Consider the following 72,089-nt stretch of genomic DNA (forward strand, 5'->3'; position numbering starts at 1 on the left):
CTTGCCAAAATGATAAGAGTGAAGTATGTTGGCGGAGTCACCCTCAAGAACTCTCTAGTTCTTCTTCTTTTGGATCCACATCATCTTGATGGGAACCCTTGGAGTTGTAGTCGTACTTGATGAAGTGGAGCTTGAAGTAGTCTTGAGAATCCACTTGACTAAGGTCTTTGGAGCTTCTTCAAATGCATCAATTTCCTTTTGAAGCTTGACCTTCCCTTTTTGCTTGTAGTCTTGTGGTGGAAGATCACCTTGAGCTTGTGTCCCCTTGAAAGAAGTATACTTCTCTTGTTGAGGGACAAACTTTGTCTTGGGGTATTGATCTTCTTCCCACTCAACTCCATTGGCATTGAACTTTCGTTCAAGACCAACACCTTGATTCTTCCGGTGCATTCCTTGCTTGCGCACAATTTCCTTGAATTGCTTACTCCCGGCAAGGCTTTTGTACACTCCTTTCTCTATAATTCCCTTCAATAAGCTATTTTCTTGCTCAAGTGTAACTTGGCTAAGAGAATCATTAGTGGAATCAAGAGAACTACTAGAAGCAACGATATTGGATTTAGCATGATCATTGTTACTACTAGAGGAAGAATCTTTCTTGTTAGACTTGACTTGAGGCATGCAAGTGGATAAGAGTAAACGCTTGGCAATGTAAGAAGAACTTTTCTTGCGGAGATCATCATTGATTGCTTTTAAGAACTCATGCTCTTGCTCAAGATTGAGCTTTTCAAAGCGTAATTTCTCATGATCTCTTAAAAGTTCTCGATGATCTTCGAAGATAGTGTCATGAGCTAACTTAAGAGTTTTTAGTTCTTTAGTTAGAGCCTCAATCTTCTCCTTATCATTGTCATTCGTTTTATTTTGATTAGCATGATTAATTTGTCTTTCATCATAGTATTCATCACTAGAGTTGTCAACAAGCAAATCATCACCTAACAAGTCATCTTCATCACTATTGAAATCAACATACTCGGGGTGTGTTACCTTAGGACCTTTGGCCATGAAGCATCTTCCAATTCCATCATTTGGTGAGTCAAATATGTCGTAGGAGTTGGTTGACACAAGTGCTAGAACGGCAACACCTTCATCTTGAGTATCTTCGGAGTCGGAGTGATAACTTCTCTCGGAGTGGCTGTCGGAGTCGGAGCCGGATACCCATTCACCAACATGAGCTTGATGTCTTCTTCTTGTGTAGCTCCTTGATGATTTTTCCTTCCTTTCCGAATCCTTACTTCTCCGTGAGTATCTTCGTTCATAACGATCATCTCTACTCCTTCTCTCTCTTGGTGGTGATTCTGTGCTTCTTCTTCTTGGAGAATCTTCTCTTCTCTTGTAGGGAGCCGTACACTCATTGGAATAGTGTCCGGGTCTTCCACAATTGTAGCAGTTTCGCTCTCGACTAGAAGATCTTTTTTCATTGTAGGACCTTGACTTGAAGCTTCTATCTTTGCTTCTACTCTTGTAGAACTTGTTGAAGTTCTTCACCATTAAGCTCAATTCTTCATTGAAGTCTTGTTTCTCACTTGATGATGTAGGGGCTTCACATGAGGCTTTATAGGCACCACTTGATTTGTTGTGAAGTTCCTCTTTATCCTTAAGTGACATCTCATGAGCAACAATTCTTCCAATCACCTCTGTTGGCTTGAGATCTTTGTAATTGGGCATCATTTGGATCAATGTGCACACGGTATCATATTTTCCATCCAAGGCTCTTAGAATCTTCTTGACGATGAATTTATCGGTCATCTCTTCACTTCCTAAGCCGGCAATCTCATTTGTGATGAGAGCAAGCCTAGAGTACATTTCAGCGACACCTTCACCATCCTTCATCTTGAACTTTTCAAGTTGGCTTTGAAGCACATCCAACTTGGATTCCTTGACGGAGTCGGTACCTTCGTGCATATCAATCAAAGTGTCCCAAATTTCCTTTGCATTCTCAAGACGGCTGATTTTGTTGAATTCTTCGGGGCACGATCCGTTGAAGAGAATATCACAAGCTTGAGCATTGTATTGCAACATCTTCAACTCATCCGCGGTAGCTTCACGGTACGGTTCTCTCCCATCAAAGAAGTCACCTTGCAAACCAACACACACAATAGCCCAAACGGCGGGGTTATGTCCAAGAATATGCATTTTCATTTTATGCTTCCAACTAGCAAAATTAGTACCATCAAAGTAAGGACCTCTACGGTGATAATTTCCCTCGCTAGACGCCATACTCTCCTAGGTTGTGAAACCAAGGCTATGACCACCAAAAGCTATGGAGATCAAGCAAATGGAGACCAAAGCTCTGATACCACTTGTAGGATCGAAAGTATGTCTAGAGGGGGGTGATTAGACTACTTGACCAAATAAAAACTTAACCTTTTCCCAATTTTAGTTCTTGGCAGATTTTAGCTAATTTAGGACAAGTCAAGCAATCATCACATAATTCAAGCAAGCATGCAAAGAGTATATAGGCAGCGGAAAGGAAAGCATGCAACTTGCAAGAATGTAAAGGGAAGGGTTTGGAGAATTCAAACGCTATTGGAGACACGGATGTTTTTCCCGTGGTTCGGATAGGTGGTGCTATCCTACATCCACATTGATGGAGACTTCAACCCACGAAGGGTAACGGTTGCGCGAGTCCACACAGGGCTCCACCCAAGGGTAATGGTTGCGCGAGTCCACACAGGGCTCCACCCACGAAGGGTCCACGAAGACGCAACCACCCACAAAGGGTCCACGAAGAAGCAACCTTGTCTATCCCACCATGGCCATCTCCCACACATGACTTGCCTCACTAGCGGTAGATCTTCACGAAGTAGGCGATCTCCTTGCCCTTACAAACTCCTTGGTTCAACTCCACAATCTTGTCGGAGGCTCCCAAGTGACACCTAGCCAATCTAGGAGACACCACTCTCCAAGAAGTAACAAATGGTGTGTAGGTAATGAACTCCTTGCTCTTGTGCTTCAAATGATAGTCTCCCCAACACTCAACTCTCTCTCATAGGATTTGGATTTGGTGGAAAGAGGGTTTGAGTGGAAAGCAACTTGGGAAGGCTAGAGATCAAGATTCATATGGTAGGAATGGAATGTCTTGGTCTCAACACATGAGTACGTGGTTCTCTCTCAGAACATATGAGTTGGAATGGTGTGTGTGTTCTGATGGCTCTCTCACTAAATGAGAAGAAGGTGGAGGGGTATATATAGCCTCCACACAAAATCCAACCGTTACACACAGTTTTCCAATCTCGGTGGGACCGAATCAACAAACTCGGTCGGACCGAAAATGTAAACCTAGTGACCGTTAGTGATTTTCGATGGGACTGACATGCAACTCGGTAGGACCGATATGGTTAGGGTTTGGGCATAACGTAATCTCGGTGAGACCGATTACACAAACTCGGTGAGACCGAATTTGGTAATTAGCTAACCAGAGAGTTGGTCAGGCAAACTCGGTGGGACCGATTTGCTCTTTCGGTGAGACCGAGTGGAACTCGGTGAGACCGAAAAGTTACAAAGGGGAAACACTGAGTTTACATTGGAATCTCGGTGGGACCGATTCGCTCTTTCGGTGGGACCGAAAAGTTACGAAAGGGAAACAGAGAGTTTGCAACCCCATCTCGGTGAGACCGAGATCCCTATCGGTAGGACCGAATTGCTAGGGTTTGGCAGTGGCTAATGACAAGTGAAACTCGGTGGCGCCGGATAGGAAGAATCGGTAGGACCGAGTTTGGCTTAGGGTTTAGGTCATATGTGGATATGGGAAAGTAGTTGAGGGTTTTGGAGCATATCACTAAGCACATGAAGCAAGAGGCTCATTAAGCAACACCTCATCCCTCCTTGATAGTATTGGCTTTTCCTAAAGACTCAATGTGATCTTGGATCACTAAAATATAAAATGAGGAGTCTTGAGCTTTCAAGCTTGAGCCAATCCTTTGTCCTTAGCATTTTGAGGGTTCCACTTTCACATCCATGCCATGCCAATCATTGAGCTTTCCTGAAATAATCATCTTGGAATAGCATTAGCTCAATGAGCTATATGTTGTTATGAATTACCAAAACCACCTAGGGATAGTTGCACTTTCAATCCTCGGTTCTAATGTCCAACATGACATATCCTTCTTTCTTCGCTATGTCCAACAACCGCATATATTCTTCTCTACCGAAGGATCATTCTGTTTCTTCCGAAATGCAAATAAATATATATGACAATTCTTGACATTCTGAAACCGTGTAGAAGTATCTCTCTGAAAAGGCTGTGGTAACAAAATAGTTGCGATCAACCTATTGTGCGGCCAAACCCATTGTCCCAACATGATCCGAACATACGTGAACGTCGTTTTGGCTTCTTGATGTAGGGTGAACCCTAGATGGCCGATCTTTCACGAAAGGAGCGGATCCCAAAGAGAAACACGAAGAACACGAGGATTCACGAGGGAAAACACGAGAGAATCACTCAAACCAACAAGATTCGATTACACATGTGCTAGATCCTCGAAACACAAAGAGATACACGATGATCCAAGGTCAACAAAGGACGATACAAGTAACCGGTTCTTCTCCTAGAAGGAGGTCTTGATGGGGCCGCCCAAGAGGGGGTCTTGAATCCAAGTTGATCTTCTCCGAAGAGGGGCCGCAGTCTCTCTCGAGGAGGAGATCGGTATGGATGAGCGAAGCTCTATCTCGAAATATGAGCTAAACCAACGCTAACCCTAGCTAGGATGAATGGGGGGTCTATTTATAGTCTAAGTGCAAAAAGGGGCGAAGTGAAGGGGTACATGGGCCTCGGGCCCGAATCTGGACGCAGCCAGGTACCGGACGTCCGCTGGGGACCGGTCGTCCGGTGTCTCAGGAGCTGCCGGACGTCCGGTGTCCTCCGGTCGTCCGCTGGTTCTGCTCTGTGATGGGGGTGCCGGACGTCCGGAGGCTCCGGACTTCCGCTGATGTTGGCTCGGGTGCTGGGGCGCCGGTCGTCCGGTCCGGACCGGACGTCCGCTCGTTCGCTTCGGGTGCAGGGGCACCGGTCGTCCGGTCTGGGCCGGACGTCCGCTGGCTGGAGCTTGGCTGGCGCTTCAGGCGCTGGACGTCCGGTCCCGGCCGGTCGTCCGGTGGCTGGGAAATTTCCTGCAGCTCTTCTTCTTCTCCGTCTTCTCGTCCATCTTCCTCTTCTTCTTGTCCTTGCTCCTTAGATTCTTCATTATACCTGAGTATGCATAATGTATCCATATGAGGTAGTAGCCATGCTTCATGTGCATCGGAGTGGAATTGTGAGAGGAGAGATGTCACCTCGGTTTCAAGGGCTCTTGCACGTGATCGAGTCATGGGCCCGGTAGGCACTTGGTGAGACGATGGTAGGTCCATGGGGATGACCTTAGGATGCTCCGCATCATCTCCCCTCCCTTGGGGAAGATCCTGTTGGAAATATGCCCTAGAGGCAATAATAAAATGATTATTATATTTCCTTGTTCATGATAATTGTCTATTATTCATGCTATAATTGTATTATCCGGAAATCGTAATACATGTGTGAATACATAGACCACAATGTGTCCCTAGTGAGCCTCTAGTTGACTAGCTCGTTGATCAACAGATAGTCATGGTTTCCTAGCTATGGACATGGGGATGTCATTGATAACGGTATCACATCATTAGGAGAATGATGTGATGGACAAGACCCAAACCTAAGCATAGCACAAAGATCGTGTAGTTCGTTTGCTGTAGCTTTTCTGGATGTCAAGTATCATTTCCTTAGACCATGAGATTGTGCAACTCCCGGATGTCGTAGGAGTGCCTTGGGTGTGCCAAACGACACAACGTAACTGGGTGACTATAAAGGTACATTACAGGTATCTCCGAAAGGGTCTGTTGGGTTGGCACGAACCGAGACTGGGATTTGTCGCTCCGTATGACGAAGAGGTATCTCTGGGCCCACTCAGTAATGCATCATCATAATGAGCTCAATATGATCAAGTGGTTGATCACGGGATCATGCATTACGGTACGAGTAAAGTGACTTGCCGGTAACGAGACTGAACGAGGTATTGGGATACCGACGATCGAGTCTCGGGCAAGTAACGTACCGATTGACAAAGGGAATTGAGTACGGGATTGATTAGGTCCTCGACATCGTGGTTCATCCGATGAGATCATCGAGGAGCATGTGGGAGCCAACATGGGTATCCAGATCCCGCTGTTGGTTATTGACCAGAGAGTCGTCTCGGTCATGTCTGCTTGTCTCCCGAACCCGTAGGGTCTACACACTTAAGGTTCGGTGACGCCAGGGTTGTACAGATATGAGTATGCAGTAATCCGAAAGTTGTTCGGAGTCCCGGATGAGATCCTGGACGTCACGAGAAGTTCCGGAATGGTCCGGAGGTGAAGAATTATATATAGGAAGTGTTATTTCGGCCATCGGGAAAGTTTCGGGGTCACCGGTATTGTACCGGGACCACCGGATGAGTCCCGGGGGTCCACCGGGTGGGGCCACCCATCCCGGAGGGCCCCAAGGGCTGAAGTGGGGAGGGGAACCAGCCCTTAGTGGGCTGGTGCGCCCCCCTTGGGCCCCCATGCGCCTAGGGTTGGGAACCCTAGGGGAGGGGGCGCCTCCACTTGCCTTGTGGGGTACTCCATCCCCTTGGCCGCTGCCCCCTAGGAGATCCCATCTCCTAGGGCCGGTGCACCCCCCTAGGGGGCCTATATAAAGGGGGGAGGGAGGGCAGCTACCCCTCAAGCCTTGGCGCCTCCCTCTCCCCTGCTACACCTCTCCCTCTTGCAGAAGCTCGGCGAAGCCCTGCTGCGGTGACTGCTGGATCCACCACCACGCCGTCGTGCTGCTGGATCTTCATCAACCTCTCCTTCCCCTTGCTGGATCAAGAAGGAGGAGACGTCACGCTGACCGTACGTGTGTTGAACGCGGAGGTGCCGTCCGTTCGGCGCTAGGATCTCCGGTGATTTGGATCACGACGAGTACGACTCCCTCATCCCCGTTCTTTGAACGCTTCCGCTCGTGATCTACAAAGGTATGTAGATGCATCCGATCACTCGTTGCTAGATGAACTCATAGATGGATCTTGGTGAAAACGTAGGAATTTTTTTTGTTTTCTGCAACGTTCCCCAACAGTGGTATCAGAGATAGGTCTATGCGTAGTTCTCTTTGCACGAGTAGAACACAATTTGTTGTGGGCGTAGATGTTGTCAACTTTCTTGCCGCTACTAGTCTTATTTTGCTTCAGCGGTATTGTGGGATGAAGCGGCCCGAACCAACCTTACACGTACGCTTACGTGAGACCGGTTCCACCGACTGACATGCACTAGTTGCATAAGGTGGCTGGCGGGTGTCTGCCTCTCCCACTTTAGTTGGAGAGGATTCGACGAAAAGGGTCCTTATGAAGGGTAAATAGAAGTTGACAAATCACGTTGTGGCTTTAACGTAGGTAAGAAAACGTTCTTGCTAGAACCCTCTTGCAGCCACGTAAAACTTGCAACAACAATTAGAGGACGTCTAACTTGTTTTGCAGCAAGTGTTTTGTGATGTGATATGGCCAAAGTTGTGATGAATGATGAATGATATATGTGATGTATGAGATCATGTTCTTGTAATAGGAATCACGACTTGCATGTCGATGAGTATGACAACTGGCAGGAGCCATAGGAGTTGTCTTTATTTTTGCATGACCTGCGTGTCATTGAGAAACGCCATGTAAATTACTTTACTTTATTGCTAAACGTGTTAGCCATAGTAGTAGAAGTAATAGTTGGCGAGCAACTTCATGGAGACACAATGATGGAGATCATGATGATGGAGATCATGGTGTCATGCCGGTGACAAGATGATCATGGAGCCCCAAGATGGAGATCACAGGAGCTATATGATATTGGCCATATCATGTCACTATTATTTGATTGCGTGAGATGTTTATCATGTTTTTGCATCTTGTTTACTTAGAACGACGGTAGTAAATAAGATGATCCCTCATAATAATTTCAAGAAAGTGTTTCCCCTAACTGTGCGCCGTTGCGACAGTTTGTTGTTTCGAAGCACCACGTGATGATCGGGTGTGATAGATTCCAACGTTCACATACAACGGGTGTAAGAAAAATTTACACATGCAAACACTTAGGTTGACTTGACGAGCCTAGCATGTACAGACATGGCCTCGGAACACAGAAGACCGAAAGGTCGAGCATGAGTCGTATAGAAGATACGATCAACATGAAGATGTTCACCGATGTTGACTAGTCCGTCTCACGTGATGATCGGACACGGCCTAGTCAACTCGGATCATGTTATACTTAGATGACTGGAGGGATGTCTATCTAAGTGGGAGTTCATTGAATAATTTTATTAGATGAACTTAATTATCATGAACTTAGTCTCAAATCTTTACAATATGTCTTGTAGATCAAATGGCCAACGTTGTCCTCAACTTCAACGCGTTCCTAGAGAAAACCAAGCTGAAAGACGATGGCAGCAACTATACGGACTGGGTCCGGAACCTGAGGATCATCCTCATAGATGCCAAGAAAGATTATGTCCTACAAGCACCGCTGGGTGAAGCACCCGCTCTCCCTGCATAACAAGACGTTATGAACGCTTGGCAGACACGTACTGATGATTACTCCCTCGTTCAGTGCGGCATGCTTTACAGCTTAGAACCGGGGCTCCAAAAGCGTTTTGAGAGACATGGAGCATATGAGATGTTCGAAGAGCTGAAAATGGTTTTTCAAGCTCATGCCTGGGTCGAGAGATATGAAGTCTCCGACAAGTTCTTCAGCTGTAAGATGGAGGAAAATAGTTCTGTCAGTGAGCACATACTCACAATGTCTGGGTTACATAACCGCTTGACTCAGCTGGGAGTTAATCTCCCGGATGACGCGGTCATTGACAGAATCCTCCAATCGCTTCCACCAAGCTACAAGAGCTTTGTGATGAACTTCAATATGCAGGGGATGGAAAAGACCATTCCTGAAGTATTTGCAATGCTGAAATCAACAGAGATAGAAGTCAAAAAGGAACATCAAGTGTTGATGGTGAATAAAACCACTAAGTTCAAGAAAGGCAAGGGTAAGAAGAACTTCAAGAAGGACGGCAAGGGAGTTGCCGCGCCCGGTAAGCAAGCTGCCGGGAAGAAGCCAAAGAATGGACCCAAGCCCGAGACTGAGTGTTTTTATTGCAAGGGAAGTGGTCACTGGAAGCGGAACTGCCCCAAATACTTAGCGGACAAGAAGGCCGGCATCACGAAAGGTATATGTGATATACATGTAATTGATGTGTACCTTACCAGTACTCATAGTAGCTCCTGGGTATTTGATACCGGTGCGGTTGCTTACATTTGTCACTCAAAGCAGGAGCCGCGGAATAAGCGGAGACTGGCGAAGGACGAGGTGACGATGCACGTCGGGAATGGTTCCAAGGTCGATGTGATCGCCGTCGGCACGCTACCTCTACATTTACCTACGGGATTAATTTTAAACCTCAATAATTGTTATTTAGTGCCAGCTTTGAGCATGAACATTGTATCAGGATATCGTTTAATACGAGATGGCTACTCATTTAAATCCGAGAATAATGGTTGTTCTATTTATATGAGAGAGATGTTTTATGGTCATGCTCCGATGGTGAATGGTTTATTCTTAATGAATCTCGAGCGTAATGCTACACATATTCATAGTGTGAATACCAAAAGATGTAAGGTTGATAATGATAGTCCCACATACTTGTGGCACTACCGCCTTGGTCACATAGGTGTCAAACGCATGAAGAAGCTCCATGCAGATGGACTTTTAGAGTCTCTTGATTATGAATCATTTGACACATGTGAACCATGCCTCATGGGTAAAATGACCAAGACTCCGTTCTCAGGAACAATGGAGCGAGCAACCAACTTATTGGAAATCATACATACTGATGTGTGCGGTCCAATGAGCGTTGAGGCTCGCGGTGGCTATCGTTATGTTCTCACCCTCACTGATGACTTGAGTAGATATGGGTATGTCTACTTAATGAAACATAAGTCTGAGACCTTTGAAAAGTTCAAGGAATTTCAGAGTGAGGTTGAGAATCAACGTGACAGGAAAATCAAGTTCTTGCGATCAGATCGTGGGGGGGAATATTTGAGTCACGAATTTGGCACACACTTAAGAAAATGTGGAATAGTTTCACAACTGACGCCGCCTGGAACACCTCAGCGTAATGGTGTGTCCGAACATCGTAATCGCACTCTATTAGATATGGTGCGATCTATGATGTCTCTTACCAATTTACCGCTATCATTTTGGGGCTATGCTTTAGAGACTGCCGCATTCACTTTAAATAGGGCACCGTCGAAATCCGTTGAGACGACACCGTATGAATTATGGTTTGGGAAGAAACCTAAGCTGTCGTTTCTAAAATTTTGGGGATGCGATGCTTATGTCAAGAAACTTCAACCTGAAAAGCTCGAACCCAAGTCGGAAAAATGCGTCTTCATAGGATACCTTAAAGAAACTATTGGGTATACCTTCTACCTCAGATCCGAAGGCAAGATCTTTGTTGCCAAGAATGGATCCTTTCTAGAGAAGGAGTTTCTATCGAAAGAAGTAAGTGGGAGGAAAGTAGAGCTTGATGAAGTACTGCCTCTTGAAGCAGAGAGTAGCGCAGCTCAGGAAAATGTTCCTGTGGTGCCTTCACCAATTAGAGAGGAAGTTAATAATGATGATCAAGATACTTCTGATCAAGCTCCTACTGAACTTCGAAGGTCCACAAGGACACGTTCTGCACCAGAGTGGTACGACAACCCTGTCTTGGAAATCATGTTGTTAGACAACGGTGAACCTTCGAACTATGAAGAAGCGATGGCGGGCCCGGATTCCGACAAATGGCTGGAAGCCATGAAATCCGAGATAGGATCCATGTATGAAAACGAAGTATGGACTTTGACTGACTTGCCCGATGATCGGCGAGCCATAGAAAATAAATGGATCTTTAAGAAGAAGACAGACACGGATGGTAATGTGACCATCTATAAAGCTCGGCTTGTCGCTAAGGGTTATCGACAAGTTCAAGGGGTTGACTACGATGAGACTTTCTCACCGGTAGCGAAGCTGAATTCCGTCTGAATCATGTTAGCAATTGCCGCATTCTATGATTATGAGATATGGCAAATGGATGTCAAAACGGCATTCCTTAATGGTTTCCTTAAGGAAGAATTGTATATGATGCAGCCGGAAGGTTTTGTCGATCCTAAGAATGCTGACAAGGTGTGCAAGCTCCAACGCTCGATTTATGGGCTGGTGCAAGCATCTCGGAGTTGAAACATTCGCTTTGATGAGATGATCAAAGCGTTTGGGTTTATGCAGACTTATGGAGAAGCCTGCGTTTAGAAGAAAGTGAGTGGGAGCTCTGTAGCATTTCTCATATTATATGTAGATGACATACTTTTGATGGGAAATGATATAGAGCTTTTGGACAGCATTAAGGCCTACTTGAATAAGAGTGTTTCAATGAAGGACCTTGGAGAAGCTGCTTATATATTAGGCATCAAGATCTATAGAGATAGATCAAGACGCCTCATAGGTCTTTCACAAAGCACATACCTTGATAAGATATTGAAGAAGTTCAATATGGATCGGTCTAAGAAGGGGTTCTTGCCTGTGTTGCAAGGTGTGAAATTGAGCTCAGCTCAATGTCCGACCACGGCAGAAGATATAGAAGAGATGAGTGTCATCCCCTATGCCTCAGCCATAGGGTCTATTATGTATGCCATGCTGTGTACCAGACCTGATGTAAACCTTGCCGTAAGTTTGGTAGGTAGGTACCAAAGTAATCCCGGCAAGGAACACTGGACAGCGGTCAAGAATATCCTAAAGTACCTGAAAAGGACTAAGGAAATGTTTCTCGTTTATGGAGGTGACGAAGAGCTCGTCGTAAAGGGTTACGTCGACGCTAGCTTCGACACAGATCTGGATGACTCTAAGTCACAAACCGGATACGTGTATATTTTGAATGGTGGGGCAGTAAGCTGGTGCAGTTGCAAGCAAAGCGTTGTGGCGGGATCTACATGTGAAGCGGAGTACATGGCAGCCTCGGAGGCAGCACACGAAGCAGTCTGGGTGAAGGAGTTCATTACCGACCTAGGAGTCATACCCAATGCGTCGGGCCCGATGACTCTCTTTTGTGACAACACTGAGCTATTGCCCTTGCTAAGGAGCCCAGGTTTCACAGGAAGACCAGGCATATCAAGCGTCGCTTCAATTTCATTCGTGAAAGTGTTCAAAATGGAGACATAGATATTTGTAAAGTACATACGGACCTGAATGTAGCAGATCCGTTGACTAAACCTCTCCCTAGAGCAAAACATGATCAACACCAAAATTCCATGGGTGTTCGATTCATCACAATGTAACTAGATGATTGACTCTAGTGCAAGTGGGAGACTGTTGGAAATATGCCCTATAGGCAATAATAAAATGATTATTATATTTCCTTGTTCATGATAATTGTCTATTATTCATGCTATAATTGTATTATCCGGAAATCGTAATACATGTGTGAATACATAGACCACAATGTGTCCCTAGTGAGCCTCTAGTTGACTAGCTCGTTGATCAATAGATAGTCATGGTTTCCTGGCTATGGACATGTGGATGTCATTGATAACGGTATCACATCATTAGGAGAATGATGTGATGGACAAGACCCAAACCTAAGCATAGCACAAAGATCGTGTAGTTCGTTTGCTATAGCTTTTCTGGATGTCAAGTATCATTTCCTTAGACCATGAGATTGTGCAACTCCCGGATGCCGTAGGAGTGCCTTGGGTGTGCCAAACGTCACAACGTAACTGGGTGACTATAAAGGTACATTACAGGTATCTCCGAAAGTGTCTGTTGGGTTGGCACGAACCGAGACTGGGATTTGTCGCTCCGTATGACGAAGAGGTATCTCTGGGCCCACTCAGTAATGCATCATCATAATGAGCTCAATATGATCAAGTGGTTGATCACGGGATCATGCATTACGGTACGAGTAAAGTGACTTGCCGGTAACGAGACTGAACGGGGTATTGGGATACCGACGATCGAGTCTCGGGCAAGTAACATACCGATTGACAAAGGGAATTGAGTACGGGATTGATTAGGTCCTCGACATTGTGGTTCATCCGATGAGATCATCAAGGAGCATGTGGGAGCCAACATGGGTATCCAGATCCCGCTTTTGGTTATTGACCAGAGAGTCGTCTCGGTCATGTCTGCTTGTCTCCCGAACCCGTAGGGTCTACACACTTAAGGTTCGGTGACGCTAGGGTTGTATAGATATGAGTATGCAGTAATCCGAAAGTTGTTCGGAGTCCCGGATGAGATCCTGGATGTCACGAGAAGTTTCGGAATGGTCCGGAGGTGAAGAATTATATATAGGAAGTGTTATTTCGGCCATCGGGAAAGTTTTGGGGTCACCGGTATTGTACCGGGACCACCGGATGGGTCCCGGGGGTCCACCGGGTGGGGCCACCCATCCCGGAGGGCCCCAAGGGCTGAAGTGGGGAGGGGAACCAGCCCTTAGTGGGCTGGTGCGCCCCCCCTTGGGCCCCCCATGCGCCTAGGGTTGGGAACCCTAGGGGAGGGGGCGCCTCCACTTACCTTGGGGGGTACTCCACCCCCTTGGCCGCCGCCCCCCTAGGAGATCCCATCTCCTTGGGCCGGCGCACCCCCCTAGGGGGGCTATATAAAGGGGGGGAGGGAGGGCAGCTACACCTCAAGCCTTGGCGCCTCCCTCTCTCCTGCTACACCTCTCCCTCTTGCAGAAGCTCGGCGAAGCCCTGCTGCGGTGACTACTGCATCCACCACCACGCCGTCGTGCTGCTGGATCTTCATCAACCTCTCCTTCCCCTTGCTGGATCAAGAAGGAGGAGACGTCACGCTGACCGTACGTGTGTTGAACGCGGAGGTGCCGTCCGTTCGGCGCTAGGATCTCCGGTGATTTGGATCACGACGAGTACGACTCCCTCATCCCCGTTCTTTGAACGCTTCCGCTCGCGATCTACAAAGGTATGTAGATGCATCCGATCACTCATTGCTAGATGAACTCATAGATGGATCTTGGTGAAAACGTAGGAATTTTTTTTTGTTTTCTGCAACGTTCCCCAACAGATCCGTCCTCGGATCAAAATCTTCATCACCATGGAAAGGAGAGAGATCTTTGACGTTGAAGATGTCACTCACGTTGTACTTGTCGCGTGGAAGGTCGATCTTGTAAGCGTTGTCATTGTAGCGTGCAAGCACCTTGAAGGGTCCATCCGCTCGTGGACGAAGCTTGGATTTGCGTCCTTGTGGGAAGCGGTCCTTGCGAAGGTGTAGCCACACTTGATCACCAATGTGGAAGACCATAGGTTGCTTGTTCAAGTTGAGCTTGGTCGCAAGGCATTGAACTTGGCGCTCGATGGTGTTTCTTGTATCTTCATGCATCTTCTTGAGATGTGTCACACACGCACTTGCGTCCAAATTGATGCGCTCTTGGAGTGGTAGAGGAAGAATATCCAATGGTGACAAAGGGTTGAATCCGTAGACGACCTCGAAAGGGGACTTGCCGGTTGTTGAGTGTCTTGCTCGGTTGTATGCGAACTCGGCGATGGGTAGACACTCCTCCCACTCCTTGATGTTCTTCTTGATGAGTACTCAAAGTAGAGCGGAGAGTGTGCGGTTTGTCACCTCCGTTTGGCCGTCGGTTTGAGGATGGAATGCCGTGGAGAAGAGTAGCTTGATTCCGAGCTTGGCGCATAGAGTCTTCCAAAAGTAGCTAAGGAACTTGACGTCGCAGTCTGAGACGATAGTCTTTGGCACTCCATGAAGGCACGAGATTTCCCTACAAAACAAATTTGCAATATGTGAAGCATCGTCTATCTTGTTGCAAGGAATGAAATGAGCCATTTTGGAGAAACGGTCCATGACAACAAAAATTGAATCCTTGCCATTTCGAGTTCTAGGCAAACCAAGCACAAAGTCCATGCTAATATATTCCCATGGTTGGTATGGAATCGGTAGAGGCATATAGAGGCCATGAGATTGAGCTTTGGACTTAGCTTTGCGGCATGTCGAACATCGGTTGGTGAAGCGATTGACGTCCTGAAACATCTTTGGCCAAAAGTAGCTCTTCGAGAGCGTGGTGAACGTCTTATCGCGTCCAAAGTGTCCCATTAATCCTCCTCCATGCGATTCCTGCAAAAGCAATAAACGAAGGGACGACTTGGGGATGCAAAGTTTGTTAGCTCTCATAAGGTAGCCGTCTTTGATGTAATAGCGCTCCCACGATGTATTCGACAAACACTTGGCATAAGGGGTGGCAAAAGTTTCATCATGCACATACAAATCTTTGATATGCTCGAAGCCAATGACATCTAACTCGAGTTGCGTGACTAGCATGCATATGCGGGAAAGAGCATCCGCGACGATGTTTTCTTTACCCTTGATGTACTTGATGACATAGGGAAAAGACTCAATGAATTCACTCCATTTAGCATGACGCTTGTTCAACTTAGTTTGACCCTTGAGATACTTGAGGGTCTCATGATCGGTATGAATGATAAACTCGTGGGGGCAAAGGTAATGTTCCCATTCATGTAAAACGCGGACTAAAGCATATAGCTCTTTGTCATAGATGGGATAGTTGAGTTGCGCTCCGGAAAGTTTCTCACTAAAGTAAGCTATGGGGCGCTTCTCTTGTGTTAACACGCCTCCTATGCCATTACCACTAGCATCGCAATGAATCTCAAAAGGCTTGTCGAAGTTGGGTAAAGCAAGCACGGGAGCATGAGTAAGAAAATTCTTAAGCTCATTGAAAGCAATATCTTGAGATGGTCCCCAAACAAAAGGCGCGTTCTTCTTGCTCAAAGCATGCAAAGGTGAAGCAATGGTGCTAAAATCCTTTACAAATCGATGGTAGAAACCGGCTAAACCAAGAAAACTACGCACTTGATGCAAATTGGTTGGTTGGGGCCAAGTTTTAATAGCATTGATCTTAGATTCATCAACATGAACACCCTTATAAGAGACCACAAAACCCAAGAAAACGAGCTTATCAACACCAAATAGGCATTTCTCCATATTAGCATAGAGACGCTCTTTTCTAAGAGTTTGCAAAACTGTGCGGACATGGATGACATGTTCGTGGATAGATTTGCTAAACACAAGAATGTCATCGAAGTAAACCACAACAAATATACCAATGTAAGGGCGAAAGACATGATTCATAAGGCGCATAAATGTGCCCGGTGCTTCCGAAAGACCCATAGGCATGACTAACCACTCATACAAACCAAACTTGGTTTTGAAGGCGGTTTTCCATTCATCACCCTCTTGTATGCGGATTTGATAGTAACCACTCTTAAGATCAATTTTGGAAAATATAGTGGCACCACTAAGTTCATCAAGCATATCATCAAGGCGTGGAATGGGGTACATGTATCTAACGGTGATAGCATTGATAGGTCTACAATCGGAGCACATGCAAAAGCTACTGTCACGTTTTGGCACAAGAATGATCGGTACGGCGCAAGGACTCAAACTTTCACGCACATGACCATGGTCTATGAGATGCTTTACTTGCCTTTGTATTTCTTTGGTTTCTTCGGGGTTGATGCGGTATGGAGCTTTGTTGGGAAGCGACGCTCTGGGGATGAGATCAATTCGGTGCTCAATGCCTCGTAGTGGAGGTAGACCCGGAGGTAGCTCATCGGGGAAAATATCTTGGAATTCCTGCAAGAGAGAAGATAACACCAAAGGTAGATCGTGAGAGTTGTTAGTTTTTGTGACCTCGTCCTTGCACAATAGGACATAGTGTAGGACACTTGATGGGTTCTCACACACTTCTCTCATCTCACGTTTGGTGGCAAAGAGAACTAGGTTTTTCTTGTCGCTCATCGTGGAGTCACTCAATTTGGGCTTGTGGCGCTCACTCTCTTTTTGGTGGATCGCTCTCTCACTATTTTCTCCACGATGGGTGGCATGCTTGTCGGCTATCACTTGGCTTGGAGACATAGGACGTAGCACGAACTCTTTCCCTTTCATCTTGAAGCTATAGTGATTTGTACGCCCATTGTGAATGACACCTCGGTCAAATTGCCATGGCCGTCCAAGGAGGAGGTGGCAAACGGTCATCGGAAGGACATCACATTCCAATGTGTCTTCATAGGCGCCAATCTTGAAAGAGACTTGTACTCTATGCTCGACTTGTATGGTGCCGGTGTCGCTTAGCCATTGAACCTTGTAGGGGTGAGGGTGCTTCATCTTGACCAATTGGAGCTTGGAGCATAGTTCTTCACTTGCTAAGTTGTGGCAACTCCCTCCATCGATGATGACCTTGACGGATCGTCCATTGATTCCGGCCTTGGTGTGAAAGATATGGCATCTTTGATCTTCGTCTTGTTGATGTTGAAGAGTCAAGACCTTGGATACAACAAGAGCGGGGCTTGAATCTTCATCACAAAAGACTTGTTCTTCTTCATTGTTCACTTGGCGGTGCATGGCCACTTGCTCAAGGGCTTCCATTTCTCCTTTGTTCATGGAATCATAAGTGCCATCGTCGTTGAAGATCATTGTGCGCTTGTTGGTGCACTCATAGGACTTGTGGCCTCGGCCTCCGCAAGTGAAACACTTGAGGGAACTCGTCTTGACGGTCTCATCGGTTGGGGTAGATGAAGATGAAGCTCTCGGCTTGAAGTTGCTCGTAGGAGGATGACTTGTAGTTGACGAAGCTTTCTTGGAAGTCGGCTTGTCGATGTTGGAAGTAGACGTTCTTGTAGTCGGCGTTAGAGTCGTTGAAGCTTGGTTATTGGAGAAGCCGTAGAACTTGGATGCGAACTTGGCGTACTTGAAGTCATCTTGCACTTGGCGTTCCACTTTGGTAGCTTGGTGCACGAGCTCAATGAGATTTGAGTATGGTTGGAAGTCGGCGATCTTCTTGATGGGATGATTGAGTCCATTCAATAAACATGCCATAGTTTGCTCATAATCTTCCGTCCCATTGGCTCTTATCATTGCAATCTCCATCTCCTTGTAGTATTCTTCAACGCTCTTGGTTCCTTGCTTGAGTTGCTGGAGTTTTTTGAAGAGGTCGCGGTTGTAGTAGGTAGGCACGAAGCGTGCTCTCATGACATCCTTCATTTGTGCCCAAGTAGTGATGGGTGGTTCACCTCTTGTCTCGCGGCGCCCAATGACTTGTTCCCACCAAATGAGGACATAGTCTTGGAACTCAAGGGATGCCATCGCGATCTTCTTCTCTTCTTCATAATTGTGCAAATGGAAGATCTTGTCAACTTTCAATGCCCATGAAAGGTATTCTTCGGGATCGTTGCTTCCATTAAACTTGGGCATGGTGAACTTGAGCTTGCCGTAGCGTTGCTCTTCATTGTGTTGGGGTCGGGGATGATGACGCCCATGTTGTAGATGATTGTCCAACTCGTGGTACTCTTGACGCGGAGGGTTGTCAACCTCGTGTAGCTCTTGCCGCGGAGGATTCCCATTGTTTTCATGCTCTTGATGAACTTGATGGTCTTGGCGAGCTTGAGGGGGAGCTTGTCTATCTTGACGAGGCGCTTGTCTATCTTGACGAGGAGCTTGTTGACGCACACGTCTTTGGTAAATTCTTTCTTGAGCTTCATCGCGAAGTGCTTCTCGATGTAGTCGAGCTTGTCGGCCTCGGTTGGCTACGGCACGACTTGATTCATGAAGGGCACGTTGCGCTTCAAGTGCTTGAGCTTCACGTAGTTGTTGTTCTTGGCGTTCCACCTCGGCGTCTTGTGCATCTTGATGTTGTCGCGCTCGCTCCTCTTGTTCGTGTTGACGTTGGCAATGCCGTTCTCGGGCTAGCGCAAAGGCTTGTTCGGCTTGACGTCGTCGATGTTCTTGCGAGTCGGTGTCTCAAAGTGGATTGAGGTTTGCTTGACGCTCGTTGCGCGCGGCTCGTCGAAGAGTGTTCGATGTCGGTGTACTTGAACCGGAGATGGTGTCGTCCGAGTGTCGACTTGAACGGCTCCTTCTTGAAGTGGAAGAAGAGCGGTTGAGCAACAAAGCGCGGATCTCGTCCATCCTTGCGTCATTCTCTTGCTTGTGATCGTCGAGCTTGTTGTCAAAGTAGTCCCTTGTATGTTGCTCGGAAAGTCGTAAGTCGGCGGCAAGATTGTCGATGCGTTCACTCATAGCATGTTGCTCTTGATGTAAAGCACGCTGTGCACCAAAGAGGTGACTCTTGGTGACGAAGGAGTTCATGTTGTTGTCTTGCTCCATGAAGAGCGGGTTGGTAGAAGTACTTGGCCTATCCATCATTCTAAGACAAATGTGAGTGGAAGAAAGGGAAGAACCAATATCAAATGTACCTTGACCGATATTGACAATGGATCAAAGATGACTCCAATGTGTAACAAGGAAATAGCACAATTGGTACCAATTCTTGTCGGTTCTCACACCTACACAAGTAAAAGCTTTTGGTGGAGCTTGGTTAGGATGGTGGCACAATTTTTAATGTGAATGTAAGCAAGATTAAATAATGTTGGAAAAGATTCGCAAGATGCAATGTAACAAGTAGACCAAGCATATACGGTACACAGAAACACACACGCAAAAAGATAAGTGGGGTTGAGCAACCAAGGTTGAGCCAAAATGTGGAATCCACAAAAATGCTCTTGTTGCACAACACTAGAGAGACGCTAGCACGATTGCACGATAGGCGGATACAAGAACTTGTGCACAACCTACTTAGCAAAAATGCAACGACTTCTATCCAAATATGTTTTATGCGAGGTGTTGCTATGATATGATCCAAGATGATCGAGTATGACAAACTTAATGTTGTATGATGCTATGGTTCTTGCTTAAAAGCTCTTTGCTTATCTTTCCTCTTTGCTTAAAAGCTTGGTTGGCTCTTTGATGTTTGAGCTCTTTTCTTATGCGATGCTTGACGAACCAAGATAGCAAGTGAGTATGCGATGACAACTTAGTGACACAAGAGATGATACCAATATAGGCAACAATGATGTATGTATGTATGCTATGGGAAGTATGATCACTAATGTGCACAAGTCTCGTTGCCGGCAATACTCAATGGCTAGTCTCGATGGGTAAGCGACGCAAAGGAGTAAGGTGATGATGGGTAACAATGTGATGGCAAGAGTGATATGTCCAATACCAAGATGAGGTTACCGGTCTGGCTTCCGGTATGGTGTCAAAATGGTGGCACGAATACCAAGTCGTAGTCGAGGTGGTCAGTGTTGTTGACGCGTCCGTGGCGAAAATGAGCAGCGGTGATGTCGATGTCGAACCGTACCTAGATAGCCGAAACACAAAAGGATACGGTACCGCAACTCAAATTCTCAAAACCAAAGGCGACCAAAATCGTCGGAGGAGGTGGCGGTTAGGTGGTGGTGTGGGTTGGGATAATGTCAAAGAGTGCGGAAAGTCGGTGGTGGTGTAGCGGGATGAAGTGGTGGACGTAGCGGTCGTCTGGTAGTGGACGGAAGTCCGGTCGCCGGTTGTCCGGTCGGGTTGGACGTCCGGTGCTTCCTGGGTCGACGGACGTCTGGTGATGTGCCGGTCGTCCGGTGGTCGGGGTCAACGTGAGATTCTAGATCCAGGAGGTGATTTTTGGGGGGAATATGGGGAATTTGGGAGGGATTTCGAGGTGGAGATGGTGGGGGAAGGCTAGATCTACTTGCAACGCAACAAATTCATGGATCAAAACCAACAAAACATCATCAAAACTCACAAAACACAAGAAAAAATTTGGGGGCTATTTTTGTGGGGATTTTCGGATTAGGACAAAAAACAACAAAATCAAGCTAGAAAAACGAAGAGGGGGCTCCGAAATCGTGATCAACCTTGCTCATGATACCAAGATATGATGTAGGGTGGAACCCTAGATGGCCGATCTTTCACGAAAGGAGCGGATCCCTACGAGGAACACGAAGAACACGAGGGGAAAACGAGGGGAAACACAAGAGAAACACTCAACCAACAAGAAACGATCACACATGTGCTAGATCCCCGAAACACAAACAGATACACGATGATTCCAAGGTCAACAAAGGACTGATACAAGTAACCGGTTCTTCTCCTAGAAGGAGGTCTTGATGGGGCCGCCCAAGAGGGGTCTTGAATCCAAGTTGATCTTCTCCGAAGAGGGGCCGCAGTCTCTCTCGAGGAGGAGATCGGTATGGATGAGCGAAGCTCTATATCGAAATATGAGCTAAACCAACGCTAACCCTAGCTAGAGGATGAATGGGGGGTCTATTTATAGTCTAAGTGCAAAAAGGGGCGAAGTGAAGGGGTACATGGGCCTCGGGCCCGAATCTGGACGCAGCTAGGTACCGGACGTCCGCTGGGGACCAGTCGTCCGGTGTCTCCGGAGCTGCCGGACGTCCGGTGTCCTCCGGTCGTCCGCTGGTTCTGCTCTGTGATGGGGGTGCCGGACGTCCGGAGGCTCCGGACTTCCGCTGATGTTGTCTCGGGTGCTGGGGCGCCGGTTGTCCGATCCGGACCGGACGTCCGCTCGTTCGCTTCGGGTGCAGGGGCACCGGTCGTCCGGTCTGGGCCGGACGTCCGCTGGCTGGAGCTCGGCTGACGCTTCAGGCGCCGGACGTCCGGTCCCGGCCGGTCGTCCGGTGGCTGGGAAATTTCCTACAGCTCTTCTTCTTCTCCGTTTTCTCATCCATCTTCCTCTTCTTCTTGTCCTTGCTCCTTAGATTCTTCATTGTACCTGAGTATGCATAATGTATCCATATGAGGTAGTAGCCATGCTTCATGTGTATCGGAGTGGAATTGTGAGAGGAGAGATGTCACCTCGGTTTCAAGGGCTCTTGCACGTGATCGAGTCATGGGCCTGGTAGGCACTTGGTGAGACGATGGTAGGTCCATGGGGATGACCTTGGGATGCTCCGCATCACTTCTTCCTCTTATGCATCGACACTAGCATAGCGATGTCCTCTTCTTCGATCAAACCAAATTCCTCATCCTACGAGGAATCTTCCACGAAAGAGAAGTCGCACAAGCTCATCTACAATACAAAAATCATCGTCAAACTACATCTTCAACCCCGATAAAACAACCTTGAAGTTTGCACAATTTTTACCTAGGAGAATTTGTCAAACACCTTCCGTGCGAGGTGGAAGAAATCGGACGGCGGCAGGTGGGGCAGCCGTTCGGCGGCGGCTTGTGCGGCCGACAGGTGCAGAACACCTACAGACGGCCGCGACCTTGCAGAGAACATGGCGGCAGCTCCGCGCGTGGGTGGGCGGCGTTGCGCGGCGGGAAGAACGGCCGAGGCGGGCAACCGTCGGGGCAAGCGGTGTGGCGCGCCTCCCCTAGCTCCGACGGTGGTTCGAGGCTAGCTAAAAGTCCAGCCCACCTGGCCGTCAAGGGCATTGCAGCAGCCGACCTCCGGCGAATCTTTGAATATGTGGCTGCGGCCGTCGCTACTCCGGCGAGACAGGCGACGGGGGACAGGCGGGCGGGGTCGTAGCGGGGTTGAAGGTGGGCGGGCAGGCGACGGAGACGAGTTTGGGAGAATTCGATAGCGGCGGAGTTAGACAGCCATTAGGCGGGTGGGGGGTAGTCGGTCGGTAGCCAAATGAAGGCAGTTGAGCAGTTGACGCGCAACCGCCGTTTTTACATCTCCTGGAGGTAGGGATGTAATCTTTTACATCTAAATCATCTGTTAGAGAGGGTTTTGAGGCCTCAGAGATATAAAATTTAATTATTTTTGCATCTACATCATCTATTGAAGATGCTCTTATGAGTTTTCTTGCGAACACCAACAGGTAAACATACGGTATAATCTACTCTAACTGCCTTAAAAACACATCTAACTACTGCAGAGCTGAATTAGTAGCAATTAGGTACCCCAAAGAAAATAATTAGCCATCGATGGACTATGATAATGCTAGTCACCGAACTGGAGTGTGCTACTCCCACTGACCACTTACCACTACTAATATGGCACATCAGCACAAGGCTAGATTTAGATTGCTCCGGTTCGAAACTGCTGCTCCAAATGCGTCACGCGTGTACTGGAGCGTGTTCTTTTTGTGGATTAATCACGTGTTTCTGTGTCGGCGTACGTGTTAGCTGACGAGTTGTATTCATAAGCCAAGCCCCTGACCTAACACCAGTTGAAATCTCGAGTAGTAAATCAACAGCCCAACGACCCGGTAGCTTGGTACGCGGTTTGCAGTCTCAGTCGCGTGTTGCATCACACACACGCACTGACGCACCCACAGGCCAGGGCTTCTTGCAGCTCGCGTACGCGATTTTTTCTATCTTAGTCAGTCTGACGCGCAAGTAGCTTTCCCACCCACAATAATAATCATGGACACGTTGTTTTCCTGTGTCGGTGCGTGCAAGGTACAATGGCAATTATGAACATCATTTTTCAACTATCACCAAGATACCCCTCCGTTCCTAAATACTCCCTCCTTTCTAGTTTATAGGGCTTATTTCAAATTTTTTTATAAGATTCAATTTGATTGTTTCCCATCACATGTTCAGACTCCAAAGTGCATTAAATCATTACATGCAAATATTAAGAGAAAATTAACCAATGCATGTATTTTATGCATGCATGTATTGCAATTAATACATTGGTGAACATAATTTTTTAAGAAAAACAAAAGCATTAATTATGTATTTTTGCAAACTACAAAAAATATTCCACCACTCACCATCTACCTTGGTTGGTGAGATTTTTGAATTGAGCCCTATAAACCGAAAAGGAGGAAGTATAAGTTTTTATATAAAGATTCTAATATAGAGATTACATACAAAGCAAGAGTGAATTTTACTGAAAGTGCAAGGCGAATGCCTAGGGCAACGTGCGGACGTGGAGTTTTGTTATTGTTTAGTTAATGTTTAAGTATTATGTTCATTTCGGCCACATGTTTATCATTCACATTTTTTCTTTGGACGCCGGCATAGATGGGTCTGCGTCACGTTGGGCGCACCAGTCGACCGAAATTAAAAGGCGGACATGTCCGTCCACCTGACCGATTCAAATGGACGAAAAGTGGATAAAATACGTGTCTGTTGCGTCTTGTTGGGCGCACCAGTCGACCCAAATCAAAAGGCGGACACGCCCGTCCACTTGGCCGACCCAAATGAATGAAAGGTGGACAAAACATGCGTCCGTTGCCTATCGTTAGGCGCATCAATCGACCCAAATCAAAAAGCGGACACGCCCGTCCACCTGGCCGACCCAAATGGACGAAATATGGACAAAATACGCGTCTGTTGCCTCTTGTTGGGCGCACCAATCGACCCAAATCAAAAGGCGGACACGCCGTCCACCTGGCCGACCCAAATGGATGAGAAGTGGACAAAACATGCGTCTGTTGCCTCCCGTTGGGCGCACCAATCGACCCAAATCAAAAAGCGGACACACCCGTCCACCTGGCCAACCCAAATGGACGAAAAATGGACAAAACAGGCGTATGTTGCCTCTCGTTGGGCGCACCAATCGACCCAAATCAAAAGGCGGACACACCCGTCCACCTGGCTGACCCAAATGGACGAAAAGTGGACAAAACACGCGTCCGTTTGGATCGCCGTGTTGGAGTTGCTCTAATGAAACTACTTATACATCATCATGGAGGTGGGAGGGTTGAGAAGATGGCCCCTCTAATGGCTTCCTCCTCCGGTGAAACTCCGGAATAAGGCTCCAAATGGGATCTCTTCGGAACATAGGCTTGTGGCGGCGATAAAATTCTCTTGAAGGAATGGCGAATGGTTTCGGTATTTATAGGGAATATAGGAAGTGGAGTTAGGTCAAAATTCTACACGTGGGCCCCACAGCCTAGGTGGCGAGACCACCCTTGGCCATGCCACCTGCCCCTGTGGCTGGCTGGTGGGTCCTCTCGACTCTTCCAAAGCTTCCAGTGTTCAAATTTAACATTTTTCAGAACCCATTTTCTATATTTGAGTCATTAAGTGGATTTTTCGGTATTTAATGAATATTTGTATATTTGTATGCCCAATAAAAGAAATGAAAAGAAATTTAAAAGATCTATGTTGCAAGAGTCAGTCACAAACATGCAATTTATTCGTTCTTAAAATTCTAGAAAATGAAAATGAGGTCCGCAAAGATGAAACTTAGCATAGTATCATGATATGACCTCAGTATGCTGTGAAACAAATTAAAAGGTTCGCAAAAGTTTTTATGTGCACTTTTTAGAAATTGAACTATCTCCGAGAAAGAGTCGTGATTTTGAGAGTGAATGCATCAAGTTTGAAGGCGAATTGACACTTCCTTGATAGTCCGACCTTGAAATTTTGTATACTCTCAACATACACCATAAAATCTTTCATGTTAAAATTTGGCACTTTCCAAAGCTCATATCCTATATCTAAGTCATTAAATGCATTTTTAGGCATTTATTAGATATAATTTAAATTTGAACTACAAGTACATGAAACACTACACGAAATTAATATTGATGGGCCGACGAATAGGGATCGACAGCTAGGTGATGCAGGTTTTATCACTAGGGATCATACTGGTGCTTTTATCGCTGCTAGAGGTGCAAGATGTGATCACAACATCGACCCACTGTCAATTAAGACATTGGCATGCAAGGATGCATCATGCTTTGCACAGGATAATGGTTATGCACTTGGAGACAAATTGCAAAGAAATCTAGACTCTGGGCTTCTGTCTTAGATAGACCATATGTTTGTTATCTTCTTCGGGAGATGCGAGAGATAGTGAGTTCTTTTCAGGGATGTAAGCTTCTTTATGTTATTAGGCAAGCAAAAGCGGCAACTCATCTAGTTGCAAAAGAAGCTTTAAACTTCGGACATTGTATTATGAATTACAATGTAATCACTGCCTTTTTGGTTTGGGTCGTGCAAGCCAATATACCTTCTTCAGATGAATAAAGAGCCAAAGTGTGGAGAGTGTTAAACAAAAAGAGCTATGCACCAGGAAAAGGATTTGGAGCACTTGGGTGCTCCACATCCCTTATATGAACATTAAGTTCAAAAAATACCGGGAAAATTCAAAAAAAAAATCTAGGTCTTTGGGATGAAACATGAGTGCACAATCTACTCTTGTGTGAAGTTTCATTGAAAAATACAAGAAAGATGTATTCTCAATAAAAAAGACAAAAAATCTGCATGTATGAAAAAAGAACAGTTTGAATGGATAGTAGGTCGGAGTATATTTTTTTCACCACATATACATTTCCTGATATATTTTAACGAAACCTCGCATGATAGTAGACTGGGCACCCAAGTTTGATATCCCAAGATTTTTGTTTTTTTATTCTTTTTGGTATTTTTTGTATTTGCAATTTTCATATAGAGGGTGTATTTTCCCTACGCATCACTTATTTTTTCCCGCATCGCCACGTAGGTTTCGGACTCTCGGCCCGGTCGATCTCTCCACGGCGCAGCCCACAAGGCGCGTGGGGGGTCACGACTGCCGACCGATCCTTTCCGCCTTTCAGCTCGCTACCTAGATCTCTCTTCCACAGGGGAAGTCGCCGAGGAGGAGGGAGGGCGAGAGTATGGGGCGGGAGGTGTCGGAGAGCTGCGTTGATGGGGTGGTGATGGAGATGGTGGCTGCCTACTGCGGCCGCTTCTACGCCGCCAAGCCGGAGCTCGCCGCCGGTCGCATTGAGGCCATCGGCTTCCAGGTTGGCCATCAACTCTCCGAGAGGTAAATGAAGGAACAGTCTCTCCCATCTCTCCTTGCTTGGATCCCCGTTTCTTTCTTGGCTGGATCTGTAATCTCTTGCTTTGACTCGCACCGATCCGTCACGTCCCACCCCGTACCAGATCATTAATTCCCTGTTCGTCAAGCGGTGGGAGCTAATTGCCCCCGATTTGGGGCCAACTGTGTATGCGGATAAATCTTGAGATCGCATTCACAAATTCTTGGTAGGATTTTAATATAGTGTAGATAGGAGTTAATTGCCTGATTTGATTGGTGCCAAGATCAAGCGGTGACCTGACCTCTTGCCTGGCAGTTCGTATTTTGGTTTCCTTGCAATCGAGTACTGAATTTCTAGTACTTTGATTTTGGACTGCTCTAGAATTACCAAGCTAATTTGAGCTTGAGCATGGGTCAATTCAGTGACCTACAAAATGATTATCTTCTCAAGTAGGACAATTTCATTGCCTATTTCTTTAAATTCCAGAATTTAAATAAGGTTACCATTTAATTTGTTCAGAATTTACAATTTAGTAATGCTAAAGGTTCCGTTTCTTCCAATGGGCTATGTTGAAGCACCATCGGCATCAAGGCGCTACTATTGGTGTCATTAGTATCAAACAGCCCTGCATACCTAACCATATGCAGTATTTTAGTTAATAAACCTACAAGTCACTCGCTTTTTACTGGATGTTTGTTATTTAGCAGAATCTCTTTGACCTGCACTATTGCACTTGTAGCAGATCCTGAAAAGCGAGATACTTGTTCATGAGACAATCAAATTGACACTTTCTGTTCATATCCAGATATACGATGGAGCGCCCTCGATTTACTGATCATCTTGAGGCAATCAAATTTATTTGCAAAGATTTTTGGTCAGAACTGTTCAAGAAGCAGATTGACAATCTGAAAACAAATCATAGGGTAATTGAACAGATAACTAATACTCCATATTTTCTGTTCATATTAGACCTTGATATAACTTGACTTGCATGCAGGGCACCTTCGTTCTTCAAGATAACCATTTCCGGTGGCTTACTCGTGTTTCTCTAGATCCAGCAGTAGAGAGCACTGATGCAACTGAGAATGACTCTGGGTCATTAGGTGATTCTGCAGCCCAAACAACAAGCATGCTTTTATATTTCCCATGTGGGTTAATAAGAGGTGCTCTGACAAACTTGGGGATTCCGTGTGCTGTCTCTGCAGACATGTCAAACCTTCCAGCATGTGAGTTGAACTATTCTTTTCCATGATCGTTATATATTTAAGTCTGCGATTTGAAAAAGGAGGTTACATGATCCATTGGATAGTATTTCTAAAACGTCCTGTCACCCACCATACTTGGCACATCAACCAATCCATAGAGTCGAACAAGTATTATCTTCTCCAGATCGATAGATTACAATTATTCGTGAGTTTGATTCAAAAGATACCATACATACTTTCCAATGTTGCGAGCTGAAATCCAGTGGCACGGGGACTAGTTTAATGTAGCTATGCACTTGTGGATTAACATAAACTATATCAATTGTGGGCGAGGTTTGGACTAGTATCTGTTTGAGTTCGTTTGGTTGTTCAACAATATAGAATGCATTTGTTTCATGTCTGCTTTTTCAAATTGATTTCAGTTGCTGTGCAAAGCCTTTTCCTTCTGATGTTCCTTCAATTGAAATCTCAAAGTAATGTTCCCTTTTTGAATATTTCAAACCTCCTGGAAAGACGAGGTTTTTAACTTTTTATGTGTTTAAGCTATTCATTAATAAAGTCAGCACCTATTGTATGCATTTGGAAGGACATCACATTCTCCCTTCTTTATTTGGCAGCCCAGATTTCCTCTCCTTTTTAAATTTACATTAGGAGTTGAGCATGCCAATCAGTTTTAGATTTCCGATCACCACTTCATAAAGTCCGCATTTTGTGGTCTCTGACAAATAACGATTCATCATTCGACAGGTTCTTTCGTGGTGCGCATAAAGACATGATCTGCGAGAAATAGAACAAGTCAAATATGAATCCCCTGCCCGTGGTTCAAGTATTTTGGACGGTAAAGTAAGAGTAAAGTAAGAACGTTCAGATATATTTTACCTGACTGTATTGTAGTGTTTCCTCCTTTGGTCAAATTTCAAATATTTGTTGTTATTCTGTGATGCAAGGTACTTTAAAATATTTGGTCCGGAGAATGCATGTAGCTATCCAATTTTTCATCTGTCAGTGTTGGGTTTTTATTGTCACATGATAGTGTGGATGTTACTTGCCCAAGCTCTTAAGCTGCTTACCCTACTACTACATCCATCGCACTCTAGAAAAGAAAGATGAACATGCTGGGGCTGGTCTATGGATTTCAGGAACTGCGTCCATTACACATTTATGTGTGCGTATTGAGTTGCTCTGACATACTTAACAGATGGACCAAAATAAATTGCCAACATAACGCCCCAGATGAACAATTTAGAACAGCGGCGAGCATGAAAGGAATGCAAGAGAACCTCCAAGCCGTGTCTCCACAAACAATGCTCTCAACATAGGAAAGACGTTAAGGACGCTGCCATCGCCGGTCCGGAATCGAACCTTGGCTTTTGCCCAGAGACAACCAACCTAGTGATAGACAGCTTTCCTCACTGGCTTCCTCCGGTGGCCGGCGGGGAGATCAGGAGGAAGGAAGGATGGTGGCGGCACCTCACTCTCTCTCACTAGGTTGGTTGTCTCCAGGCGAAAGCCTAGGTTTGATTCCGGACCGGCGATGGCAGCGTCCTCAACTTCGTTCCTATGTTGAGAGCATTGTTTGTCGAGATGTGGCTTGGAGGTTCTCTTGCATTCCTTTGGTCTTGCCGCTGTTCTAAATTGTTCATCTGGGGCGTTATGTATGACGTCGTGGGTCAGTCCAAGATGACAACTTTCTCGGGGTTGTCTGAGTCTCGCTACCCACCTACCAGTCTTTTCGGCACTCAAGGGTGATTGGTGCATCGGTAATGATAGTTTGTTTGGAATTATTGCTCTCTGGAGGTGACTGGCGTTGGTCAAGACACGGGTTTGTTGGTCAGTTTAGGACAGGCCCTGGAGCGTTGAAGTTATATTGTGTGTGTTCGAGTTGGAGTGGTGTTTGCTTCTCACCGAGCTGTGATGGAAGCTTGCTTGAATTTCTTGTATTTTATCATCTGCCTTCTATAAAATTAAGGCACTCAAGTTGCAGGTTAAAAAAAAGATGGACCAAAATGATAATCCGAACAACTGTTCTTATAAAGCTATGGTTCAGTGAAGAGCAGCTCAAAGCGATCAAAATCAATCTTTTCCTATTCTTTTACAACTAGACTAGAGATGATTGCTGGATACATCATCTGGTTCAAGCGTTTTGGCCACCTTCAGCTATGTTTCGTGGTTCAGATCTGCAACCGCAACCGCCATCACCTTTACCGCTTGCCGAGTTCGCTCTCCACTCTCCAGCTATCGAATCATCTGCAGCTTGCTGGCTAATTGGACCAAGAAGCGGCATTCGACAGGTGTGTTGGATCTGAAGAGCATCGCCATAATTCCAAAGCTAGTAGGTTCCTGGTGCCTCCTGTTCCCAAACAAGGGTCTTTATTTTCCCATCATCGTATCTAAATTTTAGACTCCAAACAAACATAGTAGTATATGTTTGAGAACACTAGTTACTCGGAAAGACCAATGTAGGCTACAAGAGGCAGGAGGGTGAGCAGAGGAGAACATCAGCGGGTAGATATATATGCAGCGGTTGGTATGGTCTATTGAACAGAGAGCTATAGTGTAGTTAGTGCAAGGGGGCTAGGACAACATATGCACACATGTGTGTACTTTAGATAATTGTTTCTTGCGAACTCACTCCTTGAGGCAAAAACAAAAAAACAAAAAAAACTGGATCTTGTTCATTCAAGTGAAAATATTTTCCTTTTTCTAGAACACGCAGTGACGGTACCGAGCATCTTCTATATTATACCAACTGGTTTTTACCAAAGTTGATGAAAACTTCAACTCAAAACCATTTATGCACTGGAGGGGCCGTTTTGTCTTTTGAGCTGAAGCTATTTATACATCACATGCCAAAACCGATGAAATCAAGGGGCATTACTTGATGTGACTGGGAGTGCATGTGAAGAAATGATTAAGAGAGTTGTATTTGCGAGAGAGTTGAATGTTACTCCAAAGAAGCACCACCTCCCTTCCGAAATGACCAACGACCCAGAACCCCAAAGGAGCTCTTTACAATGGGCTTCTCAACCGTTCCATCCATGAGTACTTCCTATTAATTTGCGGTGGCTATGCCAAGATCACGACAAGTGCAGTAATTTCGTTTCCTCATGGCTGCAAGAACTTGTTAAAAATACATTAATTTACACTTTACTCAGGAAGACAAATTAGTGGCTCAAAAAGTGAAATATAACTCTATTTTGATGCACATATTTTCTTTGTGTACAACACAACTAAAGACGAAGGTCATATACAAGCAATACGTTCTTAGTAGAGCATGTAAGGCCATAGGTAGACCTTCCAGGCAGCCTGGGCATCATTACAACTCATCTCTTAACCTTATCCACCGTACGGTTGTCCAGACATTCCAATCCTTTTGGAATCCGTTTTTCAGACAATCTAACTGTCAGATGAGAGGCTGGTAATCGATCCACTGCCACTTAAGGCCTTGGAAGCCCATATTTTCCACCGGGGCGTTTGCATTGCACCAGCATGGTCACACCCTTGACGGATTTACCATCTGGCTCAAGAAAATCAGCCATCTTCAGTTATGTTTCGTGGTTCAGATCTGCAACCACTTGAGCCCTTAGAGCCGGCCGAGTTCGCTATCCAGCTATAAGATGCTGGGCAACTTACTGGTTACTCGTAGGCACCACTACATCATGAGGATGATCAAGAGGCATCCGCGTAAAGTGTTGGATCAGGCGGCACAACTACAGAAGATGATCAAAGTTATGTAGCTACTACGTTCCCGGTGCCCCCTGTTCCCAACCAAAGGGTGTTTATTTTCCCACCATCATATGTAATTGGACTTCGAGAACACTAACCCGAGAGGCCAACCCAGACTACAGAGGCAGAAAGGTGAGCAGAAGAGAGTGGATATATATGTAAAGAAGATGACCAAAGGTGAGAGCCTCACAACAGCGGTTGGTATGGGTCTATTGAAAAAAGCTAATGTAGTGTAGTTAGTGCAAGGGACGTGTACTTTTTCTTGGTGGTTCACTATTCTCAAGACAAAATCCCTGGATCTTGTTTCTTGAAGTGAAGATTTCTTCTTCTTTCTAGAACCTGCAGTGATGATACCGAGTGTGTTGAACAACCGAGTTGAATGTCACTGCATTCTGCAAAGAAGCGGTACCCCTCTGTCAAATTGACATGTGACCCAGACCCGGCAAAGAAAACTATACAATGAGCTTCTCGACCGATCCATCCATGAGTACTTTGAACTTCTCCTGTCCACAAATATAAGATGTTTTGATTTTTTTTTGTGAATTAGATGTATATAAACTTGTTTTAGTGTATTTGTTCACTTATTTCAGCATGTATGTAGTTCATATTGAAATATCTAAAACACCTTATAATTCGAAACGGAGGGAGTATTAATTTGCGGTGAGCTATAGTACAACCACGACGAGTGCAGTATTTGTGCCATAAGAGCTTATTAAAAATCACTAATTTGTAGTTTGCCCAAAAAGTCTGGCATGGCTCCACGGGACTGGCGCATCCGCCTCCTATTGGCTCATCTCCCCGGTGAGTGTGTGGTAGGAACCGGATCCCTACTAGGGTGTGATCTCAGGTTGTAGGGGGTGGAAGGAGGGATGGCGTGGAGGAAGGCGTGGTCGCGGGCGTTGGGGCGCCGTTGTTGCGCACGCGCGCGCGCGAGAGAGAGAGCAGGGCAGCGGCTAGGGTTAGGTCTCCCGGCTCTCTAAGGAAGCCGAGCAAATATGATTGCTTCTTACTTAATCCCAAAATAGGTCCTTACACGAATTTATATAATCCTCCTAATAAGATAATTGGGCTAAGCTCCTAATAACGATAAGATAAACTGGGTCACAACTAACTAGGCTAAGAGCAACTCTAGCAGACCCCGCATCTGGCCCCGACTCACAAAATAACCGCCAAAATGCGGGTCCGCGTGGAAAATCCCGCCCGAACAGAATCCGCAAAGGAGGCCGGCCCGCAAAAAATTTTGAGGGGCGCGGCAAAATCTCAGCCCCAACCCGCGAATACGCGAGTTTCCCCCTCGCCGCTGCGGTGCCCTGCATATAAGCGGAAGCGGTTGGTGGTGGGGGGGGCATTTCAGCCCACGTTTTCCCCACCAACCACCTCCCCTCTCCCTCTCGCCCCGTACGTCGGGCCGCCGCCCAAGATTCCGGCGAAAGTAGCCGGCGGGATCACACCGAAAGGCCGCCACACGCACGAGGCCTCCCCTCTCCCCTCCTGCGTCGGCGGACCGGAAAGTTGCAGATCTACGACCCTTCATCGCGGGCTGCCGGATTTGTCTTTTCCGGCCACTGGAGGCTGCGCCAAGCGATGGAATAGTCGAGGAGCATGTAACGCCCTCGATGTGGCTATATCTCCCACGTGTCGAAGCACGACTTAGAGGCATTACCGCATTGAAAGCAATGTCGCAAGTGAGGTAATCTTCGCAAACAACCCATGTAATACAATAAGGGAAAAGATACATAGTTGCCTTACAATCGCCACTTCACACAATTACATGAATAAAGCATTACATCAACCAGATACAATCAAGTTCCGACTACGAAACCCAAAATAAAAGAAGACTACCCCAAATGCTACACAGATCCCCGATCGTCCCAACTAGGCTCCACTACTGATCAACTGGAAACGGAACAACATAACGAACGCGAATCTCATCGAGCTCCTCCTTGAGCTCAGTTGCGTCACCTGCACGGTTTCATCGGCACCTGCAAACTGGTTTTGGAAGTAATCTGTGAGTCACGGGGACTCAACAATCTCACACCCTCGCGTTTAAGCCTATTTAAGCTTATAGGTAGGGTAAAAGGTATGAGGTGGAGCTGCAGCAAGCGACTAGCATATATGGTGGCTAACATACGCAAAATGAGAGCGAGAAGAGAAGGCAAAGCACGTTCGAGAATCTATGATCAAGAAGTGATCCTAGAACAACTTACGTCAAACATAACTCCAACACCATGTTCACTTCCCGTACTCCGCCGCGAAGAGATCATCATGGTTACACACGCGGTTGATGCATTTTAATTAAGATCAACTTCAGGTTTTCTACAACCGGACATTAACAAATTCCCATCTGCCCATAACCGCGGGCACGGCTTTCGAAAGTTCAAATCCATGCAGGGGTGTCCCAACTTAGCCCATCACAAGCTCTCACGGTCAACGAAGGATATTCCTTCTCCCAAGACAATCTGATCAGACTCGGCATCCCGGTTACAAGACATCCTCGACAACGGTAAAACAAGTCCAGCAAGACCACCCGATGCGCCGACATCCCGATAGGAGCTGCACATATCTCGTTCTCAGGGCAACACCGGATAAGCAATCCGTACAACTAAAACCATCCCTCGAGTTTCCCCGAGGTGGCGCTGCAAGGGGCTCTAGTTTGGACCAACACTTAGACAAGCACTGGCCCGGGGGGGGGGGGGGTTAAAATAAAGATGACCCTCGGGATGCGCGACTCCCAAGGGAAAAAGGCTAGGTGGCGAATGGTAAAACCAAGGTTGGGCCTTGCTGGAGGAGTTTTATTCAAAGCGAACTGTCAAGGGGTTCCCATTATAACCCAACCGTGTAAGGAACGCAAAATCCGGGAACATAACACCGATATGACGGAAACTAGGGCGGCAAGAGTGGAACAAAACACCAGGCATAAGGCCGAGCCTTCCACCCTTTACCAAGTATATAGATGCATTAATTAAATAAGAGATATTGTGATATCCCAACAAAATATCCATGTTCCAACCAGGAACAAACTCCAATCTTCACCTGCAACTAACAACGCTATAAGAGGGGCTGAGCAAAGCGGTAACATAGCCAAACAACGGTTTGCTAGGACAAGATGGGTTAGAGGCTTGGCTTAACAATATGGGAGGCATGATAAGCAAGTGGTAGGTATCGCAGCATAGGCATAGCAAAAGAGCGAGCAACTAGCAAGCAAAGATAGAAGTGATTTCGAGGGTATGGTCATCTTGCCTGAGATCCCGAAAGGAAGAAGAACGAGTCCACGAAGAAGACAAACGGACGTAGTCGAACGAATCCTCACAACACGACGTTACCGGATTACCGAGAAGAAGTACACCGGAAAAGAAATCAAACAACGTAGTAAACAATCATCACATAAGCATGGCATGATGCGCAAACAAGTATGATGCATGTCCGGTTTAATGAGGCATGGTATGGCAAAGTGCACAAACAACCCTACAAATTAAGTGGGGCTCAATATGCAACTCCGTTGCATATTGACGAAACACCACGTGACTTATTTAGTTCGATCTCGTTTATGTACTCAACAATATTAAATGTTGTTAGCATGGCAAGAGTGAAGCATAAAGAAACTACCCATCTAGGCAAGTTTAAATGAGGCCGGAACAACAAAACAATAAGTCTGAAAACTCCTCATGTGCATATTTTAGGTTTGGTACTGTTCTGCCCTAAACACAATTTTAGAGTTGTTAAACATGCAAAGTAAGGCCACCATGTTAAACTAGGCATTTTTCTACCCCATTTACATATAAAGTTTATTAAAATACGAGCTATGGTTATTTAGTTATGAATTAAAGCATTTTAACATGGCATATGGCAAAAATACACAAACAGCATTTTAAACATTTTTAACATGGATGAAAGTTGGATATTATTAAACTAGATGAAATTCTAAGCAAGTTTCATATTTGGAGTTTTAACATGTGATGCATAGTTCAAGAGTTATTAAATGCATGAAGTACAAGGGGTTTTCTGTAAAATGGGCAAACTCTGGATAATAGCTAAAATTCACAGACAGGGAAAAACACTATATGGGCCGAAACTGAGACAAGCCCAACAGAAAAAAACAAAAGGTGGGGCGCTGTGGGTGGCCTCACCCATGGGCTTCGGCCCGTTTGAGGAGGAGGGGTTAGGCCGGCAGGGGCGCTGCGCTGGGCCGGTTTGGGATCGAGGCATGGCTGCGGTCCACGCGCGGGTCAACGGGCTCGGCCAGTTCGAGAACTGCTCGACGCAGCGAAATGCAGAGGCGGGGAGCGGCAACGGGAGCTCACCGGACTCGGGCGATCGGCGACCGGAGTGAGCGGAGGTCAGGGGACGACGGATCCACGCCGGAGCTGGGCGGATCCGGGCCCCGGGGATCCCATCCCCGGCGATGGACGGAGCTCAGGGAGGCGTCGCCCCATGGTGGCGGCTGGAGCCTGCGGAAGAGAGAGAGAGAACATGAGGGGGGAGAAGAGGGAGAAAACAGAGGCGGGAGGAGAGGATACAGGGCGGCGGCTGCTCATCTTCGGCGGGGTTCCGATCGCCGGCGTCGGCCGGACAACGAGGCAGGGGGCCTGTGTTGGGGAACGTAGTAATTTCAAAAAATTTCCTACGCACACGCAAGATCATGGTGATGCATAGCAACGAGAGGGGAGAGTGTTGTCTACATACCCTCGTAGACCGTTCACAAAGCGTTATATCAACGCGGTTGATGTAGTCGTACGTCTTCACGTCCGACCGATCCAAGTACCGAAAGCACGACACCTCCGAGTTCTGCACACGTTCGGCTCGGTGACGTCCTCGCCTTCTCGATCCAGCAAGAGGGTCGATGTAGTAGATGAGTTCCGGCAGCACGACGGCGTGGTGACGGTGTTGGTGAAGAACAATCTTCCCAGGGCTTCGCCTAGGCACTACGAAAACTATGACGGAGGATAAACTAGAGGGGACGGGGTTGCTGACACACGGCTTGATGTTTCTTGATGTGTCTTGGGTGCTAGCCCTACCGCTCTATTTATATGTTGAGCCTTGGGGTCGAAACTTGGGTTGCCGACACACGGCAAGAGTCCTTCTCAGACTCTAGGGCCAGACGCCAGGGTTCCCGGCGTCTGGACCCAGATGCCAGGGACCCTGGCGTCTGGCCCCTGGACTCCGCAAAACTTCCTTTTGCGCTTTCCAAAAACCTTTTGGGCTTTCCCCTTTGGCCCAAATAAAGTGATCTCGTACCCAAACATTTCGGGAAACATCCGGAACCCCTTCTGGTGATTTTCGGAACCCTTCCGGTGACCAAACACTATTATCCCATATATCAAACTTTATCTCCGGACCATTTCGGAGTTCCTTGTCATGTCCGTGATCTCATCCCGGACTCCGAACAACATTCGGTCATCAACATACATAACTCATATAGTACTATATCATCAACGAACGTTAAGCGTGCGGACCCTACGGGTTCGAGAACTATGTAGACATGACCGAGACACCTCTCTGGTCAATAACCAATAACATTTATTTTAGGTTTAACACTAATCCCGAAAGTATAGGGAGTGTGCGATGATGATCATATCAATCTTGGAACCATTTCCAATACACATCGTCACTTCACCCTTAACTAGTCTCTGTTCATTCTGCAACTCCCATTTCGAGTTACTATTCTTAGCAACTGAATTAGTATCAAATACTGAGGGGTTGCTATAAACACTAGTAAAGTACACATCAATAACATGTATATCAAATATACATATGTTCACTTTGCCATCTTTCTTATCCGCCAATTATTTGGGGTAGTTCCGCTTCCAGTGACCAGTCCCTTTGTAGTAGAAGCACTCAGTCTCAGGCTTAGGTCCATACTTGGGCTTCTTCACTTGAGCAGAAACTCGCTTGTCATTCTTCTTGAAGTTCCCCTTCTTCCGTTTGCCGTTTTCTTGAAACTAGTGGTCTCGTCAACCATCAACACTTGATGTTTTTTCTTGATTTCTACCTTCGTCGATTTCAGCATCACGAAGAGCTTGGGAATTGTTTCCATTATCCCTTGCATATCATAGTTCATCATGAAGTTCTACTAACTTGGTGATGGTGACTAGAGAATTCTGTCAATCACTATTTTATCTGGAAGATTAACTCCCACTTGATTCAAGCGATTGTAGTACCCAGACAATCTGAGCACATGCTCACTGCTTGAGCTATTCTCCTCCATCTTTTAGCTATAGAACTTGTTGGAGACTTCATATCTCTCAACTCGGGTATTTACTTGAAATATTAACTTCAACTCCTGGAACATCTCATATGCTCCATGGCGTTCAAAACGTCTTTGAAGCCCCGATTCTAAGCCGTTAAGCATGGTGCACTAAACTATCAAGTAGTCATCATATTGAGCTAGCCAAACGTTCATAACGTCTGCATCCGCTCCTACAATAGGTCTGTCACCTAGCGGTGCATTAAGGACATAATTCTTCTGTGCAGCAATGAGGATAAACCTCAGATCACGGATCCAATCCACATCATTGCTACTAACATCTTTCAACTTAGTTTACTCTAGGAACATATCAAAAATAAAACAGGGGAGCTAAACGCGAGCTATTGATCTATAACATAGATATTCTAATACTACTAGGACTAAGTTCATGATAAATTTAAGTTCAATTAATCATATTTCTTAAGAACTCTCACTTAGATAGACATCCCTCTAATCCTTTAAGTGATCACATGATCCATATCAACTAAACCATAACCGATCATCACGTGAAATGGAGAAGTTTTCAATGGTGAACATCACTATGTTGATCATATCTACTATATGATTCACGCTCGACCTTTCGGTCTTAGTGTTCCGAGGCCATATCTGCATATGCTAGGCTCATCAAGTTTAACCTGAGTATTCTGCGTGTGCAAAACTGGCTTGCACCTAGAGCTTATCACACCCGATCATCACGTGGTGTCTGGGCACGACGAACTTTGGCAACAGTGCATACTCAGGGAGAACACTTTTATCTTGAAATTTAGTGAGAGAGCATCTTATAATGCTACCGTCAATCAAAGCAAGATAAGATGCATAAAAGATAAACATCACATGCAATCAATATAAGTGATATGATATGGCCATCATCATCTTGTGCTTGTGATCTCCATCTCTGAAGCATCGTCATGATCTCCATCGTCACGGACATGACACCATGATCTCCATCATCTTGATCAATGTGTCGTCACATGGTTGTCTCGCCAACAATTGCTCTTGCAACTATTGCTATCGCATAGCGATAAAGTAAAGCAATTATTTGGCCTTTTCATCTTATGCAATAAAGAGACAACCATAAGGCTTCTGCCAGTTGCTGATAATTTCAACAAAACATGATCATCTCATACAACAACTTATATCTCATCACGTCTTGACCATATCACATCACAACATGCCCTGCAAAAACAAGTTAGACGTCCTCTACTTTGTTGTTGCAAGTTTTACGTGGCTGCTACGGCTGAGCAAGAACCGTTCTTACCTACGCATCAAAACCACAACGATAGTTTGTCAAGTTGGTGTTGTTTTAACCTTCGCAAGGACCGGGCGTAGCCACACTTGGTTCAACTAAAGTTGGAGAAACTGACACCCGCCAGCCACCTGTGTGCAAAGCACGTCGGTAGAACCAGTCTCGCGTAAGCGTACGCGTAATGTCGGTCCGGGCTGCTTCATCCAACAATACCGCCGAACCAAAGTATGACATGCTGGTAAGCAGTATGACTTATATCGCCCACAACTCACTTGTGTTCTACTCGTGCACAACATCAACGCATAAAACCTAGGCTCTGATGCCACTGTTGGGGAACGTAGTAATTTCAAAAAAATTCTTACGCACACGCAAGATCATGGTGATGCATAGCAACGAGAGGGGAGAGTGTTGTCTACGTACCCTCGTAGACCATTCGCGGAAGCGTTATATCAACGCGGTTGATGTAGTCATACGTCTTCACGTCCGACCGATCCAAGTACCGAAAGCATGACACCTCCGAGTTCTGCACACGTTTGGCTCGGTGACGTCCTCACCTTCTCGATCCAGCAAGAGGGGCGAAGTAGTAGATGAGTTCCGGCAGCACGACGGTGTGGTGACGGTGTTGGTGAAGAACAATCTCCGCAGGGCTTCGCCTAAGCACTACGAAAACTATGACGGAGGATAAACTAGAGGGGACGAGGTTGCCGGCACACGGCTTGGTGTTTCTTGATGTGTCTTGGGTGCTAGCCCTACCCCTCTATTTATATGTTGAGCCTTGGGGTCAAAACTTGGAGTAAAAGCCTCCACAAAGTCGGTTTCACCCGAAAGGCAAGAGTCCTTCTCGGACTCCAGGGCCAGACGCCAGGGTTCCCGGCGTCTGGCCCCAGACGCCAGGGACCCTGGCGTCTGGCCCCTGGACTCCGCAAAACTTCCTTTTGCGCTTTCCAAAAACCTTGTGGGCTTTCCCCTTTGGCCCAAATAAAGTGTTCTCGTACCCAAACACTTCGGGAAACATCCGGAACCCCTTTCGGTGATTTCCGAAACCCTTTCGGTGACCAAACACTATTATCCCATATATCAAACTTTATCTCCGGACCATTCCGGAGTTCCTCGTCATGTCTGTGATCTCATCCCGGACTTCGAACAGCATTCGGTCATCAACATACATAACTCAGATAGTACTATATCGTCTACGAACGTTAAGCGTGCGGACCCTACGGGTTCGAGAACTATGTAGACATGACCGAGACACCTCTCTGGTCAATAACCAATAGCGGGACCTGGATGCCCATATTGGCTCCTACATATTCTACGAAGATCTTTATCGGTCAGACCGCATAACAACATACGTTGTTCCCTTTGTCATCGGTATGTTACTTGCCTGAGATTCGATCGTCGGTATCTCAATACCTAGTTCAATGTCGTTACCGACAAGTCTCTTTACTCGTTCCGTAATACATCATCCCGCAACTAACTCATTAGTTGCAATGCTTGCAAGGCTTATAGTGATGTGCATTACCGAGTGGGCCCAGAGATACCTCTCCGACAATCGGAGTGACAAATCCTAATCTCGAAATACGCCAACCCAACAAGTACCTTCGGAGACACCTGTAGAGCACCTTTATAATCACCCAGTTACGTTATGACGTTTGGTAGCACACAAAGTGTTCCTCCGGTAAACGGGAGTTGCATAATCTCATAGTCATAGGAACATGTATAAGTCATGAAGAAAGCAATAGCAACAAACTAAACGATCAAGTGCTAAGCTAACGGAATGGGTCAAGTCAATCACATCATTCTCCTAATGATGTGATCTCATTAATCAAATGACAACTCATGTCTATGGTTAGGAAACATAACCATCTTTGATCAACGAGCTAGTCAAGTAGAGGCATACTAGTGACACTCTGTTTGTCTATGTATTCACACATGTATTATGTTTCCGGTTAATACAATTCTAGCATGAATAATAAACATTTATCATGATATAAGGAAATAAATAATAACTTTATTATTGCCTCTAGGGCATATTTCCTTCAACCTGCTGGTCCAGCGGCATCGTGGTGGTGGTAGAGGCCGCCGGCGGCGTTGTGGATCGAGGTGCAGGAAGGGGAACGGGGCGCTCGACTGTTGCTGCTGCTTTGCGGACGCGCGGACGCGAGGGGCTGCGAGCGCTGACCGTCTCTGGGAGCGCGAAGGCGAGGAAGAAGGATTCATGGGGATCGGGAGGAGGAGCGGGGTTGGACAGGCACGGAAACAGAGGAGGGATTTTGGATCGGGGAGGATCCCGATGAGGAGGAGACAGGAAGAGTGGCGGCGCTCGGGAGGATCCCTAGAAATTAGGGATTTGTCTGATTTGGGTAGGGGTTGGACTATATATATATATGGAAAATAAGGGAGTTGGATCATCCGATCAAAATCCGACGGTCGAGAATAGATAGGCTAGGAAAGTCTAAATAAGAAACGGAGACGTTTTGTAGATGTTTGGGGATGATCTGGACACAACGGTGGCGACAGTCCGGGTCGGGTTCGGGACAACTTTCAGACGCGCGCGCGAGGAGGGCCGCGGGCTGACGAGAGAGGTTACGTTGGGTCTGGAGGATTGTGAAGAGTGGGTTGGTCTGAGAGAAGAGGGGAGAGGTGCAGCCCGGCACGGTTTCTGGAGACCGAAAACGTCCGACGTTAGACCGGCTATACTACCGCTATAGTTATCCGTTGGGGCATCAAACGATCTTCGAATGCGATGAAACTTGACATGCGGTCTATCTACACTATAATAAGACCACACGCCAACTCTCATCCCATTCCGAGAACATTTTCCGGTCACTTATAAAATACTATTTCGGACATGCCGCGGGCGCGTGCAAGTGTGTCTGGGCTCAGAACGGACAACGGACGGAACTGGGAGACCCGGACTAATGCAAGTTTTAAAATATGATGATGCAATGCACATGATGACATGATAAGATGCAACACGTAAGTAAATGACATGACAACGTCAGCGAATAACTGGAAGACACCTGGCATATCGGTCTCGGGGCGTCACAGAGCACCTCCCGCAACCTCGGCAAGGTCGCATCCCCGCATGCAGGTACGAGTTCGTGCTCCTGCCGCCGCTGATGGTTTACGGGCATGGATTCGTCTGGCTGTCCACCGGGCTCGGCACTCGCGCATCGGATCTGTGGCTCGCCGATGCCGCTCATAAAGTGCGACAACTGCCCACGGACAGTGCTGCGGCTAACTTCGGGCACACCGAAGCACCCTGGATGGTGTTCTTCATGTGAAAACGACGGGGTACGTGCACTTGCCGTAGCTCATTCTGATAGCTCATTCTTTGGTTCAATTGCGGTAGTTCATTTCGAACATGCTCACTCATGTGTGTAGGAAGATGGATGCTCATTTTGGTTTTGGGAAGGCGAATACATTGATTTATTGATAGAAAGAAACTTAATAGATGTTCGTGCACTCCTTAGTAGAATCAAAGGCAATGAATCGGCTGCATGTGCAACTAGAGGGGAAGCAACGTCTACTTCTTTCGAACCAAAAATGAAGAAAGAAGAATGCAAAATCAAGAATCCGCAGATCAACAATGAATGCATGGAGAAGATATTAGTCCAACTAATGGGAGTAGTTATGGATGTTGGAAATCTTCTAAAATGCATACTTGTGGTTCTTGTTTTCTTTGGTCTTGTTATTCTGGCAAAGATTTGGTGATGTCTTATGTATCCAATGTTGTTGAAAAAGTAAAGAAATGCATTATGTTGGATCAAATTAAGGTGCAAATTTAGATTTTCCGGGTCGGGAGGAGCTGCGCCAGATCAGACCCCGCAAAGCCGACCCATAAAAAAGTATATTCCGCGAATATCCTTTTTTACAGGTCTGTTATGCGGGGTCTGCATCTGCGGCCGTCCGCGCCGGCCCACAAAGCCGTTTTTTCGCAAACTGAAACACGTTTTGTGGGCCGGACGGATACTGGGTCTTCTAGAGTTGCTCTAAGTCTCTAATATGCCGGTCATAACAGTGTATTTAGTTGTGGTCGTCTGGTGGTTCGTCACTAATTGGTTATGGCTCTGGTGTTATTTGCGGTCCGGCTTGCACTGCTCGAGGATGCATCTCTAGCTCCCCCGGTAATAGTTGGCGTTGTCTCCAGGGCTCAGTGCGCCCTTCTGCCTCCCCTGGATTGTGTTAGCTCACTCTTATGGCCTGGGTGGAGGCAGGTCCGACAATGTTAGACAGGTGGCCTTGTCACTCTCGATGATGTTGGGTCATCTATTCTCGTGCAAGTGGTTTAGCTCAAGAGTTGTGACAAAATTGTCCCCGTGATGTCTGTATTTCAGTCGTCGTCATCGTCGTCATGGTTGTAGAGTTTGTGTCATGTTGCTATGGTTGTCATCTACTCCCTCTGTTCCTAAATATTTGTTTTTTTACAGATTTCAAATGGACTACCACATACGGATGTATATAGACATATTTTAGAGTGTAAATTCACTCTTATAGGTTGCAGTAGACGATTCTCGTTTCCATGCCTTGTGTTATAATTTTTGCTCGTTTAGGTTGCGTTTTGCCGTCTTATTCTCGGATTGCCGACTTTTTTGGGTTGATAATCCTTTTGTTGGGGGAGACTTTTATAGGATCTGACTTTTAGGTGAGATCGTAGGATGTTAGGAGCTAGGGTTTTATCGGTTCTAGGGCGGAGACTGTAGGGGAAAGATGGAGGAAGACGAGGCCGAGGGCGTGGCGGCCGGCGGCTGGGCGCCGTCCTTGTGTGGTGGAGAAGAGGCGGCGGCAGCGGCGGAAGAGGTGGCTAGGGTTAGGTCTCCCGGCTCCCTAAGGGAAGCCGAGCAAATACTGATTGCTTCTTACTTGATTATATTGATATATCTCCTCTCCTTATATAGAGATGTTTACTTGACTCCTAAGCAAACGACCCTAATAACGATAAGATAATTGGGCTAAGCCCCTAATAATGATAAGATAACTTGGGCCACAGCCCACTGGGCTAAGCCCCTAATATGCTGGTCATAACACTTCTCCCCGCCTGCACAAACAGCTCGTCCTCGAGCTGTAAGGCGGGGAAGCGCTTGTTGAACTCCTCGAGGTGATCAACCAGCGTCAAACACCTCCGCGACAGTTGGGGCGGCCAGGTCGCCGAGCCCGGCGGCGACGACGTCCTCCTCAATGTAGTCTGCAGCCTCCAGGTAGAAGAGTTGGGGGCAGACGTGGCCGGGCATGTAGGTCTCATCGCAGTTGAAGCACAACCCTTGGCGGCGATGCTCGAGTAGCTCGGCCAAGGTGAGCCGGCGGAACGGGCGCGTCGCGGTCACGACAAGGGGTGTCGCAGAAGCCTGAGCAGCTAGACCCTGCGCGGGAACATCTGGCCAGGGTGGCGGCCCAGCGGCCCGTGACGGTGATTCCTGCTGGATGGCCACCACGCGGCGCTCAAACACGCGGGCATAGTACATGGCCGTCTGGAGGTCCTGGGGTCCCTGCAGCCTAACGTCCATGCGGATATGATCTGGCAGACCGCCGATGAAGAGTTCGGCCCGCTGGTGAGCCGTCACGCCGGACGCAAGGCACGCCAGGGCCTGAAAGCGGTCGGTGTAGTCCTGCACCGTAGATGTGAAGGGAAGGCGGCCCAACTCCGCCAGTCGGCTCCCACATATCGGTAGTCCGAATTGAAGGAGGCAGAACTCGCTAAAACGCTCCCATGGGGGCAATGCCGCCCTCGTCCTGCTCGAGGGCGTAGTACCATGTGTAGGATCGAAAGTATGTCTAGAGGGGGGGTGATTAGACTACTTGACCAAATAAAAACTTAACCTTTTCCCAATTTTAGTTCTTGGCAGATTTTAGCTAATTTAGGACAAGTCAAGCAATCATCACATAATTCAAGCAAGCATGCAAAGAGTATATAGGCAGCGGAAAGTAAAGCATGCAACTTGCAAGAATGTAAAGGGAAGGGTTTGGAGAATTCAAACGCTATTGGAGACACGGATGTTTTTCTCGTGGTTCGGATAGGTGGTGCTATCCTACATCCACGTTGATGGAGACTTCAACCCACGAAGGGTAACGGTTGCGCGAGTCCACACAGGGCTCCACCCAAGGGTAACGGTTGCACGAGTCCACACGTGGCTCCACCCACGAATGGTCCACGAAGAAGCAACCACCCACAAAGGGTCCACGAAGAAGCAACCTTGTCTATCCCACCATGGCCATCGCCCACACAGGACTTGCCTCACTAGCGGTAGATCTTCACGAAGTAGGCGATCTCCTTGCCCTTACAAACTCCTTGGTTCAACTCCACAATCTTGTCGGAGGCTCCCAAGTGACACCTAGCCAATCTAGGAGACACCACTCTCCAAGAAGTAACAAATGGTGTGTAGGTAATGAACTCCTTGCTCTTGTGCTTCAAATGATAGTCTCCCCAACACTCAACTCTCTCTCATAGGATTTGGATTTGGTGGAAAGAGGGTTTGAGTGGAAAGCAACTTGGGAAGGCTAGAGATCAAGATTCATATGGTAGGAATGGAATGTCTTGGTCTCAACACATGAGTACGTGGTTCTCTCTCAGAACATATGAGTTGGAATGGTGTGTGTGTTCTGATGGCTCTCTCACTAAATGAGAAGAAGGTGGAGGGGTATATATAGCCTCCACACAAAATCCAACCGTTACACACAGTTTTCCAATCTCGGTGGGACCGAATCAACAAACTCGGTCGGACCGAAAATGTAAACCTAGTGACCGTTAGTGATTTTCGATGGGACTGACATGCAACTCGGTAGGACCGATATGGTTAGGGTTTGGGCATAACGTAATCTCGGTGAGACCGATTACACAAACTCGGTGAGACCGAATTTGGTAATTAGCTAACCAGAGAGTTGGTCAGGCAAACTCGGTGGGACCGATTTGCTCTTTCGGTGAGACCGAGTGGAACTCGGTGAGACCGAAAAGTTACAAAGGGGAAACACTGAGTTTACATTGGAATCTCGGTGGGACCGATTCGCTCTTTCGGTGGGACCGAAAAGTTACGAAAGGGAAACAGAGAGTTTGCAACCCCATCTCGGTGAGACCGAGATCCCTATCGGTAGGACCGAATTGCTAGGGTTTGGCAGTGGCTAATGACAAGTGAAACTCGGTGGCGCCGGATAGGAAGAATCGGTAGGACCGAGTTTGGCTTAGGGTTTAGGTCATATGTGGATATGGGAAAGTAGTTGAGGGTTTTGGAGCATATCACTAAGCACATGAAGCAAGAGGCTCATTAAGCAACACCTCATCCCTCCTTGATAGTATTGGCTTTTCCTAAAGACTCAATGTGATCTTGGATCACTAAAATATAAAATGAGGAGTCTTGAGCTTTCAAGCTTGAGCCAATCCTTTGTCCTTAGCATTTTGAGGGTTCCACTTTCACATCCATGCCATGCCAATCATTGAGCTTTCCTGAAATAATCATCTTGGAATAGCATTAGCTCAATGAGCTATATGTTGTTATGAATTACCAAAACCACCTAGGGATAGTTGCACTTTCACCATGTCTATGCGGCGCCGCGGAGGTGATAAGAGGCGAGCCAGGTGTGGTCCGACGCGAGCATCCGTTGCCCCCGGAAAAACTGCTCGCACTGGTTGAGCCAGTTGAGGGGGTCCTCGGCGCCGTCGTAGGTGGTGAAGGCGAGCTTGGCGAAGTGCGGCGGTGTCTGAGCATGACCGTCGTGAGTGTACGACTCGGCAGTACGGAGCAGCGAAGAGGATGGCGTTGGTCCGGTGTGCACAGGTGGTCCGCAGGAATGCGGTGGCCATTGGGGCACGGCGGCGGGCAGCGGCTGAAGCGGCTAGTGGTGGTGTAGAGGCCCAGTCAGCGCCGCGGGTGGCCCGGTCGTGGCGGCCGGCGGCCCGTAGTGGCCGGCTAGGTATAGCCGTATCCCCTGGACGACGGTGACGAGATCGTTGAGGACCCCGGTGATCTCTGCCGGGGAGTAGACGATGGCCGGTGGTGCGGTGGAGGGCGCCGTCATCTAGGTGGTGGCGGCGCCGGAAGATGTGACCAGCGGCGCAGACGGGGAGGGCTGTCGTGGTTCTAAGTCTGACAGTAATGTAGGGGGGTAAGTATGGAGAGGCAAGATCTTAGCTATGGAGAAGTTGTAAGCACACGAGGTTTACGAGTTCAGGCCCTTCTCGGAGGAAGTAATAGCCCTACGTCTCGGAGCCCGGAGGCGGTCGGCTGGATTATGCGTGTATGAATTACAGGGGTGCGAACCCTTTACACTGAGGAGGGGGTGGCTTATATAGAGTTCGTCGGACCCCTCCGGCCCTCAGTTATGCAGGGTTTTAAATACATTAAAGTCGGGCGTTGCTGGTAACGCCCTTAGTAAAGTGCTATGATGATCATAAAAGCTACTTAATAACCGACCGTTAGCGTGCGGAGTGCCTTTAGGTCTCCTGACCGTCGAGTGGTTTGGTCTTGGTCGAGTGATCGCTTCTTGGTCGAGTGTCTCCGAGTCTGTCGAGTGGAACACTTACAAGTCGATTGAAAGGTGATTTCTTCTAGAGATGTCCTTGGGTAGGGCAGTTTGGACAGGTCCATGACCCTACCCTAGGTACATAGCTTCATCATTAGCCCCCGAATGGATCGAGGTTTGAGTGGGGAAGGAGTTGAGAATTTCCCCGTCTCATTTTTCATGCCATGAGCATATCTGGTTTCGGATCAATGAACCTGAGTGATGACAACAACTTCCTTTTCAGTCGCCTTGATCCATTCTTAGTTTTCTTGTCGAGTGAGTTTCTTTACTTGAAGGGCTCCGAGTGACGGTGTGGAGGAGATCTTCGGTCTGACAAGTTGTTCTGCTGCCCGCAGATTTCACTAAATGACAAGTTGTACGTGGTTCTCTCTCAGAACATATGAGTTGGAATGGTGTGTGTGTTCTGATGGCTCTCTCACTAAATGAGAAGAAGGTGGAGGGGTATATATAGCCTCCACACAAAATCCAACCGTTACACACAGTTTTCCAATCTCGGTGGGACCGAATCAACAAACTCGATCGGACCGAAAATTTAAACCTAGTGACCGTTAGTGATTTTCGGTGGGACTGACATGCAACTCGGCAGGACCGATATGGTTAGGGTTTGGGCATAACGTAATCTCAGTGAGACCGATTACACAAACTCGGTGAGACCGAATTTGGTAATTAGCTAACCAAAGAGTTGGTCAGGCAAACTCGGTGGGACCGATTTGCTCTTTCGGTGAGACCGAGTGGAACTCGGTGAGACCGAAAAGTTACAAAGGGGAAACACTGAGTTTACATTGGCAATCTCGGTGGGACCGATTCGCTCTTTCGGTGAGACCGAAAAGTTACGAAAGGGAAACAGAGAGTTTGCAACCCCATCTCGGTGAGACCGAGATCCTTATCGGTAGAACCGAATTGCTAGGGTTTGGCAGTGGCTAATGACAAGTGAAACTCGGTGGCGCCGGATAGGAAGAATCGGTAGGACCGAGTTTGGCTTAGGGTTTAGGTCATATGTGGATATGGGAAAGTAGTTGAGGGTTTTGGAGCATATCACTAAGCACATGAAGCAAGAGGCTCATTAAGCAACACCTCATCCCTCCTTGATAGTATTGGCTTTTCCTAAAGACTCAATGTGATCTTGGATCACTAAAATATAAAATGAAGAGTCTTGAGCTTTCAAGCTTGAGCCAATCCTTTGTCCTTAGCATTTTGAGGGTTCCACTTTCACATCCATGCCATGCCAATCATTGAGCTTTCCTGAAATAATCATCTTGGAATAGCATTAGCTCAATGAGCTATATGTTGTTATGAATTACCAAAACCACCTAGGGATAGTTGCACTTTCAATCTCCCCCTTTTTGGTAATTGATGACAACATATAGATCAAAGCTTCGACAAATGATAATAAGCATGAAATATATCATCGCTTTGAGAAGTATGTGACAAGTAAGAGCTCCCCCTAAATTTGTGCATATTTAAAATTTGCTTTGGACTGCAAATGCACAAAGAGTTAGAGTCATGGGTTACTCTTCCATGTCACATACATCTTGGTGGAGCGCTTAAAATGATAAGAATGAAATACATGCACTCATCACCAAGAATAGTGAATGATCACATAAGATAGATAAGATGATAATATTAAGCAAACATTAAGTGTAGCTTATGATCAAACACATGATCATCAATGTCTCATGAGCAATGACATAGTATCTCACACAAAAGCAAACAAAGTTCGAAAAACCACCAAATAAAGCAAGAGAGAAAAAAAACAACACTCTCTCTCTCTCTCGAAGCCTATGATCTGGCAACAAGTTACCAAAAAGTTCCTAGAAAATGCATAGTGCTAGATCGACTCTCAGGCTTGATCTTCTGGTGGTGGTGGAGTCCGGATCACTCCAAGGACGAAGCCTTCTGTAGACGTGGTTGGAGTTGAGGCTGAAGTAGATGCTGGAGCTGGTGGAACTGAAGCTGTAGCTGGTGCAGAAGTGGTGGCTCTGGTGTCAGCAACTGGCACGGCAGATGACCTCGGGCCTCGTGGCACTCTGGCAAATGCATCAGTTGTACTCTTGCCTCTCCTCTCCTGCATGTCATCCTGAAGTTGCTCCACTGCAGTCTGAATCTCTGTCACTTTGACATCCAAGTCATAGAACTTTTGTTCCATGATCCTCTCTAAGCTTGCCTGGTTCTGAGTTAGGGTGGCTAGTCCTTGCTCAATCCTCAGTGTGGATGCAATCAAGTAACCAAGCTGCTCTTGTTTGGTTTTCAAGAAATACTCAGATGCCTCCTCTTGAGTTGGCATCTTGGCAGCTTTCTCCTTCCTCGCCTGCTCCTTCTTTGCTTGTGCTTGAACTGATGATGGTTCATTCTCATTCATCACAACTTGGTTGTCCTCAAAGTCTGGATGAATAGGCAAGTGTTCCTTGTCCAACAAGTATATGCCTGTGCCCATCTTCGAGTTGATTAACTCCTGAATCTGAGGGGCATAACCACAGCTCCTCTTCTGATCTGCTGCAGTCCTCTTGATAGTTTCTACTATGAGGCTCATGACCTTGAATTTCTGAGGCACATCAAATACATGAAGCAAATTGATTGCATGGCCTCTGATCATCTTGTGATCACCTGACTTGGGCAACAGAGTGTGCCTAAGGATCCAGTTAATGGTTGGCAGCCCTGACAGAAGATAATGCACAGACCCAAACTTGAAAGTATCAAGTGCCTCGTTTGGAATTTCCTTGTACATATTGGACATAGAGTTGTGGTCCATCTTCTTCTTGGCATAGATATCCAAGTCATCCTCATGCTCCTCTGGGGCATTGATGAGCTTTGCCCACTCAGCAACAGTAGATTGGTACATCGTACCTTCAGACATCCATGTGATCTTTCCATCTGGGTAGAAATGTGCTGTGGAGTAGAATTGCATAATGAGTTCCTCGTTCCACTTTGTGAACTTCTGCCCAACAAAGTCTGCTACTCCACAAGCATTGAAGCTGTCATACACTCCAGGGTAGTGTTCTTCATTGTCCTTGATGTACTCCCAATTGACCCATCTCATGTCACAAACTATGGGCTTCTTGTCCAACAAAACTGTCTCATAGAAGTCCTGCTGTTCCTTAGTGTGGAACCTATAATCAATAGCAGTCCTTCTCCTTGAAGCATATGGATCTGCTTCTCTCCACTTCCTCAGCCCTGAGTCTCTTCTGAGCTTCATGTCCTCAGCCACAGGATGAGCATCATTGTAGTCTGGGATCTTGGGCTTGAGCTTTCTCAGAACGTGCTCTTCATCATCTTCTTCAGCAGCTTCAGGCACTGGGGCCTTGTTCTTCTCAGTTGCAGGTATGCTCCTCGTATTTCTCTTTGGGGCAAACTTGGGCTTGGAGGCAGCTTTGGGTGCTTCTTTGGGCTTGGATGCAGCAGCCCCTGTCCTGATAGCATCACCCATAAGCTTAGGTGCCTTAGGTGCTGGTGCAGCAACCTCTTCTTCTTTCTCTTCTTCCATGATGGAAGCCTTTCCAAGCACTCTGGCTACGGTCTTCTTGACCCTTTCCTTCCTTTTCTTTCCTTCAGCAGCAACTGGCTCTATGGTTGCAGGATTTTCAGGAATCTGAGTTGAAGCTCTGGCCTTTGGCATAGGCTGCCTACCTGCTGGCCTTTTGATTTTTAAGCCTGGCTTTGTGCCCTGTGCTGGCTCAACTCTCTTGGAAGTTGCTTCCTCTTCTGCCACATAATCCTCATCTTCTGAGTCTGAGTTTCTCTTCTTTATCTGTCTTGTGGCAGCTTTAGGCAGATTGCTAGGGGTGCTCCTGCTGCCATCATCTGAGGAACTTGAGGGACTAGTGCCCTCACTCATCTGCACTTGCTGCTCTGACAAGTTCTGGCTATCACTTTGGTCTGACATGATGCAAGCTCTGACTGCTGACCCTGTGAATAGGTTATAGATGAGATAGAGTGGATAAGCATCACAAAATGCAGAGATTTTTGCAAAAGAATAATTCAAAAACTTAGTTTTAGTTTCCCACTGAAAGCATCTCGGATCTACCGATTTCTAAACTCGGTGATACCGAAGCAGTTTTGGCACCTAAACTAGTGAACTCGGTCAGACCGAGTCACAGTTCGGTGGCACCGAGACTACTAGGGTTTCACAGAGTTCCAAAATCGGTCACACCAATAAGTAATTCTCGGTCAGACCAAGTCTCACTTGTGCAATGGCATAAGCCAAATCGGTGGGACTGAGTTTTTCAACTCGGTGGGTCCGAGATGGTTTCGGCGGAAACCTAACCCTAAAATTTTCGAATTAAACCTAATCTACGAGTTCATTGACTGGATAGAAGTTTAACAAACGTGGCAAGAATCATGATGATCACAATGTGCTAAGAATCGGATTGGGGAATAGCACGAAGATCGAGTCCATACCCTAGTTCAGCGAAGACTCGCTACGGCGGCAACGGCGGGGTTGAATTTCCGTTGACGGCGACGGAGACCAGCGACTGGAGGCGGCTGGCGGCGAGGAGACGATCCGGAGACCAAGTTGGCAGAGCAGGCTATCGCGCGGGCGAAGGGGTTCGGAGAAATTTCCAAATTTTTGCCCGTGACTATATATAGCCCGACCCTGTCGGTGTGACCGAGTGGAACAACTCGGTGGCACCGAGATGCAAAACCGTATACAGTTGTTGCAACTCGGTGTGACCGAATGGTTCAAATCGGTTGCACCGAGATCAAAAACCTAGATCAACTTAATGATCTCGGTAGGACCGAAAGTGGGGTATCGGTCAGACCGAGAATCATAAAGAGGTTTGGAAGTTTAAGTCTATGACGAATCGGGGACTCCGAGCGCTCCTCACACAGAGTGGTTCGAATTTGACTTGATCAAATTTTGTGATGTAGCATGAATAGAGTTTGAGACGAGAAAAGCATAGATAGCTAGAGGAGGTTCTTAGGCATTCTTGTCCATCCACTTGGCAAAAGGAAATAAAACCAAACAATCAAAACAACAAGTGGATGTCCTCGAATGAGTAAAATATGCAACCAGCATGCTCACACAATAAGATGGCAAATGAAATATGTGACAATGCATGCACAACCAATTCTAGCATCTATCAAGCAATTTGCGATGACAAGGTCATCTATATATGAGTATATTGACTTAGGAGTCAAGTGATAACACTTGATCATAGGTCATACTCATCGTTTAAGCTCAAGTGGGGTTACCACTTTTACATAAAGCATTATTGTGTTCACATCTTTAGAGTTGCTTTAGCTCAAGTCTTAAAGTAAAGCTCCCCCTAGATGTGATATCCCCCCTTAGAGGGATGAACTAACCTCGGGTTTTGTCGATGATGACTTCATGTAGATGTTGAAGATGTGGATGCTCAATGTTGATGTAGATCACTTGGAGCTATCCATTTGAGTGAATTGCACTTTCAATACCTACATGGGTTAGTCCCACAAGGAACAAACAAGGATATCCATAGACATAGAGTGATGCACACACAAGATGATGTCCATGAAAACTTTTAGGTTACCTTGTCCCTTGTCTTACCAACAAGAGGGTTTGTGACTCCTTGAACTAGTGCAAGATGTGGAAGTTGATTGCACTTGTTCTTGCCAAAATGATAAGAGTGAAGTGTGTTGGCGGAGTCACCCTCAAGAACTCTCTAGTTCTTCTTCTTTTGGATCCACACCATCTTGATGGGAATCCTTGGAGTTGTAGTCGTACTTGATGAAGTGGAACTTGAAGTAGTCTTGGTAATCCACTTGACTAAGGTCTTAGGAGCTTCTTCAAATGCATCAATTTCCTCTTGAAGCTTGTCCTTGCCTTTTTGCTTGTAGTCTTGTGGTGGAAGATCATCTTGAGCTTGTGTCCCCTTGAAAGAAGTATCATACTTCTCTTGTTGAGGAACAAACTTTGTCTTGGGGTATTGATTTTCTTCCCACTCAACTCCATTGGCATTGAACTTTCGTTCAAAACCAACACCTTGATTCTTCAGGTGCATTCCTTGCTTGCGCACAATTTCCTTGAATTGCTTACTCCCGGCAAGGCTTTTGTACACTCCTTTCTCTATAATTCCCTTCAATAAGCTATTTTCTTGCTCAAGTGTAACTTGGCTAAGAGAATCATTAGTGGAATCAAGAGAACTACTAGAAGCAACAATATTGGATTTAGCATGATCATTGTTACTGCTAGAGGAAGAATCTTTCTTGTTCTTGTTACTAGATTTGACTTGAGGCGTGTAAGTGGATAAGAGTAAACGCTTGGCAATGTAAGAAGAACTTTTCTTGCGGAGATCATCATTGATTGCTTTTAAGAACTCATGCTCTTGCTCAAGATTGAGCTTTTCAAAGCGTAATTTCTCATGAGCTCTTAAAAGTTCTCGATGATCTTCGAAGATAGTTTCATGAGCTAACTTAAGAGTGTTTAGTTCTTTAGTTAGAGCCTCAATCTTCTCCTTATCATTGTCATTTGTTTTATCTTGATTAGCATGATTAATTGACGTTTCATCATAGTATTCATCACTAGAGTTGTCAACAAGCAAATCATCACCTAACAAGTCATCTTCATCACTATTGAAATCAACATACTCGGGGTGTGTTACCTTAGGACCTTTGGCCATGAAGCATCTTCCAATTCCTTCATTTGGTGAGTCAAATATGTCGTAGGAGTTGGTTGACACAAGTGCTAGACCGGCAACACCTTCATCTTGAGTATCTTCGGAGTCGGAGTGATAACTTCTCTCGGAGTGGCTGTCGGAGTCGGAGCCGGATACCCATTCACCAACATGAGCTTGATGTCTTTGTTTTGTGTAGCTCCTTGATGATTTTTCCTTCCTTTCCGAATCCTTGCTTCTCCGTGAGTATCTTCGTTCATAACGATCATCTCTACTCCTTCTCTCTCTTGGTGGTGATTCTTTGCTTCTTCTTTTTGGAGAATCTTCTCTTCTCTTGTAGGGAGCCGTACACTCATTGGAATAGTGTCCGGGTCTTCCACAACTGTAGCAGTTTCGCTCTCGACTAGAAGATCTTTTGTCATTGTAGGACCTTGACTTGAAGCTTCTATCTTTGCTTCTACTCTTGTAGAAGTTGTTGAAGTTCTTCACCATTAAGCTCAATTCTTCATTGAAGTTTTGTTTCTCACTTGATGATGTAGGGGCTTTACATGAGGCTTTGTAGGCACCACTTGATTTGTTGTGAAGTTCCTCTTTATCCTTAAGTGACATCTCATGAGCAACAATTCTTCCAATCACCTCTGTTGGCTTGAGATCTTTGTAATTGGGCATCATTTGGATCAATGTGCACACGGTATCATATTTTCCATCCAAGGCTCTTAGAATCTTCTTGATGATGAATCTATCGGTCATCTCTTCACTTCCTAAGCCGGCAATCTCATTTGTGATGAGAGCAAGCCTAGAGTACATTTCAGTGACACCTTCACCATCCTTCATTTTGAACTTGTCAAGTTGACTTTGAAACACATCCAACTTGGATTCCTTGACGGAGTCGGTACCTTCGTGCATATCAATCAAAGTGTCCCAAATTTCCTTTGCATTCTCAAGACGGCTGATTTTGTTGAATTCTTCGGGGCACAATCCATTGAAGAGAATATCACAAGCTTGAGAATTGTATTGCAACATCTTCAACTCATCCGCGGTAGCTTCACGGTTTGGTTCTTTCCCATCAAAGAAGTCACCTTGCAAACCAACACACACAATAGCCCAAACGGCGGGGTTATGTCCAAAAATATGCATTTTCATTTTATGCTTCCAACTAGCAAAATTAGTACCATCAAAGTAAGGACCTCTACGGTGATAATTTCCCTCGCTAGACGCCATACTCTCCTAGGTTGTGAAACCAAGGCTATGACCACCAAAAGCTATGGAGATCAAAGCAAATGGAGACCAAAGCTCTCATACCACTTGTAGGATCGAAAGTATGTCTAGAGGGGGATGATTAGACTACTTGACCAAATAAAAACTTAACCTTTTCCCAATTTTAGTTCTTGGCAGATTTTAGCTATTGTAGGACAAGTCAAGCAATCATCACACAATTCAAGCAAGCATGCAAAGAGTATATTGGCAGCGGAAAGTAAAGCATGCAACTTGCAAGAATGTAAAGGGAAGGGTTTGGAGAATTCAAACGCAATTGGAGACACGGATGTTTTTCCCGTGGTTCGGATAGGTGGTGCTATCCTACATCCACGTTGATGGAGACTTCAACCCATGAAGGGTAACTGTTGCGCGAGTCCACGGAGGGCTCCACCCACGAAGGGTAATGGTTGCGTGAGTCCACGGAGGGCTCCACCCATGAAGGGTCCACGAAGAAGCAACCACCCACGAAGGGTCCACGAAGAAGCAACCTTGTCTATCCCACCATGGCCATCGCCCACGAAGGACTTGCCTCACTAACGGTAGATCTTCACGAAGTAGGCGATCTCCTTGCCCTTACAAACTCCTTGGTTCAACTCCACAATCTTGTCGGAGGCTCCCAAGTGACACCTAGCCAATCTAGGAGACACCACTCTCCAAGAAGTAACAAATGGTGTGTTGATGATGAACTCCTTGCTCTTGTGCTTCAAATGATAGTCTCCCCAACACTCAACTCTCTCTCATAGGATTTGGATTTTGTGGAAAGAAGATTTGAGTGGAAAGCAACTTGGGGAAGGCTAGAGATCAAGATTCATATGGTAGGAATGGAATATCTTGGTCTCAACACATGAGTAGGTGGTTCTCTCTCAGAACATATGAGTTGGAATTGTGTATGTGTTCTGATGGCTCTCTCCACGAATGAAGAGGAGGTGGAGGGGTATATATAGCCTCCACACAAAATCCAACCGTTACACACAGTTTTCCAATCTCGGTGGGACCGAATCAACAAACTCGGTCGGACCGAAAAGGTAAACCTAGTGACCGTTAGAGATTTTCGGTGGGACTGACATGCAACTCGGTAGGACCGATATGGTTAGGTTTGGGCATAACGTAATCTCGGTGAGACCGATTACACAAATTCAGTGAGACCGAGTTTGGTAATAAGCTAACCAGAGAGTTGGTCAGGTCAAACTCGGTGGGACCGATTTGCTCTTTCGGTGAGACCGAAAAGTTACAAAAAGGAAACACTGATTTACATTGCAATCTCGGTGGGACCGATTCGCTCTTTCGGTGAGACCGAAAAGTTACGAAAGGGAAACAGAGAGTTTGCAATCCCATCTCGGTGAGACCGAGATCCCTATCGGTAGAACCGAATTGCTAGGGTTTGGCAGTGGCTTATGACAAGTGAAACTCGGTGGCGCCGGATAGAAAGAATCGGTAGGACCGAGTTTGGCTTAGGGTTTAGGTCATATGTGGATATGGGAAAGTAGTTGAGGGTTTTGGAGCATATCACTAAGCACATGAAGCAAGAGGCTCATTAAGCAACACCTCATCCCTCCTTGATAGTATTGGCTTTTCCTAAAGACTCAATGTGATCTTGGATCACTAAAATATAAAATGAAGAGTCTTGAGCTTTTGAGCTTGAGCCAATCCTTTGTCCTTAGCATTTTGAGGGTTCCACTTTCACATCCATGCCATGCCAATCATTGAGCTTTCCTGAAATAGTCATCTTGGAATAGCATTAGCTCAATGAGCTATATGTTGTTATGAATTACCAAAACCACCTAGGGATAGTTGCACTTTCAATCTGCTCGGTGCTATGTCCAAGCAACCCGACATAATTCCTTCTCTTCTGCTCGGTGCTATGTCCAAGCAACCCGGCATAATTCCTTCTCTACTCGAAGGATCGATCATGTTTCTTCACGGAAATGCAAATATGGATGGACAATTCTTTGGACATTCTGAACCTGTGTCAGAAGTATCTCTCTGGGAAAATGGGTGGTGAACCAAAATAGTTGCGCATCAACCTATTGTGCGTCTCAACCCATTGTCTCCAAATGAACTCTCAGCCATACACGGAACCGTCGTGCTTTGGCTTCTTGATGTAGGGTGGAACCCTAGATGGCCGATCTTTCACGAAAGGAGCGGATCCCTACGGGGAACACAAAGAACACGAGGGTAATTCACGAGGGAAAACACGAGAGAATCACTCAAACCAACAAGATTCAATTACACATGTGCTAGATCCCCGAAACACAAACAGATACACGATGATCCAAGGTCAACAAAGGACGATACAAGTAACCGGTTCTTCTCCTAGAAGGAGGTCTTGATGGGGCCGCCCAAGAGGGGGTCTTGAATCCAAGTTGATCTTCTCCGAAGAGGGGCCGCAGTCTCTCTCGAGGAGGAGATCGGTATGGATGAGCGAAGCTCTATCTCGAAATATGAGCTAAACCAACGCTAACCCTAGCTAGGATGAATGGGGGGTCTATTTATAGTCTAAGTGCAAAAAGGGGCGAAGTGAAGGGGTACATGGGCCTCGGGCCCGAATCTGGACGCAGCCAGGTACCGGACGTCCGCTGGGGACCGGTCGTCCGGTGTCTCAGGAGCTGCCGGACGTCCGGTGTCCTCCGGTCGTCCGCTGGTTCTGCTCTGTGATGGGGGTGCCGGACGTCCGGAGGCTCCGGACTTCCGCTGATGTTGGCTCGGGTGCTGGGGCGCCGGTCGTCCGGTCCGGACCGGACGTCCGCTCGTTCGCTTCGGGTGCAGGGGCACCGGTCGTCCGGTCTGGGCCGGACGTCCGCTGGCTGGAGCTTGGCTGGCGCTTCAGGCGCTGGACGTCCGGTCCCGGCCGGTCGTCCGGTGGCTGGGAAATTTCCTGCAGCTCTTCTTCTTCTCCGTCTTCTCGTCCATCTTCCTCTTCTTCTTGTCCTTGCTCCTTAGATTCTTCATTATACCTGAGTATGCATAATGTATCCATATGAGGTAGTAGCCATGCTTCATGTGCATCGGAGTGGAATTGTGAGAGGAGAGATGTCACCTCGGTTTCAAGGGCTCTTGCACGTGATCGAGTCATGGGCCCGGTAGGCACTTGGTGAGACGATGGTAGGTCCATGGGGATGACCTTAGGATGCTCCGCATCATCTCCCCTCCCTTGGGGAAGATCCTGTTGGAAATATGCCCTAGAGGCAATAATAAAATGATTATTATATTTCCTTGTTCATGATAATTGTCTATTATTCATGCTATAATTGTATTATCCGGAAATCGTAATACATGTGTGAATACATAGACCACAATGTGTCCCTAGTGAGCCTCTAGTTGACTAGCTCGTTGATCAACAGATAGTCATGGTTTCCTAGCTATGGACATGGGGATGTCATTGATAACGGTATCACATCATTAGGAGAATGATGTGATGGACAAGACCCAAACCTAAGCATAGCACAAAGATCGTGTAGTTCGTTTGCTGTAGCTTTTCTGGATGTCAAGTATCATTTCCTTAGACCATGAGATTGTGCAACTCCCGGATGTCGTAGGAGTGCCTTGGGTGTGCCAAACGACACAACGTAACTGGGTGACTATAAAGGTACATTACAGGTATCTCCGAAAGGGTCTGTTGGGTTGGCACGAACCGAGACTGGGATTTGTCGCTCCGTATGACGAAGAGGTATCTCTGGGCCCACTCAGTAATGCATCATCATAATGAGCTCAATATGATCAAGTGGTTGATCACGGGATCATGCATTACGGTACGAGTAAAGTGACTTGCCGGTAACGAGACTGAACGAGGTATTGGGATACCGACGATCGAGTCTCGGGCAAGTAACGTACCGATTGACAAAGGGAATTGAGTACGGGATTGATTAGGTCCTCGACATCGTGGTTCATCCGATGAGATCATCGAGGAGCATGTGGGAGCCAACATGGGTATCCAGATCCCGCTGTTGGTTATTGACCAGAGAGTCGTCTCGGTCATGTCTGCTTGTCTCCCGAACCCGTAGGGTCTACACACTTAAGGTTCGGTGACGCCAGGGTTGTACAGATATGAGTATGCAGTAATCCGAAAGTTGTTCGGAGTCCCGGATGAGATCCTGGACGTCACGAGAAGTTCCGGAATGGTCCGGAGGTGAAGAATTATATATAGGAAGTGTTATTTCGGCCATCGGGAAAGTTTCGGGGTCACCGGTATTGTACCGGGACCACCGGATGAGTCCCGGGGGTCCACCGGGTGGGGCCACCCATCCCGGAGGGCCCCAAGGGCTGAAGTGGGGAGGGGAACCAGCCCTTAGTGGGCTGGTGCGCCCCCCTTGGGCCCCCATGCGCCTAGGGTTGGGAACCCTAGGGGAGGGGGCGCCTCCACTTGCCTTGTGGGGTACTCCATCCCCTTGGCCGCTGCCCCCTAGGAGATCCCATCTCCTAGGGCCGGTGCACCCCCCTAGGGGGCCTATATAAAGGGGGGAGGGAGGGCAGCTACCCCTCAAGCCTTGGCGCCTCCCTCTCCCCTGCTACACCTCTCCCTCTTGCAGAAGCTCGGCGAAGCCCTGCTGCGGTGACTGCTGGATCCACCACCACGCCGTCGTGCTGCTGGATCTTCATCAACCTCTCCTTCCCCTTGCTGGATCAAGAAGGAGGAGACGTCACGCTGACCGTACGTGTGTTGAACGCGGAGGTGCCGTCCGTTCGGCGCTAGGATCTCCGGTGATTTGGATCACGACGAGTACGACTCCCTCATCCCCGTTCTTTGAACGCTTCCGCTCGTGATCTACAAAGGTATGTAGATGCATCCGATCACTCGTTGCTAGATGAACTCATAGATGGATCTTGGTGAAAACGTAGGAATTTTTTTTGTTTTCTGCAACGTTCCCCAACAGTGGTATCAGAGATAGGTCTATGCGTAGTTCTCTTTGCACGAGTAGAACACAATTTGTTGTGGGCGTAGATGTTGTCAACTTTCTTGCCGCTACTAGTCTTATTTTGCTTCAGCGGTATTGTGGGATGAAGCGGCCCGAACCAACCTTACACGTACGCTTACGTGAGACCGGTTCCACCGACTGACATGCACTAGTTGCATAAGGTGGCTGGCGGGTGTCTGCCTCTCCCACTTTAGTTGGAGAGGATTCGACGAAAAGGGTCCTTATGAAGGGTAAATAGAAGTTGACAAATCACGTTGTGGCTTTAACGTAGGTAAGAAAACGTTCTTGCTAGAACCCTCTTGCAGCCACGTAAAACTTGCAACAACAATTAGAGGACGTCTAACTTGTTTTGCAGCAAGTGTTTTGTGATGTGATATGGCCAAAGTTGTGATGAATGATGAATGATATATGTGATGTATGAGATCATGTTCTTGTAATAGGAATCACGACTTGCATGTCGATGAGTATGACAACTGGCAGGAGCCATAGGAGTTGTCTTTATTTTTGCATGACCTGCGTGTCATTGAGAAACGCCATGTAAATTACTTTACTTTATTGCTAAACGTGTTAGCCATAGTAGTAGAAGTAATAGTTGGCGAGCAACTTCATGGAGACACAATGATGGAGATCATGATGATGGAGATCATGGTGTCATGCCGGTGACAAGATGATCATGGAGCCCCAAGATGGAGATCACAGGAGCTATATGATATTGGCCATATCATGTCACTATTATTTGATTGCGTGAGATGTTTATCATGTTTTTGCATCTTGTTTACTTAGAACGACGGTAGTAAATAAGATGATCCCTCATAATAATTTCAAGAAAGTGTTTCCCCTAACTGTGCGCCGTTGCGACAGTTTGTTGTTTCGAAGCACCACGTGATGATCGGGTGTGATAGATTCCAACGTTCACATACAACGGGTGTAAGAAAAATTTACACATGCAAACACTTAGGTTGACTTGACGAGCCTAGCATGTACAGACATGGCCTCGGAACACAGAAGACCGAAAGGTCGAGCATGAGTCGTATAGAAGATACGATCAACATGAAGATGTTCACCGATGTTGACTAGTCCGTCTCACGTGATGATCGGACACGGCCTAGTCAACTCGGATCATGTTATACTTAGATGACTGGAGGGATGTCTATCTAAGTGGGAGTTCATTGAATAATTTTATTAGATGAACTTAATTATCATGAACTTAGTCTCAAATCTTTACAATATGTCTTGTAGATCAAATGGCCAACGTTGTCCTCAACTTCAACGCGTTCCTAGAGAAAACCAAGCTGAAAGACGATGGCAGCAACTATACGGACTGGGTCCGGAACCTGAGGATCATCCTCATAGATGCCAAGAAAGATTATGTCCTACAAGCACCGCTGGGTGAAGCACCCGCTCTCCCTGCATAACAAGACGTTATGAACGCTTGGCAGACACGTACTGATGATTACTCCCTCGTTCAGTGCGGCATGCTTTACAGCTTAGAACCGGGGCTCCAAAAGCGTTTTGAGAGACATGGAGCATATGAGATGTTCGAAGAGCTGAAAATGGTTTTTCAAGCTCATGCCTGGGTCGAGAGATATGAAGTCTCCGACAAGTTCTTCAGCTGTAAGATGGAGGAAAATAGTTCTGTCAGTGAGCACATACTCACAATGTCTGGGTTACATAACCGCTTGACTCAGCTGGGAGTTAATCTCCCGGATGACGCGGTCATTGACAGAATCCTCCAATCGCTTCCACCAAGCTACAAGAGCTTTGTGATGAACTTCAATATGCAGGGGATGGAAAAGACCATTCCTGAAGTATTTGCAATGCTGAAATCAACAGAGATAGAAGTCAAAAAGGAACATCAAGTGTTGATGGTGAATAAAACCACTAAGTTCAAGAAAGGCAAGGGTAAGAAGAACTTCAAGAAGGACGGCAAGGGAGTTGCCGCGCCCGGTAAGCAAGCTGCCGGGAAGAAGCCAAAGAATGGACCCAAGCCCGAGACTGAGTGTTTTTATTGCAAGGGAAGTGGTCACTGGAAGCGGAACTGCCCCAAATACTTAGCGGACAAGAAGGCCGGCATCACGAAAGGTATATGTGATATACATGTAATTGATGTGTACCTTACCAGTACTCATAGTAGCTCCTGGGTATTTGATACCGGTGCGGTTGCTTACATTTGTCACTCAAAGCAGGAGCCGCGGAATAAGCGGAGACTGGCGAAGGACGAGGTGACGATGCACGTCGGGAATGGTTCCAAGGTCGATGTGATCGCCGTCGGCACGCTACCTCTACATTTACCTACGGGATTAATTTTAAACCTCAATAATTGTTATTTAGTGCCAGCTTTGAGCATGAACATTGTATCAGGATATCGTTTAATACGAGATGGCTACTCATTTAAATCCGAGAATAATGGTTGTTCTATTTATATGAGAGAGATGTTTTATGGTCATGCTCCGATGGTGAATGGTTTATTCTTAATGAATCTCGAGCGTAATGCTACACATATTCATAGTGTGAATACCAAAAGATGTAAGGTTGATAATGATAGTCCCACATACTTGTGGCACTACCGCCTTGGTCACATAGGTGTCAAACGCATGAAGAAGCTCCATGCAGATGGACTTTTAGAGTCTCTTGATTATGAATCATTTGACACATGTGAACCATGCCTCATGGGTAAAATGACCAAGACTCCGTTCTCAGGAACAATGGAGCGAGCAACCAACTTATTGGAAATCATACATACTGATGTGTGCGGTCCAATGAGCGTTGAGGCTCGCGGTGGCTATCGTTATGTTCTCACCCTCACTGATGACTTGAGTAGATATGGGTATGTCTACTTAATGAAACATAAGTCTGAGACCTTTGAAAAGTTCAAGGAATTTCAGAGTGAGGTTGAGAATCAACGTGACAGGAAAATCAAGTTCTTGCGATCAGATCGTGGGGGGGAATATTTGAGTCACGAATTTGGCACACACTTAAGAAAATGTGGAATAGTTTCACAACTGACGCCGCCTGGAACACCTCAGCGTAATGGTGTGTCCGAACATCGTAATCGCACTCTATTAGATATGGTGCGATCTATGATGTCTCTTACCAATTTACCGCTATCATTTTGGGGCTATGCTTTAGAGACTGCCGCATTCACTTTAAATAGGGCACCGTCGAAATCCGTTGAGACGACACCGTATGAATTATGGTTTGGGAAGAAACCTAAGCTGTCGTTTCTAAAATTTTGGGGATGCGATGCTTATGTCAAGAAACTTCAACCTGAAAAGCTCGAACCCAAGTCGGAAAAATGCGTCTTCATAGGATACCTTAAAGAAACTATTGGGTATACCTTCTACCTCAGATCCGAAGGCAAGATCTTTGTTGCCAAGAATGGATCCTTTCTAGAGAAGGAGTTTCTATCGAAAGAAGTAAGTGGGAGGAAAGTAGAGCTTGATGAAGTACTGCCTCTTGAAGCAGAGAGTAGCGCAGCTCAGGAAAATGTTCCTGTGGTGCCTTCACCAATTAGAGAGGAAGTTAATAATGATGATCAAGATACTTCTGATCAAGCTCCTACTGAACTTCGAAGGTCCACAAGGACACGTTCTGCACCAGAGTGGTACGACAACCCTGTCTTGGAAATCATGTTGTTAGACAACGGTGAACCTTCGAACTATGAAGAAGCGATGGCGGGCCCGGATTCCGACAAATGGCTGGAAGCCATGAAATCCGAGATAGGATCCATGTATGAAAACGAAGTATGGACTTTGACTGACTTGCCCGATGATCGGCGAGCCATAGAAAATAAATGGATCTTTAAGAAGAAGACAGACACGGATGGTAATGTGACCATCTATAAAGCTCGGCTTGTCGCTAAGGGTTATCGACAAGTTCAAGGGGTTGACTACGATGAGACTTTCTCACCGGTAGCGAAGCTGAATTCCGTCTGAATCATGTTAGCAATTGCCGCATTCTATGATTATGAGATATGGCAAATGGATGTCAAAACGGCATTCCTTAATGGTTTCCTTAAGGAAGAATTGTATATGATGCAGCCGGAAGGTTTTGTCGATCCTAAGAATGCTGACAAGGTGTGCAAGCTCCAACGCTCGATTTATGGGCTGGTGCAAGCATCTCGGAGTTGAAACATTCGCTTTGATGAGATGATCAAAGCGTTTGGGTTTATGCAGACTTATGGAGAAGCCTGCGTTTAGAAGAAAGTGAGTGGGAGCTCTGTAGCATTTCTCATATTATATGTAGATGACATACTTTTGATGGGAAATGATATAGAGCTTTTGGACAGCATTAAGGCCTACTTGAATAAGAGTGTTTCAATGAAGGACCTTGGAGAAGCTGCTTATATATTAGGCATCAAGATCTATAGAGATAGATCAAGACGCCTCATAGGTCTTTCACAAAGCACATACCTTGATAAGATATTGAAGAAGTTCAATATGGATCGGTCTAAGAAGGGGTTCTTGCCTGTGTTGCAAGGTGTGAAATTGAGCTCAGCTCAATGTCCGACCACGGCAGAAGATATAGAAGAGATGAGTGTCATCCCCTATGCCTCAGCCATAGGGTCTATTATGTATGCCATGCTGTGTACCAGACCTGATGTAAACCTTGCCGTAAGTTTGGTAGGTAGGTACCAAAGTAATCCCGGCAAGGAACACTGGACAGCGGTCAAGAATATCCTAAAGTACCTGAAAAGGACTAAGGAAATGTTTCTCGTTTATGGAGGTGACGAAGAGCTCGTCGTAAAGGGTTACGTCGACGCTAGCTTCGACACAGATCTGGATGACTCTAAGTCACAAACCGGATACGTGTATATTTTGAATGGTGGGGCAGTAAGCTGGTGCAGTTGCAAGCAAAGCGTTGTGGCGGGATCTACATGTGAAGCGGAGTACATGGCAGCCTCGGAGGCAGCACACGAAGCAGTCTGGGTGAAGGAGTTCATTACCGACCTAGGAGTCATACCCAATGCGTCGGGCCCGATGACTCTCTTTTGTGACAACACTGAGCTATTGCCCTTGCTAAGGAGCCCAGGTTTCACAGGAAGACCAGGCATATCAAGCGTCGCTTCAATTTCATTCGTGAAAGTGTTCAAAATGGAGACATAGATATTTGTAAAGTACATACGGACCTGAATGTAGCAGATCCGTTGACTAAACCTCTCCCTAGAGCAAAACATGATCAACACCAAAATTCCATGGGTGTTCGATTCATCACAATGTAACTAGATGATTGACTCTAGTGCAAGTGGGAGACTGTTGGAAATATGCCCTATAGGCAATAATAAAATGATTATTATATTTCCTTGTTCATGATAATTGTCTATTATTCATGCTATAATTGTATTATCCGGAAATCGTAATACATGTGTGAATACATAGACCACAATGTGTCCCTAGTGAGCCTCTAGTTGACTAGCTCGTTGATCAATAGATAGTCATGGTTTCCTGGCTATGGACATGTGGATGTCATTGATAACGGTATCACATCATTAGGAGAATGATGTGATGGACAAGACCCAAACCTAAGCATAGCACAAAGATCGTGTAGTTCGTTTGCTATAGCTTTTCTGGATGTCAAGTATCATTTCCTTAGACCATGAGATTGTGCAACTCCCGGATGCCGTAGGAGTGCCTTGGGTGTGCCAAACGTCACAACGTAACTGGGTGACTATAAAGGTACATTACAGGTATCTCCGAAAGTGTCTGTTGGGTTGGCACGAACCGAGACTGGGATTTGTCGCTCCGTATGACGAAGAGGTATCTCTGGGCCCACTCAGTAATGCATCATCATAATGAGCTCAATATGATCAAGTGGTTGATCACGGGATCATGCATTACGGTACGAGTAAAGTGACTTGCCGGTAACGAGACTGAACGGGGTATTGGGATACCGACGATCGAGTCTCGGGCAAGTAACATACCGATTGACAAAGGGAATTGAGTACGGGATTGATTAGGTCCTCGACATTGTGGTTCATCCGATGAGATCATCAAGGAGCATGTGGGAGCCAACATGGGTATCCAGATCCCGCTTTTGGTTATTGACCAGAGAGTCGTCTCGGTCATGTCTGCTTGTCTCCCGAACCCGTAGGGTCTACACACTTAAGGTTCGGTGACGCTAGGGTTGTATAGATATGAGTATGCAGTAATCCGAAAGTTGTTCGGAGTCCCGGATGAGATCCTGGATGTCACGAGAAGTTTCGGAATGGTCCGGAGGTGAAGAATTATATATAGGAAGTGTTATTTCGGCCATCGGGAAAGTTTTGGGGTCACCGGTATTGTACCGGGACCACCGGATGGGTCCCGGGGGTCCACCGGGTGGGGCCACCCATCCCGGAGGGCCCCAAGGGCTGAAGTGGGGAGGGGAACCAGCCCTTAGTGGGCTGGTGCGCCCCCCCTTGGGCCCCCCATGCGCCTAGGGTTGGGAACCCTAGGGGAGGGGGCGCCTCCACTTACCTTGGGGGGTACTCCACCCCCTTGGCCGCCGCCCCCCTAGGAGATCCCATCTCCTTGGGCCGGCGCACCCCCCTAGGGGGGCTATATAAAGGGGGGGAGGGAGGGCAGCTACACCTCAAGCCTTGGCGCCTCCCTCTCTCCTGCTACACCTCTCCCTCTTGCAGAAGCTCGGCGAAGCCCTGCTGCGGTGACTACTGCATCCACCACCACGCCGTCGTGCTGCTGGATCTTCATCAACCTCTCCTTCCCCTTGCTGGATCAAGAAGGAGGAGACGTCACGCTGACCGTACGTGTGTTGAACGCGGAGGTGCCGTCCGTTCGGCGCTAGGATCTCCGGTGATTTGGATCACGACGAGTACGACTCCCTCATCCCCGTTCTTTGAACGCTTCCGCTCGCGATCTACAAAGGTATGTAGATGCATCCGATCACTCATTGCTAGATGAACTCATAGATGGATCTTGGTGAAAACGTAGGAATTTTTTTTTGTTTTCTGCAACGTTCCCCAACAGATCCGTCCTCGGATCAAAATCTTCATCACCATGGAAAGGAGAGAGATCTTTGACGTTGAAGATGTCACTCACGTTGTACTTGTCGCGTGGAAGGTCGATCTTGTAAGCGTTGTCATTGTAGCGTGCAAGCACCTTGAAGGGTCCATCCGCTCGTGGACGAAGCTTGGATTTGCGTCCTTGTGGGAAGCGGTCCTTGCGAAGGTGTAGCCACACTTGATCACCAATGTGGAAGACCATAGGTTGCTTGTTCAAGTTGAGCTTGGTCGCAAGGCATTGAACTTGGCGCTCGATGGTGTTTCTTGTATCTTCATGCATCTTCTTGAGATGTGTCACACACGCACTTGCGTCCAAATTGATGCGCTCTTGGAGTGGTAGAGGAAGAATATCCAATGGTGACAAAGGGTTGAATCCGTAGACGACCTCGAAAGGGGACTTGCCGGTTGTTGAGTGTCTTGCTCGGTTGTATGCGAACTCGGCGATGGGTAGACACTCCTCCCACTCCTTGATGTTCTTCTTGATGAGTACTCAAAGTAGAGCGGAGAGTGTGCGGTTTGTCACCTCCGTTTGGCCGTCGGTTTGAGGATGGAATGCCGTGGAGAAGAGTAGCTTGATTCCGAGCTTGGCGCATAGAGTCTTCCAAAAGTAGCTAAGGAACTTGACGTCGCAGTCTGAGACGATAGTCTTTGGCACTCCATGAAGGCACGAGATTTCCCTACAAAACAAATTTGCAATATGTGAAGCATCGTCTATCTTGTTGCAAGGAATGAAATGAGCCATTTTGGAGAAACGGTCCATGACAACAAAAATTGAATCCTTGCCATTTCGAGTTCTAGGCAAACCAAGCACAAAGTCCATGCTAATATATTCCCATGGTTGGTATGGAATCGGTAGAGGCATATAGAGGCCATGAGATTGAGCTTTGGACTTAGCTTTGCGGCATGTCGAACATCGGTTGGTGAAGCGATTGACGTCCCGAAACATCTTTGGCCAAAAGTAGCTCTTCGAGAGCGTGGCGAACGTCTTATCGCGTCCAAAGTGTCCCATTAATCCTCCTCCATGCGATTCCTGCAAAAGCAATAAACGAAGGGACGACTTGGGGATGCAAAGTTTGTTAGCTCTCATAAGGTAGCCGTCTTTGATGTAATAGCGCTCCCACGATGTATTCGACAAACACTTGGCATAAGGGGTGGCAAAAGTTTCATCATGCACATACAAATCTTTGATATGCTCGAAGCCAATGACATCTAACTCGAGTTGCGTGACTAGCATGCATATGCGGGAAAGAGCATCCGCGACGATGTTTTCTTTACCCTTGATGTACTTGATGACATAGGGAAAAGACTCAATGAATTCACTCCATTTAGCATGACGCTTGTTCAACTTAGTTTGACCCTTGAGATACTTGAGGGTCTCATGATCGGTATGAATGATAAACTCGTGGGGGCAAAGGTAATGTTCCCATTCATGTAAAACGCGGACTAAAGCATATAGCTCTTTGTCATAGATGGGATAGTTGAGTTGCGCTCCGGAAAGTTTCTCACTAAAGTAAGCTATGGGGCGCTTCTCTTGTGTTAACACGCCTCCTATGCCATTACCACTAGCATCGCAATGAATCTCAAAAGGCTTGTCGAAGTTGGGTAAAGCAAGCACGGGAGCATGAGTAAGAAAATTCTTAAGCTCATTGAAAGCAATATCTTGAGATGGTCCCCAAACAAAAGGCGCGTTCTTCTTGCTCAAAGCATGCAAAGGTGAAGCAATGGTGCTAAAATCCTTTACAAATCGATGGTAGAAACCGGCTAAACCAAGAAAACTACGCACTTGATGCAAATTGGTTGGTTGGGGCCAAGTTTTAATAGCATTGATCTTAGATTCATCAACATGAACACCCTTATAAGAGACCACAAAACCCAAGAAAACGAGCTTATCAACACCAAATAGGCATTTCTCCATATTAGCATAGAGACGCTCTTTTCTAAGAGTTTGCAAAACTGTGCGGACATGGATGACATGTTCGTGGATAGATTTGCTAAACACAAGAATGTCATCGAAGTAAACCACAACAAATATACCAATGTAAGGGCGAAAGACATGATTCATAAGGCGCATAAATGTGCCCGGTGCTTCCGAAAGACCCATAGGCATGACTAACCACTCATACAAACCAAACTTGGTTTTGAAGGCGGTTTTCCATTCATCACCCTCTTGTATGCGGATTTGATAGTAACCACTCTTAAGATCAATTTTGGAAAATATAGTGGCACCACTAAGTTCATCAAGCATATCATCAAGGCGTGGAATGGGGTACATGTATCTAACGGTGATAGCATTGATAGGTCTACAATCGGAGCACATGCAAAAGCTACTGTCACGTTTTGGCACAAGAATGATCGGTACGGCGCAAGGACTCAAACTTTCACGCACATGACCATGGTCTATGAGATGCTTTACTTGCCTTTGTATTTCTTTGGTTTCTTCGGGGTTGATGCGGTATGGAGCTTTGTTGGGAAGCGACGCTCTGGGGATGAGATCAATTCGGTGCTCAATGCCTCGTAGTGGAGGTAGACCCGGAGGTAGCTCATCGGGGAAAATATCTTGGAATTCCTGCAAGAGAGAAGATAACACCAAAGGTAGATCGTGAGAGTTGTTAGTTTTTGTGACCTCGTCCTTGCACAATAGGACATAGTGTAGGACACTTGATGGGTTCTCACACACTTCTCTCATCTCACGTTTGGTGGCAAAGAGAACTAGGTTTTTCTTGTCGCTCATCGTGGAGTCACTCAATTTGGGCTTGTGGCGCTCACTCTCTTTTTGGTGGATCGCTCTCTCACTATTTTCTCCACGATGGGTGGCATGCTTGTCGGCTATCACTTGGCTTGGAGACATAGGACGTAGCACGAACTCTTTCCCTTTCATCTTGAAGCTATAGTGATTTGTACGCCCATTGTGAATGACACCTCGGTCAAATTGCCATGGCCGTCCAAGGAGGAGGTGGCAAACGGTCATCGGAAGGACATCACATTCCAATGTGTCTTCATAGGCGCCAATCTTGAAAGAGACTTGTACTCTATGCTCGACTTGTATGGTGCCGGTGTCGCTTAGCCATTGAACCTTGTAGGGGTGAGGGTGCTTCATCTTGACCAATTGGAGCTTGGAGCATAGTTCTTCACTTGCTAAGTTGTGGCAACTCCCTCCATCGATGATGACCTTGACGGATCGTCCATTGATTCCGGCCTTGGTGTGAAAGATATGGCATCTTTGATCTTCGTCTTGTTGATGTTGAAGAGTCAAGACCTTGGATACAACAAGAGCGGGGCTTGAATCTTCATCACAAAAGACTTGTTCTTCTTCATTGTTCACTTGGCGGTGCATGGCCACTTGCTCAAGGGCTTCCATTTCTCCTTTGTTCATGGAATCATAAGTGCCATCGTCGTTGAAGATCATTGTGCGCTTGTTGGTGCACTCATAGGACTTGTGGCCTCGGCCTCCGCAAGTGAAACACTTGAGGGAACTCGTCTTGACGGTCTCATCGGTTGGGGTAGATGAAGATGAAGCTCTCGGCTTGAAGTTGCTCGTAGGAGGATGACTTGTAGTTGACGAAGCTTTCTTGGAAGTCGGCTTGTCGATGTTGGAAGTAGACGTTCTTGTAGTCGGCGTTAGAGTCGTTGAAGCTTGGTTATTGGAGAAGCCGTAGAACTTGGATGCGAACTTGGCGTACTTGAAGTCATCTTGCACTTGGCGTTCCACTTTGGTAGCTTGGTGCACGAGCTCAATGAGATTTGAGTATGGTTGGAAGTCGGCGATCTTCTTGATGGGATGATTGAGTCCATTCAATAAACATGCCATAGTTTGCTCATAATCTTCCGTCCCATTGGCTCTTATCATTGCAATCTCCATCTCCTTGTAGTATTCTTCAACGCTCTTGGTTCCTTGCTTGAGTTGCTGGAGTTTTTTGAAGAGGTCGCGGTTGTAGTAGGTAGGCACGAAGCGTGCTCTCATGACATCCTTCATTTGTGCCCAAGTAGTGATGGGTGGTTCACCTCTTGTCTCGCGGCGCCCAATGACTTGTTCCCACCAAATGAGGACATAGTCTTGGAACTCAAGGGATGCCATCGCGATCTTCTTCTCTTCTTCATAATTGTGCAAATGGAAGATCTTGTCAACTTTCAATGCCCATGAAAGGTATTCTTCGGGATCGTTGCTTCCATTAAACTTGGGCATGGTGAACTTGAGCTTGCCGTAGCGTTGCTCTTCATTGTGTTGGGGTCGGGGATGATGACGCCCATGTTGTAGATGATTGTCCAACTCGTGGTACTCTTGACGCGGAGGGTTGTCAACCTCGTGTAGCTCTTGCCGCGGAGGATTCCCATTGTTTTCATGCTCTTGATGAACTTGATGGTCTTGGCGAGCTTGAGGGGGAGCTTGTCTATCTTGACGAGGCGCTTGTCTATCTTGACGAGGAGCTTGTTGACGCACACGTCTTTGGTAAATTCTTTCTTGAGCTTCATCGCGAAGTGCTTCTCGATGTAGTCGAGCTTGTCGGCCTCGGTTGGCTACGGCACGACTTGATTCATGAAGGGCACGTTGCGCTTCAAGTGCTTGAGCTTCACGTAGTTGTTGTTCTTGGCGTTCCACCTCGGCGTCTTGTGCATCTTGATGTTGTCGCGCTCGCTCCTCTTGTTCGTGTTGACGTTGGCAATGCCGTTCTCGGGCTAGCGCAAAGGCTTGTTCGGCTTGACGTCGTCGATGTTCTTGCGAGTCGGTGTCTCAAAGTGGATTGAGGTTTGCTT

At 46.6% G+C, this 72,089-nt stretch overlaps 1 protein-coding gene across 1 annotated transcript; it reads left to right on the forward strand.

Moving 5' to 3' along the window:
- The first annotated feature begins 26,350 nt into the window (after positions 1-26,350).
- On the forward strand, positions 26,351-28,851 carry LOC125508889 (trafficking protein particle complex subunit 6b-like). The gene is made up of 4 exons (XM_048673685.1): positions 26,351-26,653; positions 27,454-27,571; positions 27,646-27,874; positions 28,601-28,851. Exons 1-4 carry the CDS (start codon positions 26,502-26,504, stop codon positions 28,627-28,629), a joined length of 528 nt encoding a protein of 175 aa, XP_048529642.1. The 5' UTR covers positions 26,351-26,501; the 3' UTR covers positions 28,630-28,851.
- The last annotated feature ends 43,238 nt before the right edge of the window (positions 28,852-72,089 follow it).

This window comes from Triticum urartu, chromosome 5 (assembly GCF_003073215.2).
Source record: "Triticum urartu cultivar G1812 chromosome 5, Tu2.1, whole genome shotgun sequence".
NCBI classification, from domain to species: domain Eukaryota; kingdom Viridiplantae; phylum Streptophyta; class Magnoliopsida; order Poales; family Poaceae; genus Triticum; species Triticum urartu.

What these genes read in the sequence shown, in the direction of transcription:
- LOC125508889 (XM_048673685.1), top strand. Translation starts at nt 26,502, where the DNA reads ATGGGGCGGGAGGTGTCGGAGAGCTGCGTTGATGGGGTGGTGATGGAG. An exon ending in ATCTGAAAACAAATCATAGG is followed by an intron (nt 27,572 to 27,645) that starts GTAATTGAACAG and finishes ACTTGCATGCAG; the next exon opens with GGCACCTTCGTTCTTCAAGA. An exon ending in CATGTCAAACCTTCCAGCAT is followed by an intron (nt 27,875 to 28,600) that starts GTGAGTTGAACT and finishes ATCATTCGACAG; the next exon opens with GTTCTTTCGTGGTGCGCATA.